At 46.6% G+C, this 60,948-nt stretch overlaps 3 protein-coding genes across 4 annotated transcripts in view; all 3 read right to left on the bottom strand.

The window, feature by feature from the left end:
* Window positions 1-257: 257 nt before the first annotated feature.
* SERPINA11 (serpin family A member 11) lies at window positions 258-13,241 on the bottom strand. The gene is made up of 5 exons (XM_033106919.1): window positions 13,147-13,241; window positions 9,332-9,977; window positions 5,313-5,586; window positions 2,363-2,510; window positions 258-632 (listed from the first exon to the last, which is right to left on the bottom strand). Exons 2-5 carry the CDS (start codon window positions 9,972-9,974, stop codon window positions 429-431), a joined length of 1,269 nt encoding a protein of 422 aa, XP_032962810.1. The 5' UTR covers window positions 9,975-9,977; window positions 13,147-13,241; the 3' UTR covers window positions 258-428.
* Window positions 13,242-17,079: 3,838 nt separating this feature from the next.
* Window positions 17,080-43,470, bottom strand: LOC117022898 (serpin A9-like). The gene is made up of 6 exons (XM_033107111.1): window positions 43,390-43,470; window positions 34,770-35,028; window positions 28,325-28,972; window positions 23,235-23,508; window positions 21,164-21,311; window positions 17,080-19,347 (listed from the first exon to the last, which is right to left on the bottom strand). Exons 3-6 carry the CDS (start codon window positions 28,953-28,955, stop codon window positions 19,144-19,146), a joined length of 1,257 nt encoding a protein of 418 aa, XP_032963002.1. The 5' UTR covers window positions 28,956-28,972; window positions 34,770-35,028; window positions 43,390-43,470; the 3' UTR covers window positions 17,080-19,143.
* A 3,477-nt stretch (window positions 43,471-46,947) lies between these two features.
* Window positions 46,948-60,948, bottom strand: part of SERPINA12 (serpin family A member 12) — a 16,477-nt gene continuing 2,476 nt past the window's right edge. Inside the window, exons 1-5 of one of the 2 annotated variants that reach the window (XM_033109546.1) lie at window positions 56,301-56,319; window positions 55,222-55,872; window positions 53,256-53,526; window positions 49,078-49,225; window positions 46,948-47,438 (exon numbers count right to left, since the gene is read on the bottom strand). In XM_033109546.1, coding sequence (XP_032965437.1) covers window positions 47,247-47,438; window positions 49,078-49,225; window positions 53,256-53,526; window positions 55,222-55,855 — 1,245 coding nt within the window. In that variant the 5' untranslated portion in view covers window positions 55,856-55,872; window positions 56,301-56,319 and the 3' untranslated portion in view covers window positions 46,948-47,246. Of the gene's footprint in view, window positions 47,439-49,077; window positions 49,226-53,255; window positions 53,527-55,221; window positions 55,873-56,300; window positions 56,320-60,948 lie in introns of those variants that run through there. The other variant, XM_033109545.1, reaches the window with a different exon arrangement.

Raw genomic sequence — 60,948 nt, 5'->3', positions numbered from 1 at the left:
TGACCTCACTTTGCTGTACAGCCAACATCGGCCACTGTGAACGGAGAGATGCTTATTCCTCCCGATGTCCTTTGTGCCTTTTCCTGGGATCCTTCCCCAGTGGACACTTAGGAAAGACCCACCGTGGTGACAGTGGTGGGGGGTATCTCCCAGAAAGCCTTAACATGAGGCTGTTCTCATTTTCAACTTTCTAACCATAGTTGGCCCCAGATTCAAGGAGATTATAGAGCAAATGGCTACAATGGAGTGGACCCTCCTTGTAAGCATTGCTGGTCAGTGTTCACAAAACCCAAGGTCAACTTTATTAGGATCTTTGCACACTGAGGAACTCGTCCTCACAGCGGCCCATGATGCCGGCTGCTGCTGGCTTCCTGTTTGGTTAGCGGGGAGACACAAGCCCACCCCCCCAGCCCCCAGCCTCCCACCAGTCACCCTGCAGCGGGGTTGACGACTTTTCCCAGGAAGAGTAAGCTCTGGGTGGTCACCTCCCAAAGCAGCACCAGGAAGGGCCTGTTGAAACGGGCGTGTGGGGCCCATGTCGTGTTCAGAGACTGGGGTTGGGAGAGGAGGCCTGAGGCAGCCCCTGCCTCAGTTCCCCGCTCACTCATGTCCACGGCCGCCTTGTGTGACACCTAGAAGGAGAGAGGAGGGGCACAGACAGCATCAGCTCAGGGGCACTTCAAGGACACAGACTCCACCTTGTGCAGCACTAAGGTGGAGGCAGAGGCACCCCATTCAGGCCTCACAGGCCGCCTCCCAAGAAAGAAACTCCAGCCTGTACGTTACTTCCCTGCTCTCCCCACTTCTCCCCCTCTGCCATATCTGGGAGGCTCACCCTGAGGGTGTGTTTGCTCTCTGATGAGGAGACAAATGGGCTTGAGCAGGGCTGAGGGCGGCAAGCATGAGCCAGGCTGCAAAAAGCCCACCGCATCTTTTAGGTCACCGGGGTGCATGTGGCCCAGGCCCGAGAGTCCTTTTCCGCTGCGAGCTGCACTCCCCCACTCTAAGCCTCAGTTTTTTCATTTTTTAAACGGCTTGCTCAGTCTAATTCAGTGGTTTTCAAATGAATTCAGTGGGACCAGGCTGCCTGACGTGTCGAGCCCTCTACCGACCTCTGTGAGAGGAATTCCTTTTTTAAACAAAACTCATTGTTACACAGCTTCTTAAGAAGAAAGGATTCTGAGGCTTTAAAAAAGTTGAAAAACTTTGGCCTTGACGATCCCTTTCATTTCTGAAAAGCCCCATGAAGAGATAAATCTGGCATTTAAGGTCACTGTGAAAGAGAAATTCTTTAAAAGGTGAAATAATTTCTTTCCCTTCTTGTTCACCCTCTCCGCCGTGAGTGTGCATGTATGCACACACACACATGCACACACACGCACGCGTGTGCACACACACAATATCACATCCTGACTGTCTTGGTTTCACATCCCAAATCTCAGCTGGTCTTTCCCAAATAAAAGACAGAATACTTTCATTATGAAATTCCTAGCCAAGACTCAAATGACAATCACTGACTCTATTCTAGAATAAAAAGGATAACTGAAGAGAAGGGAAGGGATTTTGCTGCCTTCCCTCCTGTGGAAAATTGCATTACTCTTCTCCAATATTAACTCTCCCTTCCTATTAGGGATTATCCATCCTCACTCATGCCCTGTGGCTAGCGATGCCTCCTGCAGGAGGGGAACACAGACCCACCCACCCCACTGATGTCTGTCTTGATGGTGGGACTGGTTTTAGCCAGTGGCACCTGAGTGGCCTTGACATAGGCTGTCCGTGAAGGGAAGTGTTAAGAGCCATTGCACATTTCTCTTGCTTTTTTCCCACTGTTGTGGGAATGGCATGTCCCAAATAGGGTCCTCTCCTTTAACCAACATTCTGAAAGGAAGAAGCCATGTGATGCAGATCTATAACCAGATGGTGGTGACACGCCTCTGACCTGCAAACGAACAGGAAATAAGCCTCTGTTCTGATAAGGCTGTGAGATTCTGGGGTTGTTACTACAGCAAGGCTCATGGCTGCACCTCCTGTTCACGCCCCTGCTAGTGTCTCTAGCTCTAACAAAGGCAGATAGTTTCACTGCCCGCCCTAGGAGAAAGCATAAGAATTTCTGGTTCTGTGGGTGACCCCGAATATGTGCCTACTCGATGCAGGGCTCTGTGTACCTGCTCTGAAGATTATAGAGGGAGGTGGAAAGGGAGCTGCCCATAAAAAAAAGCCTTAAAGTTTGTGTTATTAAAAAGCCAGGCGAGGAAAAAGAAGAGGGAACTTGACTTTCAAACAAACACTTTCCGTCAAAGGAGAAAAGACCCCCCTCCCCCCACCACACACACACTCATAATATCCACGGTCACCACCTTACCCTGGAGATGGTTTTGTTGAGCTGCTCAGCGATTCCTGATAAGTCAGCTTCCAAGGTGAATATGTCAGTGAGACCGATGTGGGAAAGTATTTCTTCCAGGTTGTATGTTCCAGAAATGGAAAACTTTGGCAAATGTAAGTCCAACAGACTGCAGAGAGAATCAGACAGAGGAGGGGCGCTACTTCCTTACCTGTATTCTCCTGCCCGGAGCTCTGGGAAGGAGGGTGTTTCCCACAGTGCAGGGAACCAGTCTTCCCACGACACTACCTGCTAGGCCAGAACATTCCATGACCCAGAACCCCCTTCTCTTCAGACCTTCCAGACCTCTTGTGACCTCTTCACAGACCTCTTCAGACCTCTCGTGTCTGGATCTGAGAAGAGCCCTGTGTTCTCAGCCATCTATCTTCATCTTCGGCACACTGATGGAGGGCTTTCTAGATGTCTGGCATTGGGTTAGAGTTTTTACAAAGTTTGACTGATCAGATCCACATGATAACCTTGTAAGATAAATACTGTTCACATTTCCCTCCCTCTACATCTGATTCGTCAGCAAGTGCTGTTGGCCCAACTTCTGAACTACATACTAAATCCATCTATTGGCAACCACCCTGACACCTGCCACTCTCATTTCCCACCTGTCTGAGCTTCAGGGATCCGATGAGAGATGGTGTATGTAAAGTGTAGGCACGAAACCAGTAGAATAACTCTCCCTTCTGTTACTGGCGTGCCTTTCCCACAGATCACCACATTCGCTGGGTTAAGTTCACAAGTTTCTTTTGGCACAGAGCAAAGCTATCCTTTTCTTCTCGGAATTATTCGTCTCAATTATTGTTTGACAGTTACTGGGCACCTGCCAGCTTGGTTAGTGAATAGCCAGTTTGGAAACTTCTGCCTCCAAAGAATTCAAATCGGACACCCTAATTCAGGTAAAGGAATCATTGCTAGTTTAACTCCAGGGGTCAGTATAAGGGTCCAGATGCCTAAGCAAAGTGGGAGGCAGTTGGAAGTTGAGGGCAGTTGGAAGAAGAGGAGGAAATGGAGGTGGAGAACAGGCAGCATTTAGAGCGTAGGCCCTACCATTGAGGGGGTTTGAGTAGAAGCTAGCAGAGGGTACGGGTGGACAACCCAACACAGAGTAGGTGTTCAGCCAGCGTAAATGAAGAATGAACAGGTACCAGGAAGTGTGATTTCCCAAGGCAACCTAACCTTCTTCACAGCCCAATGGAGGGAGAGCTGGCAGTCTGAAATTTTCATGCCTTCAAACCCACTAAAATGCTGCTGTAATATTATAATGCCGACACAAGAAACAGTGACGGGAAGCATCTGGGATTTAGAAAAGTAAGTTGGGTTGGTCTTGCTTCTTGAAGGTCAAAGTGAGAGGTCAAAACAGACCCTTCCTGAAGGAAAATCTGTTGGTCTAGAATCCTGCGGTACTTCCTCCTGAAAGGGGAAGGGGCCCGCTCACCCCGAGGGAGCCTGAGACTACGGGGCTGGAATCCGAAACCGACCAGAGCTACGGAGCTTCCTAGACAACAGGGATACTTCCTTACGTCCTGGCCTCTGTCCTTGACCTGTCTCTTTTCTTTGGTATGTGAATCTCTGCCCAAACATGAAACACTCTTTCTGTCTCTGCTGCTTCAGTGATGGTGGGGTGCTGAGGGAAGGTTTCTGTGGGCATGAGGGTGACTGGGGCCTGTCAGGTGGTGGTAGATTAAAGAAGGCCGTCAAGGGTCCTGGAAAAACACACTGTTCCCCAATATTCTCCAATTTAAAAAAAAAAAAAAAGATGGCCATCAAGAGGTTTGGTCTATACCTTGCCCCTCGAATCTGGGTGGGTCCTTTGACTGCTCTGATCAAAAGGATATGGCAGAAGCGATACTTCCAAGCCCAACTTTAAGAGAGCAGGTGTTTTCACTTCCTGTCTTTTGGGACACTCCTTCTGGGAGCCCTGAGCTGCCATATAACGATATCAATGAGGCTGAGGTGCTGCATAGAAGACCCAGCTTGCTTCACGGAGATGCTAGAGATAGCTGTTCAGTCTTAGCTGTGCCAACCACCCAGCCCAGGCACCAGACATCTGAGTGGAGGAGCCCTCAATGCTCCAGCCCTGGCCACCAACTGACCCCAACACAGAAGAGACCCCAGGTTAGAACTGCCCAGCTAGTCTGGTCCACCCACAGACTCGAGAGAGATAATAGATATTCTTTTTCAAGCCATTCCATTTTGGGGTGGTCTGTTATGCAGCACTAGGTAATTACAACTCAAGGCCAGATTTATCCCAGAGCACCGCGTAAAGGAAGATACACCCCAAGAAAGGGTTGGCTTGTGAAGGGGATCAAGGCAAACCAGAGAAGACTGAAATTACCGTGAGAAAACTACAAACCAGAAAGCAAGTGAGACAGGAGTGGGTAGGACTGAGGTCCCATAAAACTGGCATTTCGTTTTTACAATGCTCTTCTTGGCATTTAATTTCTTCAAGGAATGTTTTAATGAAGAAAGATGGACTTTTAAGAAATACACACTGTTCTGCACATGTCATAATTATTTTTAATAATTCTCCTTGTTCTGATTTTTATGTCTTCACTTAACTACCTTCTGATAGTAAATTATTATTTGGGGGAAGGGAGAAGCAAAAGGAAAGGAGAGTGGCAGAAATATGGGCAGGAAGGATAATAAAGATTAATGCCCCATGAATACTTCTCATATACCAGGTAGAGCTCCCAGTGTTCTCTACATATTAACTCCATGAATCCTCCAAGCGACCCAATGTGGCGGTTCTCATGGTCTCATTTTACAGTGGAGGAAATCTGTGGCCCAAAAGGTGAAAAAATTACCCAAGAATACATAGTTGGTTAAGAGCCCAGGGGTTGGACTCTTGCAACTGGAGGTGACAAGAACTGCTCGGATTCTGGAACAAGGTCTGCAGAAGTTGTGCCACTCTGACACTTACCTGGGCAGGAGCAGTTGGCCCCATTTCCTCAGGGTCTCAGGCTGCAGGGTGGCCTCCACCTGCTCCATTTTCCCCGGGTCAGGAAGGATGAGCAGGGCCAGGGCATTCCCGCTGTATTCTATCTGGAGGACGGTGCAAGCCATCTCCTGGTCGTAGAAGAACCTATGCATTTCCTTTTGGTGCATCATGGGGATGCGGAGGGAGGTCCTCTCATCCACAAAGAAGCTCGCTTGCTTCTGGGTCTGGTAGTGATTGAAAGGATGCTTCCACTTGGCTTAGGACACAAAACGCATAGAACCATGAGAGCACAGGCCAAGGGAGCAGCTCTGACAGACATAGGCTACGCCACACTGGTTTGGTGACTTCCTCTTGGGTATATAAGTATGAGGCAAAGAAGTGGCACGGATACAGAATCAGGAGGCCAGAGTGGAGGTCTGGTTCAGCCACCAGAGCAAGTCCCCAAGTGTGAGCTCTTATAATAGCCCAGGATTTTGTTCCATTTCAGAGCAACTTAACTTCCAAGAGGCAAAAAAGGTAGTATTTCAATCTACTAAGCACCTTCCATGCGTGAGGCACCATCTCTTTATATCGCCATCAAAATTACTGTTAAACAAATATGATCTCCATGTTAGAGACGAGAAATTGCATCTCTGTGAATTTAGGGAAACATTACACATTTTCAGAGCCATGAAGTGGTAGAGCGGAGATTGGGCCTGACTCTGGCTCCACAGCTCAGGTTCTTTGCAAACACTGAGTTGACCTCTAGACAAAGATGCCTCTAGACAACAATAACCACCTACAGAAAAGCTGGAGAGCCACCCTCTACCTCCCAACTCCTAACAGTCAAACTGGAAAAAAGAAAGACTTCAGTTAATGAAATGTAATATATAATGCAAAAGCCCATTAAGTCATAGTTAGAAATGCAGAATTTGGTGGTCACCATCTTACCCACGTATATAGTATCTTCTCTTTCTACTTATGTCTCTGCCTACAACCACCTCCTGACTTGGCCTCTTGAAAGCACTGGTCTTGGTGGGAGAAGGAAGGAGCTGGCTCATCTTGTCTCCTGCATCCATACCCAATCAGTGACCAAGTATTTCTGATTCTATCTCCAGAGCCACACCTTTATTCAAGGCCACCGTCTTACTTACGTTGGACCACTTTGAGAACATCTTACCTTTCTCTACTCTGCCACCCTTACTCCCCTCCAAACATTTTCCAAATTGTAGCCAGACTGATCTTTCTAAAAGAAATGTGGTCATGTCACTTCACTGCTTCAAATTTTCTGGTAATCCTGGGATCCTACGGATAAAGTCAAGGTTCTCAACATAGTTCTTGCTTGTTTTTTCATTGCAACTCTCAGCTTCCCCTACCCCAGGCATTTCCCTATTGGGTCTGTGTCTCAGTCAAACTAAATTTGTTTCATGTCCCTGAAAATGCAATGATATCTCTTCTGCTCGGACTTCTGCACATTTTGTTGTTTCAATCTGAATAAACTTCTCTCCACCTCTCCTGCAGCTTCTTTGCCTGAATAAATCCAACTCATTCTTCATGTCTCAGATTAGATTCCTTCTCTTCCAGGAAGGCTTCCCTCACTCCCCCAGTCTGGATAAGTGTCTCTTTTAAGAGCTCCAGACACCCAAACCCACTCAAGCAGAACTTCACTTTCCCACTGAGTTGTAATTGCCTTTTTACAACTCATGGGACTGTGAGCTACACAGGGTGGGAAAACTATCTTGTTCATAAATGTCCCCTAGAGGCTCGCACAGTTCCTGTGATGTAGTCAGTATTTAATAAATGATCTTGAATGAATGAATGAATAGTATTCCTAGAGGCCTCAAATAGGAGACCTAAGTTAACTTGAAATAATTTATTCAGCCAACTTTTCAGGTATACTTAGTCCTGTGTCAGACTCTGAAAAATCAAAGACAATTAAGACTCAGGCCTTTGAGACCTCTGGTCAGGATCACAGACTGAATTAAAGCAGGAAAACCTGTTTTTTTCCTGCGTAAACACTTATACATTCTGGATAAAATAATGGAAAAATAAACAAATAGTTCTCAGCTCAAAAACAAAAAGCAAACTTTCCAGAAACAAACCAAAAATGCATAGTTCTGATCTGGAGCTAGTATCATCTGGCTCAAGGATTATCAGAATCCATGTGCAGCTCTTAGGGGTGGTGGTTAATGTCTTCTCAGGGGTAACTCAGCCTCATAAAACTCAGGCTCATACTTGGAACTGAGTTCTCTACAAATAGTCAGGAGTTATGAAAGGCAATCCCTTCCTTATCTGGGAAGCCTGGATTGAAAAACTGCCCAGCAGCCCAGAGATAAGATAGATAGGTCACCACATTTCCAAGGCCAGAGGGGAAAGAGTCACCTACTGTATTTTCTTTGTTTGCATTACTCACTCAGCACAGGAACTCTGCAACCTAGAAATTACTATAGAACTAGTGAAACCAATAGGACTAGACCAGAAGAAAATGTGAATTTGTCCCCCAGAGACATTTCCACAATAGGCCATAAGAAACTGTCTCTCTCTCTCTCTCTCTCTCTCTCTCTCTCTCTCTCACACACACACACACACACACACACACACAATTTCAAAGTTGAAAATTTCAATCCTCTCTTAGAATCAGCAGGACCAATAAAACCAAAAATTCACAATTGGAGATCTGTAGATAACAGAATAATCTGAAAGAAACTTTTTGAAGTGTGTTTTTTCAAAAAGGAACGAATAAAATTTATAAGCAAAGAACAAGTCATTATGACAAAATAACAGGTAGGTCTGAGAAAAATAGGAATTCTTAAAATGAAAATATAGTCAGTGAAATTAAAAACTCCGTGGATGGGTTAAACAATAGGTGAGACATAGCTCATGACAGAATTACAAATGGGAGCTAGAGCTAAAGAAGTCACCCAGATGGGGTGTGCTGGAGTGCCAGAAAGCAGGAAATGGGGACATATCAAAGGGACACAGGAACCAAATAAAAGAACTCCCAATGGCCAACTTTGGAAAATTTTGAGCAACACAGTAAAGTAGCATTGGATTATAATCCAAAGTATGAAATAAATATCATAACTTTATACTTATGTGAGTAAATGTTTGAATAAATGAATGCGGGAGAAGAGACAAATCTCCCATGGAGGAGAATTCCCAATAATTGATGTAGATTCTTCTCCCTCAGGGACCTGGAGCACAACACTCTCCTCCATGCGTGTGTATAATACATAGTGACTTCCTTCAAAGGATGGAAAGGCAGGTAAAGGATAGCTTTCCAGTGGAGAAATCTGACAATTATTATCTCAGCCAAGGGATCCAGGTCAACATCAACATGAATAAGTCATGCTGATAATATGTGTCCTTGACATGATGGGATAAGAATGGCACCTTACCTCTGTGGTTTTCCTCCCCAAGTCTCATAACCCCAGTCTCAATTGTGGGAAAAACATCACACACATCCCAACTGAGGGATATTCTGCAAAATGCCCAGTCAGTACTCTTCACAATTGTCAAGGTCAGTAAAAGCAAGGAAAGTCTGAGAAACTGTCACACAGCCTGTGGGGAGGCGTGGAAGGAGGGACATAGGACGAGCAAAGCATTAAAAAGAAATTGAACTGTATCTGCAATGTCATACTTAAAAAAAAATAAAAATCTGAAGCAAATGGTAAAATGTTAATATGTGTTCATTCTTCATGGGGGGCGTGTATGGTGGTTTTGGGGTTATTCTCTGTGTATTTCTGTATGTTTGAAATAGATGATAATATACAAAAATAGAATTTTTCTAAAAAATGAATTATTGATAGAAAAGTGAGATTGAGTGCATAACAAAAAAAATCAGAATCAAAATGGAATAGAAAAACACAGGGCAAGAGAAACCAACTATTGATAAATCAAGTAGTGGTATAAGCACATTATTTCAATATATTGAGGTAGTTACCAGAAGAAAGACAGGTGCTTTTTGGGGGCGGGGTTTAGGTGGTGGAGGTGGCAATAATTCTGCCTGAGCCAGGGCTCACCTTTGAAGAAGATATAGTTCAAAAGGACCATCAGCGTGTCTTCGGTGAGCTCCTGGAGGCAGTCCACCACTTGCCCGTATGTTTGCTTTCTCACGTAGTCATTAATGTGCCTCCCCGTTGTAGCAGAATCCGAGAAGTTAGCAGAAAACGCAAAAGCTCCATACAGCTCCCTGATGTTATCCAAAAAGTGTTGCCGAGGCTTGAGCTGCTTGTCCAGGAACAGAGAGTTGCCCATTTTCAGTTCAAGTTTGGAGCTGGGTAGGTCAAGTGTGTGGATGAGGCTCTGGAAGCCCTGGTGGATAGTGGCTTGTGGGGTCTCCGTGAGGTTGAAGCCAAGGCCCTCTAGGATCTGAGTCGAGGTGTCAGCTTCGGTCCCAAGAGAGAGGAGGGCCAGGGTAGTAGAGATGCTCACCGGAGAGAAGAGGATGTTTCCTGGGGTTTCTTCTGCCAGCTGCTTATACAAACGCAAAGCAAAGTTGGTAATGGCGGGTGTGATGGTGTGGTAGGGGGGGGCTGGCTCTGAGAGCTGACCACTGGGCGCTTGAGGCACCCCCAGGCTCTTGTCTCCATGGGCAGGAAAGGGCTGACAGTGGACGGAGACCAGGATCCCTGCTCCCAGCAGCCACAGCTGTGCTGGCCCCATCCTCTGAAAACAAGACGCCCAACACATCACTCTGCTGCATAAATCACGTCATGGCTTCTTGTTGCTTACACAACCAATCTCACATCCAGACTATATCCCACAGAAGGGACATGGGGGGCACTGCAGAGGATGAGGTGGGGGTGAGCAAGCGGGCTCCAGACACTCTCCCCCAAGCCTTCGGTCCCAGCAGCCGCCCTTTATCTGCTTTGTGTATTGATACGTCTGTAAGATTTTATTGAGAAAAGGACTCTGGGCTATAAAGAAAAAGCTTGCATAGTCTTTTCTCCCTGCCTCTCTCCCTGGACCCAACCTCCTTTCTCCCTGTCTTCTTTCCTCCCTCCTTCCTCCCTTCTTCTCTTCCTTTTTGTTTTTTTTTTTCTTCTTTCTGGTTATTTCGATCATCCATTAACATTCAGTGACTGTGGTGGCGCTCAATACTCTGGAGCAATTGTTCAGGACACTGTGACAACGAATGATGCTTGGCCGCCCTTGCACTTAGGTGTGGCCGTTAACTACAATCTTGCCAACTGGAGGGTGAGGATGATATATACAACTGCTGGGACAGGCCCTCAGTGAGACAAGAGCCCTGCAATCATGGGCCTTCCGTTCGTGGGAGCGTGGATGTGGTGATCAGCCACGGGGACCTTGAGGATGAGGGCAGCCCGTGAAGGGTGGCAAAGCCAGAGGATGGATGGAGCCTGGGAAGATGAGAGAGAGAGATCAACTCTGCCTCCATCAAACCTCTTATATTGAAGACCTCTTGTCACCTGCAGGGGCTGAAACCTGTATCTTAATTGGTGCAGAGATTTGGGAAAGATATCTGTCATGCGTTGAATTGTGTTCCCTCCAAATTCATATGCTAACGTCCTAACCCCTAGTACCTCAGAGTGTGATCTGGTTTGGAAATAAGGTCGTTGAGATGTAATTAGTTAAGATGAAATCACGAGATGGGCCCTAATCCAACATGGCCGGTGTCCTTATAAAAAGGGGAAATCTGGACACAGACACACACTCTGGGAGAACGCCATGTGACAGGAAGGCAGAGGAGCACTGAAGACTGCCAGCTGCACCAGGAGCTGGGGGAGAGCCTGGGGCAGGGCTCCCCCCAGCCTCAGAAGGAACCCGTCCTGCCCACTCCTTGATCTTGAACCTCCGGCCTCCCGAGCTGTGAGACATAAATTTCTGTTGTTTAAGACGCCCCATCTGTGGTACTTTGTTATGACAACCCTGAGAAACCAATACTTTATGTATTGTGCTTTAAGTTATAAAAGGAGCCAGAAGAGCCTCTGATTTCCCTCTAGGGGGTCCAGGTGATGCGGGGGCAGGAGACCCCTTGCTTCCGGGCCAGGAATGAGTTTCAGCTTGAGGTGGAACTGCAGTGTGGATAAGGCTTGTCTCTGCTCTCTCTGTGTCTGTCTAGGCCCCCCCTTTCCCTTAAACACACCCTCACGTGCGCACAGAGCACACACCGCCACACTGCCACTCAGAGCCCACCTCGATGTCCCCAGTAAGGAGAGTATCGTCCCTCTGCTCCCTTCAGCACTGACCCTTCCTTCCCCTGGCCCGTCCCACAGCAACTGTTCCCCTGATGACCGTCCCGTCCTTGTTTGTCCTGATAATGTTTGTGTCTTAGTTAGCACCCTGAATACTTGTTGCCCAAACCAGTGGCTTCTGGATCGAGTACACACGCTGTGGTCGTGTGGGAGAGATCATATTTTTGCAGACGGTTCATGGTACCTGGTTCCCTAAATACCCTGCCAAACCCCAAAGGCCAGTTGTCAGGAGGGATGAATGTAACCTCGTTATCAGCTATGTTGTAACTCGTTTGCTGGTCAAAGTTCTACAGGCTGTGTCCCAAGGCCAGTGCCTCCCCCCAACACAGCTTGCAGTGGGCTCGCTTAGTACAGTTTCCATTCACGCTGAAAATTCTTTTGGGGAGGGGGGGGTTTGGAAGAAGTAGAACAATTTAAAAAATGATCTGCTCCTGGGGAAAATAAGAAATACAACTATGACAAAACTATTTCTGGTTTATTTTTTTTTTATCCATTTTGTACCATGCTGCACCCCAAGAATTCCCAGACTTGCAGAAGGGTCTGTTTCCCAAAGAGGACTGGATTGTAAGCAGGGGGGCTGGGTTTGAAGTAAGGCTCTGCAGTAACTCACTGTGATGCTGTGCAAAAGAACCCCCCTGAACCGCGGGGGTATCCCCACTTGTAAAATGCAAATCGGAATGCCTGCCTTCTTGGGATGGGGTCACTTAAGGATTACAAGACACACAATGTATAAAGCACCTGGTACAGGGAAAGTATTCAGTGTTAATTTTCACCCCCTTCTACTGAGGCTCGTGTCATTATATCCAATTTCTGTCTTTCTTTTCCAGAAAAATCCCAAAGAAACTTAAGAACTCCCTTAATTAATTATGATATTCCCATTTATTGTTTATTTTGTGGTAAGGATATCAGATATATTGTATCACTGGTTTGCAGCCAGAGATGTTCTAAGATGCAGAGGGAGGAATGAAAGTGAAGAGGGGGATGGTACTTTGGATCGTCTCAAAGATTGGAGAAGGGGGTGCTCCTGGAGTTTAGTGGGAGAGAGAAAGCTCTGGACATGCCAGAACAGTCACATGTGATGAGGACTGGTCCTGCCCAAATGCCAGCAGTGCCCTTGCGGAGAGATACTTGCTTCATGTCATTTAACTGAATCCTTATTGGAACATGGAGGCACAGGTATTATTATCCCTGTTGTACATACGGGGAAACTGAGACTCAGGGTCAAGACGAACACCTGTTAGGAGGCAGCAGCAGGATTCAAAGTCCAGACCAGGGCTCTGAAGCATGACCCTTTTCATACAACAGAGTTTCTAGTAAATTTGCTATAACAATGTTGTCATTTTGCTTCGGGTTTTATTGTTCTTTTTTCTTGCCTAACTGCCAGGCACACTGGGAGTTTCCCTCTCAAAAATTTTTCGAAGACCACGTTTTCATGAAGTTCCTAGTTCCAGCCTTAGAAGCAATACATCATGACATTTTTCCTTTTAGGGGGCTTAGTTCTCCCATCCCCACCGTCAAAGCAAGGAAGAGAGAGAGAGAGAGAGAGAGAGAGAGAGAGTGAGAGAGAAAGAGAGAGAGAGAGAGGCAGCCGCCACCTCTGCCTTGTTTCTGGTACTTACAGCAAGGTGCCTGGGCTGGGGCCCTGGGTCTTCAGCACTGCACCACCTCCTACCCACAGGAAAATGCTGTTTGAAGATCACAGCAGCCTGGTCAATATTTGTCAGGTCAATTCCTGGAACCGGTGTGAAGACGACGCGCAGCAAACAGGAAGGGAGCTTTTTTCCAAAGTATCTGTCCTACAAATGGTGAATTGTGATTCTGGACCCAGCTGGGTTTGAGGAGGGTCTGATATCAGTGATGAGGGCAGGAGGTCGTGATGCGGTTGCTGCTGACACATGAGGGGTGTTTTGTGTGTTTCAGGCACTGGTCTTTGAGGAAGATCCTCAAAGAATGCGAGATATTAACTAAACCTCTTGCGGTCACCATCGCACAATACGTGTAACTCAAACGTTCATGCTGAACACCTTAAACTTATACCGTGATGCACGTCAATTATTGATCAATAAAAAGGAAACAAGAGAAGAATGTGACAGAGGCACAATCATCCCTGCTTTACAGATGGGAAACTGAGGCTCCGTGACATTAAATAACTTGCTTGTTACATTAGTCAGGTGGGGCCACACTCAGAACATACGTCTGCCTCCCCAGCCAAACCCCCACCACCACACCACACCATTCAGTACTTTACTGATTCTTTAAATAAATATAGTCCATGTACAGAAAAAAAGACTGGAAGGAAATTCAGAAAATAGAGCAAAATCTTCGTTCCTGTTATACTGAAAGCCCCATAAAGGGGGTCATTGACTCTTATTCACCTATGTATTATCCCCCAAGATCTAGAATGTCGCCCGGAACTAAACGAGTATTTTTTATGAATGAACCTTTAGGTGATGGAATTGAGGTGACTTTTATATTCTTCTTTGTAGATTTCTGTATTTTCCTAATTTCTCACTAAAAGCATGTATCTTACTTATAATAAAAACCAATAAAACAATGTTAAAAAGTAAAATTATTTAATCATACATGTCAAGCAAAATGAAAGCTTGTTCTGCTTGGCACACTGGTTCCAATCAAGAGGCATTTTCAAAACATAAAGGCTCTTGGGAGACTGAAGCTGATTCTCCAAGGGATGGGGCTGGAGGCGCCTGTGGCTCTGGCCTGTCTCATGTGAGGCACAAGGAAACCTCAGGTGGAGAGACCTGAGGGCTCATGGTGAGACGCAGTCAGCGTGTGCTGGAAAGGTGAACGCCAAGGGCATTTGGGCCAAGCACTGATGGGGTCTGCTACACCCACCAATGGAGACCCTACCCCTGGGCCCAGAACAGTGCTGAGAACCTTCTGGGTGTTTTATAAGAACACATTTGCAGTGCAAGTAAACAAGAGAATTGGTCTGTGGCCAGAGTCCTTTCTCACCTAAGAGGAATTCACTTCACTCCTGGTTTGTGCATAAATTACCTGGCTCTTTACAGTAACTTTTCACATGCTAGGGGAAGAAGAAACAACTCTGGGAGGCACACTTTTTTAATTCTTTTCCCTTCCTGGCTCCCCATAAGCTTCAAGAGGATGGAGTCCAAATTCTTCAGGAGGGAGAGAAGCCCGGTCGTGTCCAGGTTTCTGAGCGACCTGCCACACTCTGTCATTCTTCCCCGTCCTACAATGGCGCCACCCCACTGCCTCATCCCATCAGTGCCTCAGCCACTACCCTTCACTTCGTCCTCCATCCACCTCGTCTGAGTACGGGAAGGGGCAGTGAGCAGTGGAGGGCCTTGTGGTTCTGGGGGGCAGTGAGTGGGAGGGGGTCCTGGGGTGGGGAGAAGAGCAGAGGGAGGAGATTCCAGAAAAGCAGCACTTATGCTTGTTACGCTGGATCTTCCATCATCTTCCCTAAGGCAGATACTACCTGAAACATGGCCAAAGAGCATCAAAACACCTACTGCTGTGGAAGCACGCTGTCCCTGTTTTTGTCTGTTGGTTCGTTTAGATGCTCTTTGGAGGTTTTATCATCTGGCTCTGACTAGGAAGTTAGCTGCATCTGCCTTTAGAATATAGTCACTTCCGTCCGGAGTGACACTGCATGTAATTCTATAATAATCATTCTCAATATTATGTGATTGATGATGTGGCATCTTGAAATCATGGGTCAGACTAACAGCCAAAGTTGTTTACATCTACACCATTTCTATGTTTTCACAGGCACATGAAAATCGTAGTAGAAATCCTCCAACAACAAGCCTCAACATCTGCGTGTCGCTTCCTGCCCCATCGGGGACTTGCCCAGGTAACTACTTGCCCCCACAATGTAAGAAAGGGCTCACGCCCACGCTTTGCCTTCACTCCTCCTACTTCCTGGTGCTTCCTCGTGTGTGCCTGCATGGTTTGACATGCTCTCCTCTCAGGAGCTGTTAAGTAATGTAGTTCTTTCCAAGGCAGTTGTCTCTGTGCCTGCCGTCTTACCAGACCTGATTAAAATACATCCTGGGCACATTCCAAAACCAGTGCAAAGAAGAGGCATCGGAATGCAGGAGAGAAGCGATCTCCCCAAGTTGACAGAATATGTTTTATGACAATCTTGTGCCTGCTTGCTAATGCAAGTCTGAGTGGGGGCTGGAAGGCTGGCTTTCATTGTAATGTGCCCCTAGGGAGTGAGGCTGTGGGGGAGAAAGCTGACAGCCGTCACCCAACCCTGACTAATGGGGACTCCCAATAGCTACCAGAAGAAACAAGTAGTCGTGAATGACAAAAGTAGCTTTAGCGAATTCTTCGTGCACGCCATTTCCTTTGCGTTATCTTCGAATCATTTTCCTTTGTGGTACACTCTCTGTGCACGGAGCCAGTCTTACCCAGGGTGCTCTTTACAGGACAGGATGACTGGTGTCTGCTCTGTAATTTTTTTCCAGTAATACATACATACATTTATTTTAAAATTATAGTTGGCATACAATAATTTCAGGTGTACAACATAATGATTAGGCACTTATGTACCTTACAAAATGATCACCACAATAAGTCTAGTATTCATTTGGCACCATACTTAGTTATTACAATATTATTGACTGTATTCCCTATGCTGTACTTTGCATCCTTGTGATTAATAATTTAATAACCGGCAATTTGTATGTCTTAATCCCCTTCACCTTTTTTCCCCACACTTCACCCCCCTCTCATCTGGGAACAATGAAGGATAAAAATTATATGATCATATCAATAAAGACACTGATTTTTTTCTGTTAATTTTTAACTTTTCAATTACAGTTGACATACAATATTACATAAGTTTCAGGTGTATCAATAGTGATGAGATATTTATATAACTTACAAAGTGATGACCCTGATAAACTTAGTACCCATTTGACACCAGCCAACTTATTACAATATTATTGTCTATATTCTGTATGATGTACTTTACAATCCCGTAACTACTTTGTAACAACCAATTTGTACTTCTTAATCCCTTCCCCTTTTCCACCCGGACCCCAGCCCCCCTCCCATCTGGCAACTATCAAAATGATCTCTGTATCTATGAGTTTGGTTCTGTTTTGTTTATTTTATGCTTTAGGTTCCACATATAAGTGAAATTATATGGCATTTGTCTTTCTCTGTCTGACTTACTCCATTCAGCACAGAACCCTGTAGGTCTATCCATGTTGTCGCAGATAACAAGATTTCATTCATTTTCATGGCTGAGTAATACTCCATTGTCTATATGTACGTACCACCTTTTCTTTATCCATTCATCCATTGAGAGACACCCAGGCTGCCTCCATGTATTGGCCATTATAAACAATGCTACAATGAACATATGCATGCTTGTGTCCCTGCAAAGTAGCATTTTGGATTTCTTTGGATAAATACCCAGAAATGGGATTACTGGGCCCTTCTCTGTCTCTTGTTATAGACTTTGTTTTAAAGTCTGTTTTGTCCGGTATAAGTATTGCTATCCCAGCTTTTTTTTCATTTCCATTTTCATGAAATATCTTTGTCCATCCCTTCACTTTCAGTCTGTGTGTCTTTCAATTGAAGTGAGTCTCTTCACTTCATATGTAAGGGTCTTGTTTTTTTTATCCATTCAGCCATCCAATATCTTTGATTGAACTATTTAACACCTTTATATTGAAAATGTTGATGTGTAGTTATTGTTATTTTATTATTCATATTTTTTATCTTTCTTTTTCTTTTTCTTCTTAAAGAAGCCCCTTTACCATTCACTGTAATACTGGCTTGGAGGTGATGAACTCCTTTAGCTTTTTCTTGTCTGGGAAGCCTTTTCTCTGTCCTTTGATTCTAAATGATAGCTTTGCTAGGTAGAGTAGTCTTGGTTATAGGTCCTTACTTTTCATAACTTTGAATGTTTCCTGCCAATCCCTTCTGGCCTGCAAAGTGTCTGTTGAGAAATCAACTGACAGTCTTATGGGAGCTTCTGAGGCACTGTGACTTTTATGGCATGCCCGAGGGCAGATCATCATGCATAAAATGAAGTTTGGTACAGGTAGCACAATCAAAGAATCAGCATTGGAGCCCCAACATCTGAGCTTTGGTCCTGGGTTTCATTCTGCCTAGGGTATCCCTGTGGCCTGGGGTAACTGTTCTCATCCTTTGAGTCTCTGTTCTCCTATTCAGAAATAAGGTGGCAGTGTGGGGATTCCCTTGAAGCTTCTATAGCTCTCTAGCAGCACTCCCTTCTCTTTTCTTTCTTTCTGTGCAAAAGAGCTTCAAAAAGCCAATGTAAGTTCCCCAGCACATCTGAGGTGGTGTGGGGTACCAGCCCCTTGCCCCACAAAAGGAGTATCTGGATCTGATGGGAGTGGGACCTCCACTGCACCAGAGGCTGCAGAAGACACCTTGATAATGAAAGGTGAAGTGGGAGGAGCCAGAACAGCCCATTTGGCAGAGGGTGAGGGAAGGAGGGCAGAGTAGCCTTGCCTGGTACCCTTGTGGCCCACTGCATCATTTGTAACTCTGAGTAAGAGAGCCAGGCCATTGTCACTCCAAACCAGTAGGGAGGAGGCTGACCACCCAGAGGGTTGTGTGTGTGTATGTGACAGTGCCAGAGCCAGGACAGCAGCCAGCCTTGACAAAGTCTGGGTGGAAAACCAATGCATGTACTCAGAAAGGTCTTTACCACCTATACATTAATGTTTCACCTTTCTGTTTGAGAAACTCAGCTGGTTTCATGGCACCTCCCACCAAACCCAGACTCCTTTCTTTGGCCAACAACATCCTACATGATCTGACCTTATATCTCTCCGACTTTGGTTCTACCATTGCAGACACAAGGGCCTCTTTCTGTCTCTCCAATGTGACTGCTTGTTCCTGACTCAGCCTTTGTGCTCACAGAAACACCTTCTCACCACCCCATTACCCCCCCAATCACCTAGTCGATGCCTTCACAGCCTTTACCATAACCTGTAATACTCACATTTATTTATAGGGTTGGTTTTATTGTTATGGTGGTGGTCTGTTACCCCCATGTTGGTCCAATAAGCCAGGAACGTTGTCTGTCTGATTTATTCCTAGCATATATTAGGTACTCAATATGCTTTGGTTGAATGCATGGATGAATTCATGCAGCCACTGAAATGTCACATCGTGACAACCTGGTCACTGTGAGTTAGCCAATAAACTATTTTCAAATTATGATGCTGGATGCATGTGGGAGCACTGTTACTGGCGAAATCCACATTTTAGGTTTATTGAATTTATTACTGTAATTCTTCAATAAAGGTGACTGGCCCATATGTTACCATTCCCCAGGGCTTTAAGGAATGGAAATATGTCAACCCAGAAACACTCCATGGAGCTAGTTACCTGGGAGATTTGTGGAAAAGGGCATTGACTGGGGTTCATGGGCTTTGGTTTGTAACCCACATCTCTGCTGGCTTTTGATGATTGAGACTCAACAGTGGCATTTGGATGGAGACTACAGCTCTGCTGGGGTCAGGGGGACCCTCAGAACAAGAGAGCACATGTCCTAATGCTACACCGGGAGCATCAGGCAATGCAGTTTGTTATTTCCTGTGCATTGTCAAGATATCAGCCATCAGCAGGCCTTTTCACAACTAGAATTTAGTGGGATTTTCAACTTTCCCTAGGAAGAACACGGTCTCTGTGGCTTTGTTGAAAATTAGCATCAAGAAGGACCTATTAAAGCAGATGGTGGAGTGAGGGAAGACATCCTTTGACCGGATCGTGAGCTTGGTAGCGGTAGCTGCTGCAGCCTCGGTGCCCTCTTCACTGACAGTCAGCACAGCCTTGTGGGCAACCTGCCAGGGGGGAAACAAACATCAGAGCCCCACAGAGACACTTTAAAAACTGATGTTTTTAAAAATTGGTGCTTTGCCTGGGAATGGGGACGCACCCCTCAAGAGGCTTCAAAATTACAGTATATGCCAAATGCTTGGCATGAGATTTGCTTAATCAGTGGCAGCTGTGGTTGCTACTGGTCAATTGGTCCTTAAGCATGGAGTTGAATAATTGCAAACACAGCCCAGAAAGACCTCGGTTTGAGTCCCAGTTCTGCCACGTTATTTAGGTGCTGTGTGCGTCACTTTCCAAATCTATAAAAGGGTGATAATAACTGCATGTGTGCCACAAGATTATCTGGTGAATTGAAAAAAATCATACGAAGTAGGTATGCCATAGGAATTGCTGCAATGGTGACACGGGAACATAGGTTATGTATTACTAAATGTTGGATCCCTTCTTGTTCTTCTAGAGAAGAGATTCTTTTCTCACCCTCCCCTTTCTTCTGCCTCCCCTGCCCTCCCACTCTGGTTCAAGCCGTTGTTTCTCAGTCTAGTTGTGTAGGACACAGCTCCCTGGCCCATGCTGGTATTATGAGCCTTGCTCTCCCCCTGGCAGTCGATCGCTAGTCATCGGTCGGCCGCTCACAGCAGCTCTCACTGGCTGCTAGCCACTCACGTTGGCTGCTAGCCACTCACGGCAGCACACGGCAGCCCCCCGCAGTACACGGCAGCCCATGCCAACCTCCGTCTGCTCACGGCAGCCCAGCTCCAGGGAGAGCCATTGTTCACAATCTTAGCTGTAGAGGACGCAGCTCACTTGCCCATGTGGGAATCGAACCTGCGAACTCTGCGGTAGGAGCCTGGTGCTCCAATCACCTGAGTCACCAGGCCAGCCCGAGAAGAGAGTCTTAACCTGGGGTTCGTGTACTGCTAAGCTTCAGGGGGGCCTGTGAACAATTATAGCCATTATTTTATATGTGAACATAAGCACATAGTGGGGAAATGTCCATTATGCTCATCATATTCCAGTGGGATCTCTGCACTCCTTCCCTGGACACCAATGACAAAGGTGCCCTTCAGTGGCCCAAGACCACTTCTGACCCTTATAATCTGTTATAATTAAAGTAAATTTCAGGTCAGGGATCAGAAACCCATATGCAGATGGGGGCTAGACGTGTAACCCCCATGAGCTGAGAAGACCTCTTGTAAGAGCGTGGGGCCAATGGGAAACCTGGAGGGCAGCTGACAGCTCAGCTCCAGCCAAGGGCCACAGTGTAGAGCTTTAGACTCACTGTTGCCATGTAGGATTTGGACTCGATGATTTGTTTCAAGAGAATCAGAAGGCTAGATTTTCAGGTCCAATATCCTACATTTTAGAAGTCAGCTCTCTCTTTTCCTTTCTTTCTTTCCTTTTCTTTTTTTCTTTTAAACACGGCAGGCCAAGCTCAACACATCTGCAGGGTACGAATGCCCCATGGGCAGCCACATTATGACGTCAGTGTGAGGACGTAGGCTCCAGGGAGGTGAGGGTGAAGGTCGGGGGGGCACCAGCCCATCTGCAGCAGGTGCTGCCTGCCAGGGAGATGTCTGATTCTCAAAGAACTGTAGTTGGACCTTAGGAACATTTGTTTGAAGAGGGATAAAGGGTGGCCGTGTAGCAGAGGCATGATGGCCATAAAGCCGTGAGATTTCACCCTACTGCTGCCACAGACTAGTCACTGTGCCTCCCAAGGCTCTGTTTCCTTATTACTGAGATGAGAGCACTCGATCGGTCAGCCTCTAGAGACTCTTCCAATCCAGGCTTTCATGCAAATACTTTCATTGACCAACTCACTTTGGAAACCTGCAGGAAGCCTTTCTTTGTGATTCCAGAAAAATCAGCATTTTGGTCAAAGGCATCCTGGATGCCCATCTTCGGGAGGATGGTTTCCAGGTCATAGGAGGTGGAAATGGAAATTTTTGGAATGAATACCTCTATCCACCTGTGGAGAAGGGGAAAGGAAGAGGTGAAAGTCAGGCCCTGGGTCCCCATCTCTGCTTCTAGGTGGCATTTCAGAAGACTCTTCTTCCGCCAGGGAGTGCTGGTTGCTGCTAAAGGGGTCACCACATCCCAGACAACCAACCCAGGTTGCTCGGGAAGTAAGTCCGCTGGATGAGCAAGTCCAGCCCTGAAGACACGTGAGATGAAAAATGGGCCCCCTCATGAAGTAGGGGACAGAGCAGAGAAGGGGGCCCAGCAAGGGAGCCTATGGCAGAGACCAATGGGAGCCACTGGGCGATAACGGAAGTGCGTCTACTACCCTTGGACCACAGTGTCCCCCACCAACCCTGTCAGAGACAAACCCTGCTAATCCCTAAGACCAGCAAAGTCCAATAAAATTTTCTGCAAAGTTGGAATTATTCTATATCTGTGCTGTTCAACATGGTAGCCTCTAGCCACATGTGATTATTGAGCAGCTTATACGTGGTTGGTGCCGATGAGGAACTAAATTTTTAATTTTATATAATTTCAACGAATTTAAATTTAAATAACCACATGTAGCCAGTGGCTACAATGTTGGACAGCATAGCCCTAGAGTTTGGTACAATGTTTTCTTCCTCTGCAATGGTTTTCCTGAGCCAAGAGTGAACAGCCTGCATTTATCAAGCATTTACTATGGGCAAAGCATTGTCTCAGGTACATTCATGAACATTATCTCTCTTTCAAATGATGGTAAATCTTAATTTTAGCGCTTTCCCCAAGGTCACGTGCTTAGTAAATCACAGAAATGAAAGCACAAAAATATGGGATGGACACTTCAATCCTCATTGATTCACTTCTTGTGACCTCTAGCACAACGGACATCTCTCTTCCCTGTTACTGTCTCCTGCGCTGGCTTGGCCATCTCCGTGTTCTCTCTGCTCTGCCTCTTTACAGACACCCCACCAGCAGCCTCCGTGCTGGCTCCTCTCCTGCTATCCAGCCCTGGTTGTAGTCTGAGAAGAAGAAGAACCCTCTGAGACATCCTCCAGTGTCTTTTGATCCCCAACGTTGCCTCTTCCCTTGTGCCGTGTCCTTTACCCCAAATGCCCTTCCCAAGCCTCTATGTCTTATCCATACCTTCACGTTCTAGTCCTACTTTGGCTCAAACGTGCCACCTCCTTGAAGCCTTTCCTCAATCCCAGCTGAAAGTGATCTCGCTTTGCTTAGACGCTCCTCAGCCCTCTCTGCCTGCCCTCTCCTGGGCACCGATCTCTGTCTTTCTTTTAAGTTACCCCTGATCTTGTCTTTTCACTCCTGTTAAACTATGAGCACCTAAGAATGATGCTCATAATGCCAAGAAAATGTTGCTGAGAGACTCTACATAAGACTGTGACACTTCTTTCCGTCTTATGGTTAACTGCCTTTTGATACTGTTTATAGTTACATAATTACAGAACTAATAATAATATTAGTTATAGCTAACATTTATTGAACACTTACTATCTCCCTGGCATTCTTCTAAGCACTTCATAAATAGTAACTTATTTTATCTTTTCAGCAACCTATGAGTTCAGTAATATTATTATCCGATCCACATTTTATCGGTGAGCACCAATGTTTTGTTGTTGTTCTTCTTGTTTAATTTTCTGGAATCACGCCATGGAATTAAGTATTGGATTGGCTGATAGAGTGAGCTCTGCTGGCACCGAATAGCTACAGGGACATAATAGGGACATATTAGCTACGTGGCCTTTATCTGTGAAGGGGAGTGGTAACTAACATTCCTCATCAGTCAGGTGACTGTGAAGTACAAGTGAGAACCAAGCTCACTGTTCCATTTTCAGGAGTGATGATTCAACAGCTGCTATCACGGTCTTTCCCCCATGCTTAGATGTACACTGTCACCCGCCTCAGGCCCCTGTACATTGACACGGATGCCCACCTCTTCTTGAGTGAGTGGCTCCACTTCTTCAGTGTCCTGGACGACAAGGCCTGTTCCAGCTGCCTCATCTTGCCCTGGTCAGGGAGGACAAAGAAGGCCACGGTGTCTCCACTGTAGTTCATCTGCAGCACAGAGCAATTCAGCTTCGAATCCACCCCAAAAGCAAATTGCTCCATCTGGTGCATCATTGGGACCTTCACAGTGGTCCTCTTGTCCACCAGGAATGGGTAATATTTACTCGTATACAGAGGGTTAAAGGGCTTCTCCCACTTGGCTGACACAAAAAGAGAAGAGAGGTCTTTATGTCACAGTGCGATTAGTGAGGTGAAGCAGCAAAAATGATGAAGTAAGGGCCTCTGACAACACTCTCCTCCATAAAAGCAATGAGAAAACAGCCAACAGGGTTAATGGAAATTAACAATGATTAGTGGAAATTAACCAGATGCTTTCAGCAACTGGGAAACAATTTGTTAAAGTAAAACAGGTAAATCTTGGTAAGAACAGTGAACTTTGTGGTATTTTAACATGCTTTAGTTTCATTCCTCGTTCCCAGCTCCTCAGTAGCCTTGAAAAATAATAGCATGAATTTGCAGTAAATTCTGGTAACCTGACAGCCACTAAAGAAAATAAATGAGGCTGGAACCCTTTCAAAGACTCATTCCCAAAGAATTGTCATTATTTGAGCTGTCTTGTGCTTCCCTGAAAGACTTAACTTGCAAAGCTAGCTCTATTTGATCCGACTTGGAGCTCAACCAATACAAAAAGCTATTTCCTCTGGGAAAATTAGTCAAAAATAGTTACAGGCAGTGATAAATTTTGCAGCTGCCTCAGACAGTGGATAATAGTTAGGGAAAACAATTGACTAATCAAAAAGATTAACAGGACAGGCTGGTAGTGAAGGTGGGGGTGCATCAGCAAAAATGACAGAGTAAGGGCCTCGGTAAATTTACCCTCTCATAAAGGCAACAAAATAAACTGGCAAAAATAGTCAGCTTCTTTTGAACTCTGGAAATTAACTTAAGGCTTGCAGCAACCTGGGAAGTTTATTTTTAAAAAATGGCTCAATCTTGATGAGAACAGTCAACGTTGTGACATTTTAACCTGCACTAGTTTCATCCTTCACTCTCTACCTCAGCAGTAGCCTTGAAAAATAATAGACTGTATTTCCAATACAGAGGGAGGTGAACAGAGCTGGAGAAATTTCAAAGCCTCATTCCCACAGAATTATAATTCTTTGACCTGTCTGATAGTTTCCTGAAAGACCACACTTACAAGGTTGATTGGATCTCACTCAATGCTAAAAGCCTTCTCCTCCCCAGGTCAGGGAGTATTTGTTAGAAACAATTACAGGCGAGTGTTTTAGCTTCATGGTTACCTGGATGAGGATAACAGATGGCACAAACAATAGACTAACCAAAACGTTTAAAAAGAAAGCTGAGGAAAAAGATGTCCATAGAGACTTCGGAAAGTATACCCTGGGCATTTAGAGACTATATGCATGTGTAAAGCTGTATGCATATTTGAAAAAAAATGAAAAGGCTGTAAGTTCTTACCTCTGGCTGACCTTGAGGGTCTGCACAAACAGAAAGTGGAAGCTGAATCAGAGTTAAATCTGCCTTGCTGCATGTTGATGGCGTGCCCCATAATGCACACAAAATCCCTCTGCTGAGACTGGGATATTTATTTATTCCAGACATTTAAGAAATCTCTGCCCAATCATAGCTGATTATTTAACTAACCAAGAGGAGACTTCAGTGGCCACACACGACAAAGTACAGACTTTTAAAAATTAGTTCAAAAAAATCATTAAACAAACAACTACTGCAACAAGAAACAACAACCACCCTTGGGAGAGGGGGGAAGAATCTGACTTTCAGAGTTGCCACATTGCATTACTTTAAAAATCCAGCTTTTACACACAAGAAAATATGACATATGAAAAGTAACAAAGTCTGGCCAATACACAGAGGAAAAAACAATCTACTAATATCAGAAATGAAAGAAGTAACACTACTACAGATCCTAAACATTAAATGGAAAATAAAAGAGCACTATGAAGAACTCTATGCCCACAAACTTGATAACCTAGATGAAATGGTTCAATTCCTTGAAATATACAATTTGCTAAAACTCATGTAAGAAGTAATAAACAATGTAAATAGACCTATACCTATTAAAAAGAATGGCAATAATTAATAACTTTCCAAAACACAAAGCACCAGGTCCAGATGGATTCACTGGTGAGTTCTACCAAATATTTAAGGAAGGAATGATGCCAATTTTCTACAATCTCTTTTAGAGGAAAGAAGCAGAGAGAATACTGCCTAACTCAATCAGTGAAACCTGCATTACCCTAACACCAAAATTAGACAAAGACATTATAAGAAAAGAAAACTACAGACCAATATCTCTCATGAACATTGATGCAAAATCCTCAACAAAATCTTAGGAAATCTGACAAGGTATAGAAACCTGTTAATTCTTCCCAACTTGATTTATAGATTTAATGGAGTCCTGATAGAAATCCTAGCAAGTTATATTGTACATATCAACAAACTGATTCTAAAGTTTATATCAAGATGCAAAAAACCCAGAATAGGCAGCACACTATTAAAGGAGAAGAACAAAGTTGGAGGACTGACTCTAACCAACTTCAAGGTTTACTGTAAACCTACAATAATCAAGACAGTGTGGTATTGGTGAAAGAATAGACAAATGGATCAATAGAACAGAACAGAGTCTAGAAATAGACCCACAGGGACATAGTCAACTGAACTTTGACAGAGGAGCAAAAGACAACACAATGGAGCAAAGACAGTCTTTTCAAAAATGGTGCTGGAATAAATGACACCATATGCAAAATAATGAATCTACACACAGGTCTTACACCCTTTGCAAAAATTACCTAAAAAGGGATCACAGCCTAAATGTAAAACACAAAACTATAAAATACCTAGAAGATAAAATAGGAGAAAACCTAGATGACCTAGGGCGTGCCGATAACTTTTTAGCTATAACACCAAAGGCACAATACATGAAAGAAATCATTGATAAGTTGGACTTCATGAAAATTCAAAACTTCTGCTCTGGAAAGACAATGTCAAGAGACTGAGAATACAAGCCACAGACAGGAAGAAAATATTTTCAAAAACATATATCTGATAAAGAACTGTTACCCAAAATATACAAAGAACTCTTAAAACTTAACAACATAAAATAAACAACTGGTTTAAAAAATGAGCCAAAGACCTTGAGAGAAGATATTGAGATAGCAAATCAACATATGAAAAGGTTCCCTACATCGTATGTCATCACGGAAATGCAAATTAAACCAACAATGAGCTATCACTATACATGTATTCAAATGGCCAATATCTGGACCGGTGACAACAACACCAAATGCTGACAAGGAAGTGGAGCAACAGGAACTCTCACATGTTGCTGGTGGGGATGCAAGATGGTGCAGACACTTTGGAAGACAGTTGGTGGTTTCTTTAAAAACCAAACATACTCTTGCCACACAATCCTGCAATCATGCTCCTTGGTATAAGGAATTCAAAAACTATGTCCACAGAAACACCTGCACATATTATATGAAATGTCCAGAATAGGCAAATCTATAGAGACAGAAAATAGGTTATTTGTTGCTGGGGAAAGAGCAGGAAAGAGGCGTGACTGCTAGTGGATGGGAGGTTTCTTTCTGAGATGATAAAAATGGTTTGGAATTACATAGTAGAGGTAATTACATAGCACAACCTCGTGGATACACTAAAAACCAAACCCCATTGAATCATATACTTTAAAATGGTGAATTTTATGGTTTGTGAATTATATTTCAATAAAAAAAATAAAATTAAGTCAAATGGAACAACATATACTAAATGCAGGAAACTTAGTAGAGGCTCAAAGCATATTAGTTATTTTTCCTTCTCCTCCCACCTTGCATAATAGATGGATAAATGGGTGGAAGGATGGGTGAGTGGGTGGATACAGGGGTAGATGGATAGATAAATGGGTGGATGGATGCACGAAAGGAGGGAGAAAGGAAGGGAAGGAGAGAGAGGAAATGGAGGGAGGGAATGATGCAATAGCATCTATGATAACTCTGCCTGGAGAGTCCAGGCACTTCAGCCACAAACACAACCTTAGGAAGCTGTGTTTCTCATCCATCCATCCATCCATCCATCCATCCATCCATCCATCCATCCATCCATCCAGTTAGCAGAAAGGCTGGCTTAAGCATCAGGCACTTAACACATGACGAGTCTTTTAAAGCAACACCTCATGGAGTAAGCAAGGGGGAGAGGTGGAGTTCAAACCCAGGGCTGTCCAGCTTTAAGGCTGAAGCTCGTTCTACTGAAAATGTCTTTGTAAACTGTGAAGCTCTAGAAGGATGTACAGGGGATGTGAATGACAGTTATCCTGGCCTGTCTGGGCTTCCACACCTATGAAGGTGTTCTCACCTTTGAAATTGCTTTGTTTTTTTTTTAACTCTTGCCAAAATGTACAAATTTATTGGATTTAATATGTTTTTAAATTAGTTTCAGGTATATATAGTCACAGAATGTGGAGTACAGCGTAAGGAATAGAGTCCGTGGAACTGTAACAGCTACATACAATGTCAGGGGGGTAGTAGATTGGGGGAGGAGGGCTATCGCTTTGTGAGGGGTATACATGAAATTGCTTCTTACACTGGGGGGTCAGAGAGCTCTATGTTCCTCCTCGAAACTTTCAGGGGGCATTGGGGCAGCTACTGGTGGCAAGAGATAACGTCCTTTCTCCCAAGCTAATTTCCGGAAGACTTTTCCTATGAGCTGCCCGCTGAGCCCAACGTTAGCCCCTCAGGACACAAAATCAGTCTATACAAAGACAGAACTGAAGGAGCCCCCCGTTATAATTGACAAACTGAAGCTAAGAGAAGGAACATGAGATAGCCAAGGTCACACAGCCAGCTAGTGACACAGCTAGTTAGAACGTAGGCCTTCCCACTGCTCTGCCCTGCTGTCTAGGGTTTGTGTAGCTTCCTTATTTGACTGGGGGCAAAAACGGAAGAGAACTTCACCATCAGTATCAACCCCTCAGAGCCTTACCTTTAAAGAAAACGTGGTTCACCAGGACCATGGCTGTCAGAGGTTCAAGGTCTTGGATTAAGTTTACAATCTTCCCTTTGGTCTCCTTCTCCACATAGCTGTTGATCCTCTGCCGGGCGGTGGGGGTGTTGGAGAAATCTATAGAAAAGACTCTCGAGTCATACAGCTTCTTGACATTGTCCAAGAAATTTCTCTGCAGCGGTAGCTCTTTCTTGATAAAGAGGGCACTCCCCATCTTTAAATCCAGGTGTTTGCTGGGCACACTGAGTGAGCGGACCAGATGCTGGAAGCCCTGGTGAATGGCGGACTCTGGCGTGTGTGTGAGGTTGAACCCCATGCTCTGGAAGATCTGGGTCTTGGTGGCTGAGCGAGCCCCAAGGGAGAGCATGGCCAGAGAAGTGGAGACACTCACGGGGGAGAAGAAGATGTTCTGACTCGGGGTCTTCAAAGCCAGCCTCCGGTAGAGGCGGAAGGCAAAGTCGGTGTTGCTGGAAGACACCTGGGTGACGGGGGTGCTCTTTGTAGAGGAAAGTGGGGGGGGTCTTCTGCTGGGGGGACAGGTTGGGGACACACCATAGATTGGTACACAGAGGCTAACAACTAAGAAAACTCGATAAAAGGAAGATGCCATTTTGGAATGATGTAAGTCTGCAAGAGAGAAAAGAACCATTCAGAAGAGGTAGGCTGAGGGTCCAGCCCGTGAATCAGAGACCTTGCAACGCTCCACACCCTTAGCCATTGAATGGGGACAAGCGGGACAGTTAACAGAGCCGGTTCTCTCCTATAACCTCATTGGATTGTCACAGGAACCCCCTCGTGTAGATAGTGTTGCCCTTGTTTTACAAATGAGGAAACAGGCCTCAGAGAGGTCATATAATTTATCTCAGGTCGTACAGTGAGTCCGTTGTGCCTGAAATTCAAGGTCAGGTTTCAAAACCCAAATCTCAGATCCTGTGTTGTTTGCTCTTTCTGCTTCGTAGGTTTGCTTTTATTTTTTTTATTATTTTAGATTTTAGTGGGGAAGGGGAACAGGACTTTATTGGGGAACAGTGTGTACTTCCAGGACTTTTTTCCAAATCAAGTTGTTGTCCTTTCAGTCTTAGTTGTGGAGGGCGCAGCTCAGCTACAGGTCCAGTTGCCGTTGCTAGTTGCAGGGGGTGCAGCCCACCATCCCTTGTGGGAGTCGAACCAGCAACCTTGTGGTTGAGAGGACGCGCTCCAACCAACTGAGCCATCCGGGAGCTCAGCGGCAGCTCAGCTCAAGGTGCCGTGTTCAATCTTAGTTGCAGAGGGAGGAGCCCACCATCCCTTGCGGGACTCAAGGAGTTGAACTGGCAACCTTGTGGTTGAGAGCCCACTGACCCATGTGGGAATCGAACCAGCAGCCTTTGGAATTAGGAGCCCGGAGCTCCAACCCCCTGAGCCACCGGGCTGGCCCAGGTTTATTTTTAAAGAAGTAAGATAGTGAAACCAGATTGCAAAGTGCCAGAAAATGGTATCTTACCCCTCAGAGATCCCTCCAAACATTCTTTGTCCCTTTTGTGTAAATCTGATCATTTTCTCACCATGATCAAACCTACACAACATACTAGTAGTTGCCTGCGGCACTCATCCTTAGCCACAGGAGTTTACTGACTTGTTGAGGTCCCTCAAAAGGGGGAAACCGGAGCAGGAGTCTGTGCTAGAACTGTGGTCCTCCAAGGGCCCTGAGTGCTGGTTGCTGACAAGCTCATGGCTGTAGCCCCACCTGCCTGCTCCCCCCTCCAAGGTCTCGTCCAGCGAGATTTTGGCACCAGGACGATTTTAGACTAACTGACCGAATGGCAGTTGGAAACTAGTCGTTTTGGAGTAGGAGAGGGGTGGGCTTGCCCCCAGCTCTGACGTTCACAATGGGTGAGTTTTTAACGTCTCTGAACTTCAGTTTTCTTTTGCTGCTCTGTAACATCGGATGCGTCTCTGTACCTCCTAGAGGACCGGGTGTGATGAGGTCACTTGCCTATGTCACGCCCGTTCTAATGTGATGGCTATATTCCCAACAACCTGTTTGGCGAAACCGAATTCACATCAAAGGAATAGCAATTTATTATAATAGGTTCTGATTAAAATGAGAAGACTCTATACGAGGAATATTTTTGCTAAATGGGGGACATTATGACTTTCTCTCCATTTCCATATATATTGGACTGGCGATCTTTGTTTCATGGATTTGTATCTGTTTGTCTGACTAAAGTTGAGTTTTCTCTCTAAGATACCCTCACGTATATCACCTATATCCACACACCTACTGGACTCTTTATCCACGTGTCCTAAACTGACCTCCTAAGCTGTCCCCTGCACAGAGCCTGCTCCTTCTTTTCTCTTCTCCTAGGCGGTCACATTACGCACACTGTCATCCAAGTCAGAAGCCGGTCCATCACACTGCATTCTTGAGTCACCCTCCTTCCCCACATCTAGGACGTGGTCAACCATTTTCCTCCTTGAGACATGTCAAGCCCGCCTTCTCTCCACCCCCTTGCCCTTCCCTTGGTCCAGATCCTCTACAGCTCTCCCCTGAACAGTTCTGTTCGCTTCCGGACTCCTCTCCTTCCCTCCAGCCACGTTCCCTCAAATCAATTTTTCTCCAGGTTGCTGAAGTGAAATCCACCAGTCTGTCTCTGCACAAAGACTATCTCCTGGGGGACAGAGGCCAAACGCTCTGTGTGGCACATGCCCTCCGAGAGTTGGCCCCTCCCCCTCTCTTCAGCCCCACTGCCCAACAGTACACCCGTCCACAGCCCTTCTGCATCAACAGCAATGGCCCACGGCTCAGGTCCACCTCCCTCCACCCGCCTTCCACTCCCCAACCCCGCTCTGACACAACACTCCCTGCTCCTAACTCCGCTATGCCTTGGAACAAGCTGCTTCCTCTCCTGCGATGCCCCTCCCATCGCTCATGGAAAAACCCTTCTTTCTCACTCTTGAAAACTCTACGTCACCATTTACCTCCTTGAGAGGCCCCCGACCTCCTTCCCGGTCGTGACTCCATCACTCTCTCTCCTCGCTCCTCCTACTTCTGAAACTTGATTCTCCTTCTGTTACTGCATGGATTGTTGTGGAGCCCAGGTATGTCTGCCTAATGATCAGTAAAGTCACCTGAGGAATAGGGACCATTCCTCATAATTCCTGCATTCAATACATTGAGTGGGATGTGTGCACCTATGTGGCTTTCTATGAGGCGTTGGGGCTCCAGCGGAGGACTAGAACCGGGGTCCTTGCCCTTCAAGAGCTTATTGGGATGATGGACAATTAGCAAGTATCAACCGTGTGAGAAGTGTATGTGACGGGTAAGTAGAGGCACTGGTACACCTATCTCGCGGTAAAGATGGCTTCTACCGGAAGTGAGCTTGTTAAGGCTTGAGAAGTGTTAATAAGGGAAGGGGACAAGCGGAGAAGAGAGGGTTAGGCTGAGAGAACTGCCTGGACACGGCAGGTCTGAAGAACAGAAAAGTGTCCATGAAACAAAGCCTGAGCCCTAGAAAGGCTGGAGGAAAAGGGGGTGGCGAGAGACAGGCTGCAGAGATCAGAGGCCTTGTGCAGACATACAGAGGGGGCCAAAGAAATGTACACGCATTTTAAGAAAGGAAAACACTGTATTAAAATTTTAATTTTCAATATATACCCATAACAAAAGATGAACACAAGTCACGTTTGACTTCTGCAATTACAAGAGGAGTTACCATCAGTGTAATTTTCATACAGTTTTTTTCCTTTCTTCAAATGTGTATACTTAAAATGTGTATACTTTTTTTGGCACCCTCTGTATACACACTTGATTCTGGGACCCACAGAAGGATTGAGACAGAGGACTGCCTGAATCCCAGTGGAATTTGCAACAACCGTTCTGGGAGCTACATTGTCATTCATTGCTCCACCCACCGCTAGCCACTTACAATGCACAGTATCGGGGCTCAGTGGACACCTGGTGCCCTGGACTGAGTCGGGGAGCATTTACACCAGCGTCAGAACCAGGATGGGAGGAAATGAAGGAGGGAGAAATGTGGGGCTAAAACCTTGAGTTTTTCCTATTTGATGAGTTCTGTGACAGGCTGGGGTCTTCGGGAAGCCGTGTGAGAATGTGGGGTCTGCAGCATACCTGTGAAGGGCTGAGGGCTGCAGGACACCCTGTGACGCACTGGGGGTCCGCTGTGCTAACTCAGGAAGCAATGACTGAGTAGCAGCACTTGATCTTGACAACCAACCAAAAGTCAGAGCCTGAGAAAGACCATTTGTTTCCTCCCAACCTCAGAGCAGTAAGTTATGCTTAAAGAATGCAGCCTTGTGCAATTACCTTTACACTGTATCACCAACCCGAGTCTCACTTTCCCCATCTGGGGAAGGGGGTGGCTCTGAGGGAAAAGTGAGACAGTTTGTATAACAGCCAGCACGGTCTCTGGCCCACAGTAGGCACGAGATCAAAGCTACTTTTCCTGAGTGCCTCTTGTGATATTTCATTCTTCACTGGGAAACAGGGTGAAGGGACAGGCACATCCCTGGATATTCATGACTGTGAGAAGGGATGAGTTTGAAGGAAGAGAATGCCAGCCAAGCCCAAGGGGAGAGGAGACACTCCAGGCACAGCGATGGGGGTGCCACAGAGCACCAGGGACCTGTACCCATCTCCGGGGAGGTGTGGGTGTGGGTGGGGGCTCCCAAGGGTACCTGCTAGCACCAGCTCTACCTCCCAGAGGATCCACCTCCCCACCAGCAGACGTGGCTTTGCTAGAAGACGTCTGACTCCATATACCGAACCCTGCTGAGGGGAGGCCTGGGCAGAGCAGGGGAGACCTGCCTGAACCAGTCATCCATCGAGGAGTCACTAAGGATTCACGTGACCTTAGGCAAGTTGCTGATTCTCTCTGGGCCTTGGGGAGGTGGCCTTAAAGGGCTCCTTCCTTGGTAATCTGGGCCCTATGGCCATGGGCCTCCAGGAGTACATCCTTACACTGTTGAGGAAAAGCTCTGGCAAAAGCTCATTCAGTCGGCTCTCAAAATCCAACTGCCTTCCATGCTTGGCCTCCGTCCATTCCAAACTCCTGTCCTCACACAGGTGCCCCTTCTTCCTCCCACCACTTCTCTCTCCCAGTCCGAAGAAGACCCTCTCTCTGCTGTGACGTGACTGTGGCCTGAAGGTGTGCGAGAGTGTCCTGCCAGTAGGCTCTGCCAATCAGGGTGGCAGGGACATTTCATCCTCCTTATGCCTGAGCCTGTCTTGGCCCTTCTCTCCCAGCTGCTACTGCCTCCATCCCACCTTCCATCGTCTCTCACCTGCTCAGTTCTTCACTTGTCTCCGAGCTCCAGTTACCCATACACCCTGCGGACAAGGTGAGCTTTCTAAATGCAACTCACGTATCCCTCACCTACTCAGATTCCTTAGTGGCTCCCACTGACCATGGGAGGCACACCCAAGTGCCTGGTATATCAGGTTCTTCTCCATTGGGCCCCAACTTATGTTCCCAGCTTCATCCTCAAGCTCTTCATTGTTCCAGTTTCCTGGAAAGGTTGAGTCTCCCTCCGTCCACTCACACTCTCCTGCCTTCGTTTGCCTTCTTATCCAGCTCGAGTATCAAAGGACCTCACTTTATTCCCAATCCCCGCACTCCCTGGGGCCTTTGCTCTGTGACACACATTTGCGGCAAGATCTCAGACTTAGAATAATCCACCCAGCTATTCCTTCTTTAACAAGTGCTGGGGGGAAGGTGGCTCAGCGAGGCAGGTTGGTCCACTGTGGATTCCCAATCACCCATCTTTGTTTGTCTGGCAACATGGCATAGATCAACTCACTCCCCCACTGACTGCAGGGAATATCTCAACCTTTTCCATTTCCTTAAGATGGACTCATCACCCTGCCATATATGCACGTGTGTGCGTACACACACACACACACACACACACACACACACACACACACACACCAGATGAACCTGCCTCTTACCTTCCATCAAAGAGAGCCCCTCCGAAAAGAACTGCCTTAACCTCCCTACTTTCCCCAGCACTCCTCCTCCTCCCACATCCTCCACTCCACCCTTCCTTCTAAGAGCAATCCTCCTCCCCGAACTTTAGAAAGCATCCTTTATCTCCATCTCAGGACCCTTCTACTTCTTTCTTCTATATTTAGATGCTCCCTCCCAATTGGATCCTTGCCACTGGCTTTTAAAGACTTTCAAGTCTTGCCCATGAAAACAAGCAAACCACCACCAGCATAACAAAAGTCCTCCTTTCACCCTCTCATTCCCTTCTCGCTACTGCCCTACCTCCATTCCCCATGTCACAGCCCAAATCTTCAATAGCCGGGGACTCATGGCCTCCGTGGCCTCAGCTCCCACTCACTCTCTGTTCCACTCCAGTCTGGCTTCTGAGTCCACAGAAATGGGACCAGCTTGTGAACATGTCTAGGTTCTCCTCTTACCTGACTTTTCAGCATCTGGCACGAGAGACCACACCCCGCTTCTTCTCCAGTCCCGCCCTTTGGCTCTGTGACACCATGTCGTCCTGGATTTCTCCTATCTGTCTGCTTCTCCTTGTTCGCCTTTTCGGCTTTCTCTTCTCCTGCCCCGTCCTGTGTGTCCGTGAGCCTCAGCATTCAGGACTCGCCTGTAGTGCTCTCCTCACTTCAATTTTCCTCTCTCATCAGCTGATCTCATCGTAACACACCCATTGCTTCATTGCTAAGAAATGCCAATCACTCGTTTTAATCTCTAGCCCAGGCCTTTCCTCTGAACTCCATCTATCTAACTACCTACTTGATTTCTGCTCCTGATGTTGCAAATAAATCTTTAGCTCAATAGGACCCAAACTGAACTCGGACTCTTACCCAAACACCATCTCTCAACAAAAGTTACAACCGAGGACCCAGTAATCCTACTTCTGGGTCTTTATGCAAAGAAACCCAAAACACCACCTCGAAGGGACATGTGCATTCAGGTAATCATTGCAAGATTATTTACAATAGCCAAGATGTGGAGGTAAACCTGGATGTCATCAATGGATGAATGGATAAAGAAGTGGTACATATGAGGTCTGACAATTAAGTTCATGAACTCATCCTAGAAAAAGTGCTACATGCCTCATTGCTGAATATCACTACAGTCACCTTCGAAGTACTCCCCTTGGGAAGCTGTGCACTGATGCCAGCACCTAGTCCACCTTTCAAAGCAATGTTGGAACTCTTTTTCTGGAATGGCCATCAGAGCTGTCATCATATTACACTTGATGTCCTGAATGTCATCAAAATCTCTTCCTTCCAACATTTCCTTTATATTTGGGTAAAGAAAGAAGTCATTGGGGGCCAGAACTGGTGAGTAGGGAGGGTGTTCCAATACAGTTATTTGTTTACCTGCTAAAAACTCCCTCGCAGCCAGTGCCGTGTGAGCTGGTGCATTGTCGTGATGCAAGAGCTCCTTTGGGACAATTTTTGCACACACCTTTCTCATACCAAGATTTTCAATTAAGATTTTCCTGTTTCTCTTTCGATGTTCACTTGGTCTGTTATGCTTCTCACAGTCAGCCAGTGATTTTGACACACAATTCGACAAATTTTTGCAATGTTTGCGTCAATTCTGCTCGTTACTGGCTGCCCTGATCTCTCTTCATCAGTGATGGGTTCTCTCACCTCAGAAAAACGTTTAATCTATTTGTACACTGCCATTTTCTTCATGGCATTTTCCCCATAAACTTGGACTAACATGTCCCTGATTTCACTTCCACTCTTGCCAAGTTTAACAAGAAATTTAATGTTTGTTCATTGATCTAACTCAAGCTCAGACATTCTTGTGATGGCACACAAAAACACGCAACAACAATAATGAATGCCACTCAGCAGGACACCCCCACACGTCGACACGAACACAGCTGTGAGACACTGATGTACGAAGGTTATGAAACTTTACCGAGCTGTTTGTACAGTGCTGCCCATGTGAGCGCATGGTGGCAAGTTCACGAACTTAATTGTCAGACCTTCATATATACAATGGAATATTGCTCTGCCATAAAAAAAGAATGAAATTTTGCATCTGCAACAATATAGATGGACCTATAGGGTACTGTGCGGAGTGGAGTAAGTTAGACAGAGAAAGACAAAAGCCATATTTATATGTGGAACCTAAAGCACAAAATAAACAAACAAACAAAACAGAAACAAATTCATAGACATAGAGAACATTTTGATGGTTGCCAGATGGGAGGGGATGGGAAGATGGGTGAAAAAGGCAAGGGATTAAGATGTACAAAATTGGTAGTTACAAAATAGTCATGGGGATGTAAAGTACAGCACAGGGAATATACTCAATAATATTGCAATAACTATGTATGGCGTCAGATGGGTACTAGGTTTATCAGGGCAATCACTTCATGAGTTATATAAATACCTAATTAGTATGTGGCACACCTGAAACTAATATAATATTGTACGTCAACTGTAAGTGAAAAATAAAACAATTATTAAAAAAATGTTACAACCAAAACCTCTTTCAATATTTCGATTCCTGGCACCACCACTCACCTAGTTTTTCAAAGCTAGAACTCAATCCATGAACTTTTTTCTTGCTCATTCTCCATGTCAACACTTACCTATTTTAAAGTGTTCCAGTAGCCTCTTGTTTCCTAGAGTGGGCAGTGAAATATTTAATCAAACCTGCGTTGCCTGGGTTCTGTTGACCCCTCTAACTTCATCACATAACTCAAAAAGCCTCTTGCTCTGGACTCCTGTGTTCAGCCATTCTGCCCATTTTCATGATTGTCACCAGTGACATTTGCTGTTCCCTGCTCATGAAGTGTTCTCCCCACTCCCCTTACCAAACTTTTCCCCCTAAATAATTTCTGTCTATTGTTCAGGTTCTAGCTTATGTTACTTCTTCAAGGAAGCTCTCTTTGGCCACCTAGAAAACGAAACTTGCTCCTATTAAATGTTTTTATAGTACCATGAACCTTTTCGTGAAAGACTTATCTCTGTCCTAATTTCACATGTATTTGTGGGACTGAAATTTTAACGAGTCAGAGAAGTTGCCAATCTAGAAGTTGCCAATCTTCTTCTCCCTGTAAATCACTATTCAGCCAATACCAAGAGCTCAGTACGTGTTTGATGAATGAATTAATGAATGAGTAAACGAATGAATGGAAATATAAATGAGCAATCTACTCCTGAGGTTGATACTGACTGGAAATGAGCAAGAGAGATTCTTTCAGGGTCTTTTAGGGTTAAAAAAGGTGATAGTTACACAGGTTGTACATACATAAAATTTGAGTTGACGTATACTTCTGGCCAAAACAAAGTAACTGACATTGGACTTGTAAACAGTTAGAAAAATACATAAAACAATCGAGACACTGAAAAAACATATGAAAAAACTCAGACATTAGACAATAGGCAGAGGAGGAAAACCCTACGATTGTCCATATTTTCTGCCTAAAAGCACTTTCTAGACACAGGGAAGGCATGGCAAGACACAGGGAAGGCAAGGAGGGCATGGCAAGCTTGCTGAGCTTAGGAGACAGAAATCAGAGTTTGGGAAAGCTAAGGAGGCCACAATTATGCAGCAAAAGTGTGCATTAGCTTAAATCCAAAACTAAGTTCCAAACCCTGCATGCATAAAGTGAAATTCTACGAGGCTGGTCCAAGGGGGAAAAAAAAAGCACAAATGCCCAAAAACCAAAACAGAAAAACTGCTATGATGATGTAAGCAGAACAATTTCCGGAGTTCACATTGTGTGGAGAGATATTTAGGTCACGACCAGCCAGAGTGAAGAGACCTCCTTGATCACTAGGGGTATTCAGTAGAGACCCTAGATGTGTTGCATCCTGAAATCAGGGTTTAAACCAGGGGTGTCCAAACTTTTTGCGACGTTTTTTACCAAGGGCCATATGCGGTAAAATACACACACAGCCGGGCCACTCACTCGAGGTGAAGTACGTATTGCCTCACCTGGTTTATTTAAGTAAACTAAATATATTTTTGGAATTTGCTGCGGGCCAATGAACAATGGATCATGGGCCGCAGTTGGCCCGCGGGCCGCAGTTTGGACACCCCTGGGTTAAACTAACTTTGATTTAAAGCTACTCCAGACACACTAACAAGTCTTGACAACATGCCTGGATGGTTTAAGCAGTTCTGCAAGTAATTTAGTTGGCTGTCAAAACAGATATAAAATTATATATATATATATATATATATATATATATATATATACATATATATATATATATATGTATATATATGTATGTATACACTTACAAGAGGTGGAGTACATCATTGGGAGTGGAGACAGTGGAAATGGGATGGCTCGGTGCGATGTCAGAGAGATAGTGGATGGGGGGGTGGGGGGTCCACAGTGTGAGGGATATAAATGATAAATGTCTAAGTATTACTTTGTCTTGTGCACCTGAAACTAATAATAATAAAAAAAAGTGCTATGTAATTTACCTTCAATAAAGCACACGGATGTCCGGTGTTGTTTGATGAAAAAAAAATAAAATAAAAAAATAAAAGAGTCAAGATTAGGAAAAAAACAAAAAAAAAAAAACAAAAAACAAAAAAACAGATATAAAGGAAGGCAATAAAATCCAGGGGGAAAAAATTGTAATGTCACAATGTCCAGCATCCCATGAAAAATTGCTAGATGTCCTAAGAAATAGGGACATGTGAGCCATAGTGGGAAGGAAGAAGCAGTCAACAGAAGCAGACCTGGACATAACTGAAGTCATGGAATTAACAGACAAGGACTTTCAAACAGCTACTTAAAATATGCTTAAATAAGAAAAACATTAATATAATGTGAGAAAGATCAAAACTATAAAAAAATATTAAACTGAACTTTTAGGGATAAAAAATTCAATATCCAAAATGAAAACTTCACTGGCTAGGCTGAAGAGAAAATTTAAATGATAGAAGAAAAGATTAGCAACTTGAAGACATAGCAGTAGGAATAATTCAAACCGAGGAGAGAAAACTGGGGGGAAAACATAACAGCCCCAGTGACCTTTGGGTCAAAATCAAGTAATCTAACAGAGCGGGGGTGCCAACAAATGCATACAAGTAGACACTTTGGTCAGCATTACTCAAGCCGTAGTTTACTGTAATCAGAAGTGTCTGGACGCTGATGGTAACCACTTTGAGCCCCTCTTGTAACTGCAGAAGTCAAACGTGACTTGTAGTCATCTTTTGTTATCAGTGTATATTGAGTATTACAAATTTAATATAGTTTTCTTTTCTTAAAATGTGTATACATTTTTTGGGCACCCGTGGTATGTACACTTAGAGTTCTAGGCAAAAAGAGGGTCAGGGAGAACAGAAAAACTTTTGAAGAAACAATGGCCAGAAATATTTGTTAATTTACTCTGTAACTATACCTAAAGAAAAAATACTAAACACAATAAAATTAAATGAATGCAGCCCTGTCATTTCTTTTCCTGTGCTGTTTGACAGCACATAATTTTCAGTCTGCCTAGACTGCCCTTCCCACTCTCCCCACCTGAAAAATTCCTTTTCATCCTGCCAGCTCCAGTTCTAAATTATACATTCTAGAGTCTTCCTAGATCCCACAGAAACTCTTCCCTTCCCTGGAGCAGACCATGCCTGGAGAAACCACTGCAGTTTACCTTCTTATGTGTCTGTCTCCCTGATTAGATAGTCTGGACCTTGTCTGGCTTCCTCTAGAACAGGGACTGTGATCAGCGAGTGATGGGACAGAGAGAGAAGAATAAAGGGGAATATAAAAAGGGAGTGGGAGGGCAGTGGAAGAATAGTTGGAACTCCAAGGGCCAGGCTCTGTTGACTCACCCGCCCCCAGAAACTTTGTAAAGGCCAACTGATGAAGCAGGTTGGCAGTCTGAAGGAGTATGGGGTTTCCCAAGCTGGGTTAATTGTCAGGAGAATTGTCTCATTAAAATGCAGTTTCCCAGACCAAGGACGATTGAGTCAGACTTTACAGAGAATGTTGAGAAGACCTGGGAGTGAGGGGAGCTGGGTCTTCCTCCCCTCACAACCTCTGCCATTGCCCCAGAGAGAAGCTCTCCAAGGTTACCTCCAGGTCTGAGCTGCTCAGTTCCTGGGACCTTACGGCCTCCTAGAAAACGAGGGGCTGTTTCTCTTCAAATTCATAGACCAATCCTGCTGGAGCAGCAACAAAGCAGGAGCAGAGCCCAATTAAAGTCCCAACAACAGGAAGCCGTATGTCAAGTCCATGGTCCTCCATGGAGACTCTCCTGTCACGTCCAGCCCTCTCTAGATTCTTCCTTTCTCGGCTATAGAATCGCTTGCCTACATCACATATCTTTATGCTTTTGTCCCATTTCTGGTTTATGGAGATCTTTATATCACTTTTTAAAAATCCGGCTACATCTTTATACTTTTCCCTTTTAATTTACTTACAAATTTAACCTATATTTGCTGTGAACTGTGCAGCAGATCGGGTAACTCAAGGCTGGACTTGCAATGTCACCTGAACCAGAAGCTCCCCTTCAGAAGCCTCCCAGGAGGGACCCAACAATACCTCCTGTGGACATGTGCACCTGTCTCATGAAAGAAGTGATCCCAGAGCTCCCTGAGATGTCTTTTGCTGCATCCTTGTTCATTTCTTAGCCTACCTGGAGTGGTCATGTGACTTTTAGGCATGTGAGCCAAGTTGAGGGTGGAGATAGGGACGGGGGTAGAGACCCTGAGGAGTTTTGTCTGACTATGCGTGTGTTTCCAGTTGGTTTTTGGCAAGGGGTCACTATTTCAACATTGTAGGACACCTGGGCTTCCTGCTCCAAATGGGACCTTCATCCTGAGGATTCCTTTCCTCGGCCTAGTCCAGGAACCTCTGATTCTTTTGTTCACATCACACTGAGAAACAAGAACAAAAAGTTACCTGTGCTGGGAGTGATGAGACAAGTAAAGACTTAACAGGATCGGGCTTGTGAGATGGCAGGGGGGTGGGACAGGCAAAGGGTTAACAGGAATGAACTAAACCGCTTGGCTCTGACTCCCCTGGCTAGCACTGCACCTGCAAGCTGACAAGGACCTTACATCCATCATAGGTAGGGACTGAACAGTTGCCAATCGCAACAGCAACCCCTTGCAAGCTGACAGCTATCATAGATGGGAACAAGACAGTTCCCAGGAAGAGAAAATTGTAATGGCAGACCCCTGCAAGCTGACAAGCACCCCACATCCTGCATGGAAAAATATAAAACCCCAGCACTCCTTCTCATCAGCGCAGCTGTCCCCCACTGGACTCTACCCTGGCTAAACTCCGTTTGCCAGTATCCCTCTCTTACCCCTCTGTCTCCGCAGCTGTCTCTGTTGAGCTCTGTCCTGGCAAAACTTCCCTTTGACAGAACTGTCTCTCTTTGGCTTTCAAGAAACCTTTTCTTACTTTTGTAGAGTCTCGTAAATGCTTTTACATTCTGCAAACGACCAGGGGTTAATTCTAGGCCAAGACATGGAGGACAAGCAGCTTTCACAGAAGCACACGGAGTAGACGTCCCTCCCCCACCCTTGGGAGCCTTTAACAGGCATTACTACGGATGGGTGCCTACCTGGTGCACAGTAGGTTCACGTGTATGATATCACTTAATTCCCCCAATATTCTGGGAGATGGATAAGATGACCCCCAGTTTATGGAGAGTCAAAACTAAGAATTGGGTACGATTAAGTGCCTTGCCTAATGTCACAAACCGAACACAAGGCAGAGGTGGGATTTGGACTTCAGCCTGTCTGACTCCAGGGCCTCCCACCAGCCTCTAGCCTCTTGAAGTCCTCGCCAAACAAAAGGCCACTAAATGCAACACGGCATCTTGGATTTGGGCCTGGAACAGACAAAAGGATATTAGTGAGAACAACTGTTGAAATCCAAATAGCATCATTAATATTTGTAGTCATGGACCAACATTTGTTCCTTAGTTGTGACTAACATCTCATAGTTATGTAAGATGCTAACATTGGAGGAACTAGCTAAAGGGCATGTAGAAACTCGTTACTGTCTTCACTACTTTTCTGTAAATCTAAAATTATACCCAAATTTCGACATTTATTGAAAAAAGAAGAAGAAGAAAGAAAGGCCAAGCATCAGGTACATACATCATGTACACATTCCAACCGTGACCTAAGACCGCGGGGGATTGGGCCGTGACTTCCATGAGCTCACAGGCTAAACCATCTCAGGTGCTTTCTGCCCATGATGTGGAACCATAGAGTGGCAAACCTGCCTCTTCCAGTTCTTTCCTGATTTCCTCAAGGAGAACGCCTGGGCTTGGCGCCAGCAGTCTTCACAGCCATTGTACGCCTGCTAACTTTCCTTTTGAACAAAGGAGATGAGGCCACAGGCTCGGGACTACAGCACGCAACGACAGCCTGGGTAGAATTTATTCACTGGGTTGGTTTTGTGTTGTGCATTTTTAATTAATTTCTTTTTATGGTAAGTTTTCTAGGTTTCTATATATGATTATGATATTAATTTTTCTGTGTAAACAAATCTGTTTTTTAATTGAATTAAAGATCAATCTTGAGTAAATAATTGTACAAAAGAGATGAGGAGTCAGCCACCATCATAAAAGTAGTTCAGGAATGAATGAAATTTCGGAAATTGAGCAGGAATTGAAAGCTTTTCTTCCCAAAGTCAAAGGATGCTGTGGCCTTGCAATCCTATTGTCACACCTGAGCAGTGACATGGTGACTCAGGAGGGTGGAAAATGCTCTCCTGGCTGGGCCTGGATGGAAGAAAGCTGCCCAGATTGCCCCTGAGTTCTCACCTAGCTTTTCCACACTTGGCACACTGCCTGGCACATAGTAGATGCTCAATAAATATCTGTTGACTAAATGAATGCATGGAAGAATGAATATGGAGATGAAACTTTGGAGCCAGTTCGATCCTTTCCAATATGAGCGTCAAAGTATCCTCTGAGAGAGAATAGCAGACCCCTCTTTGCACAAACGGGGAAATTGAAGCCCAGGAAGGAGAAGGTATCTGCCCAAGCCACATAGTCAACATCTGGGAAAGCAGAGCTGGGAACTGAGACTTCCTATGTGTGATTCACCTGCCAGCATACCAACCTGTCACTTCTGGTGTGTGCCCATGTGAACGGCCTCAGCCTGGACAAACAGGAAACCAGCCTCCCGGCACTCTGGGTGTGCTCAGAAAGCCATCTGCTTAGAAACTGCACAAAGGCTTTCTGCATCTCATAAAAAGTCAGGCTGGATCACGTCATAGGGGCCTTTGAACCTTGTGTTTCTGACATTGGGAACTTTCATTCTTGGGTGGGGCTAGCCCCCATCCTATCATCAAGTACACCCATACGTGGGCATCTCCTGGGTCAGAAGGTTCCAGAGGCTGATTATGCAACAGAGAGCATGGAGAGTAGAATCACAAAATCTGTTGTCTCAGCGGTGAGTGATTTACCCAATGAGGCCGACCTGACCACCACAAGCGTCACCATTACCCCGATCACATTTACCTGCTCTACTTAATGTTCTTATTTATTTATTACCCCTATTGTTTATTGTCTGTCTGGAATGTCCATACGAGCAAGGAGCTTTGTGTATTTTGTTTACTGAGGTGTCTCAAGCCACTAGAACAGCTCCTGGCACAAAGCAGACACCCAGCAAATATTAGCTGGATGGATAGATGGGTGGATGGATGGATGGATCGATGGATGGATGGATGGACGGATGTCCCAAAGAGTCCCAGCTCTGTGGCTTCCTGGCTGTAGGACCACGGGCAAATTATGTGGTCTTCCTGAGCCTGTTTTTTCTCATCAGTCAAATGGAATGGTCACACTAACTGGGAGGATTGGTGGGTCAGGGGCTTTGTGAAGGCACCTCTGCAATGCTAGGGTCTGAGAGCCATTTAGTGTGTGCTGGTTACATCAAAGTCAAAATCCATCCATCCATTCATTCATTCATTTATTCATTTGTTCATCCAATCAGTCAGGCCACAAGCATGTTGCTTGGGGAGGCTTTAGGAGAAGAAGGATGATTAACACCTGAGAGGAACTGGTGGGAGTGGGAGAGAATGGGGAACAAGGAGGGCATCCGGGCAGAGTGGGATGGCATGAGCGGACTCAGGGAGGTGGCAGTGCAGAGGGTGTGTTTGTCAGACTCACGTGAAGAAGCGGCCATGTAGTCTCCCTTCCAGAGAAGAGCAGAGCTCTGGAGGGAGCCGGCTGGGTCTGGAACATGGGCAGATGCCATGGCAGTCCTCCTTTCCAGCAAGCACACACTGACTGAGCATGTTCTCCATGACACACACTGGCCTGGCTGCTGCCAAAAGGACACTTACAACACACGAGTTTGCCTGAATCACCCTCCAACTAAACACCCACAGCTCATTTTAGTTCTTCAGTTAAAGAGCAGCCTCATGGCCCACAAGTCCGTAACCTACCTCTCCAGCCCACCTCCTCTGCCCTTATTTTCTTGCTCCGACAATATTAATCTGATTTCAGCTCCTTGTCCATGCCACCTTCCCACCCCAGGGCCTTTGCACATGCTGTTCCTGCTGCTTGGTAGTCTCCCTGTGTTCTCCACCCCAACTTCTTCCCCTTATTTTTTTTCCCCCAGGTAGAATTTATTTCTGTAGTGAAGCATGAAAATAGGGCTGTGAAGTAGGAAATCAATAGAAAAATATTTAAGATGCATAACAGTTATTTTTAGAATAGTCAGTTTAAAAGGAAGATGAATAAAGCATTAGAGCTTATGCTCAATTTCTACTTGAAAGGCCAGCCAGTACTTTATATATTAGTAACTATACTGGGCAAAACACAGGTGTATGCAGTTTTAATTAATAGCGATAGTTCAAAAACCGATAGGCTCTCACATTCAGAGCTCTCCCCAGTTGTCACATCCTGAAGCCTTTCCTGAGCCCCCAGACTGGTCAGACCCTCGTGTTACAATTCTCAAAGCACACGACAATCGTCTTTCATTGTTCTCACTGGGGCTCATGATCTTACATTGATGTGTGTGGTTACTCATGGCTGCTTCTCCCACCGGACATTAACTCCGGGGAAGCAGGGGCCAGGTCTGTTTGTATCAGCAGCTAGTGCAGGGGTCGCTGCCCCACGAGTCATTGTGTAATGCTGGATTCAGTGCAGCCTACATAGGGGTGGAAAGAAAATTCAGACCCAGGAACCATCACAATGCATGGAAACCAGTGCTTCATGGAAGGGCTGCTTGGAAGATGCCAGAAAGGTAGAGAACATTTCATAGAGATCATCACGGACTGGATGTAAAAGGATGAGTAGGAGCTCCTTAGGCAGCAGGGAAGAATTCTGGTCATGGCGAAGGCACATGCCTGGAGCACAGCTTTTAGAAAACAGCTGGTCGTCTCAGGGTGGTAGATCCTGACAGGGGCCCTGCTGAATGCCTGCTGCGTGCCAGGCAGGGCTATGTGCCATCTCGTGTAACCCTCAGAGCTCCTCAGCCCCGTGAGGTAGGTATTATTACCCCCTTTCCGTAAATGAGGGAGGGACTGAGCCCCAGAAGGGTGAAATGACGTGCTCAAGTCACACACTTGACTGTCCCATATCCCCAGTGGCGTATGTTGCAGACCTGAAACAACTACTGTGTTTGTCTGGTGTCTTCCCACCCCTACCCCTCAGGGTGATGCAGGGGACATGGTGACGATGGTCAGCAAAGCACTGTGTGGGGACTCCCAGCTTTTTGTCCCTCATGTGTGTCCCTCGTGCAGGCTCTCAACCTTCTCCTCCTCCCCACCTTCTCAAAGAGGGGCTGCTTACTCTGGTGCTTCCTGAGCTTAGTACTCACCACCAAAACTAGCCCAGTCTCTCTCCAGGCTGCATTCTCCACCAGCCTGTGCGTGGGTTGGGTCTCCAGGGCCCTGTGGATGTCCAGGATGGAGGAAGGAGGCGCTTGCTGAACGCACACGTGCCAAAGTGAGCTGGGCAGCAATCTGCCTTAGAGAAGAGCTGAGGAATGACTAGCCGGCCCCCAGGTCCATGTAGAACCCCTCTCCTCCTGCCCCAAACCGCGAGGCCACGGGGAAGTCACTGCACCTCTCTGAGCCTCAGTTTCCACATCTGTGCTGGAAATGAGAGTGCCCCTTGCTCATCCTCTAAATAGCCCCGTGAGCATTGGTGCCCACTAGTGATCATAGGCAGAGCCTGCAGGGCCGTGTTTTCTGGGGCAGGTGCATGGATCCCATTCACTCTTCAGCTGACACTCCTAACAGGTTCAAACGCCAGGCTCTGCTTTTTGTGCTCTGGAACCAGACACAACTGGCATTGAATCCTAGCTGTGGCCTCTCTAGGTTGCATCCTTCTAATGCTGGACCAGCCCCACCACTGTGTTGCCATCCGCCTGGATGCCCAGGTGAGCCCAGAGCTCCTAGGTGGACCCTCTGGGAGAGACAGCTTTGTAGCTCACATGCCAAAGACCCAAGGTGAAGGCTCACGCAGGTGAACTACTTCTCTAAAGCAGCGGAGCGCCCCAGAAGGGAGGATCACTGTCTGTATCTCAGAACTCCTGACATAGATGCTCAGGGAGGGTGTGTGGCTTTCCCAAAGACCCTTTGTTACTAAGATCTGGAACCAGGTCCCTCTCACTCTGCAGGCCAGATGCTCGCCTGGGCTCACTGCTGCCTCAAATGATGTACCAACAGTCGGCAGACCTGCGAGGGTGTTTATTAAATCATAAAACTCCTTTGCCTGCCAGTGGGAGAGCAATGGCGGCCTGCCAAGTGGATGTGGGTGGGGTGTCTCAGCCCAGCCTGTGAACGAGCAGGGACGGGGCTAAGCACGAGGCCCTGCGAGCCAGCAGTGCTGCCTCTTTGGACGGTCTTGGGAACGCACGGTGATGTGGGATTAGATCAGGAGGTCTCTGTGGTCTCAGTCCCAGGGAGAAGCGGCGTTTTCAGCCCCAGGCCATGGTTGGGGTTGGCAGCAAACTGGAATTCGTCCTTATGTGCCAGCAGGATTAGCAATCTTTCCCATGAAGAGCACGCTCGGCATGATGTCCTCTGTTATCACCAGCAGAAAGGAGCTGTTCAGCTTGAAGGTGAACGGCATCTCCATGGGCAGCGTCTGCATTCCAGAGGCCCCGGCCGCCTCCGTGCCCTTCTCATCCATCTTCAGCTTAGCCTTGTGCACCGCCTGTGGGAACCAGGAGAAGGGGCAGTGCCAAGCCACTCAGAGACCGGGCGTGAGCCGAGGACAATGAGAGGCTCAGAAAGGGAGACGCCGCCACCGAAGCTGCCCAGCACAGCAGTAACTTAGCTGGTGCCAGCCTCCCTGGGGCTTCTGCTGTCATATGTCATCACTAAGGATACTGAACAAGCAGCTGTAGCATCAAGAAACAAACTGATGCAGGGGGACCATGAGCTATGAGGGGTGGAGTGGGGAGGCGGGCGGACGGAGTGGCGCTTGCTATCTTCCCTAGGAATTACAGGGAAGCGTCAATGGTTAAAATGGCAGAAAGTGTTCGTTGAGCCTTAGTGAGATGGAAGGGAGGCGGTGGCATCCTCTGCAGAGGCCTCCCGCCCCCTCCCCACGCCTTTCATCTGCCTGGTGCATGGTTGGTGGATGATTAAGAGGGAGCCAGATTCCAGAACAGCTGTTGGAGGCAACTTGGATCCCAGATCCATCCCAAAACCATCAACATCTGTGACTAGGTGATCGACCTGGGAAATGGATGGGCTTCTGCGAAATAGTGACACATTTCATTCCAGTGTACAAAATTCTAACAGTGTTCTAGCAGGCCAATAGCCATGGGTGTCATGGAGAATCACAGCTATCAGCACACCTAATTGCAGAAGGAAACGAGCCATTGAACTCGATAAAGGCCTACAGGAAAGGGGTAGCTGGCACGGAATATTTATAGGCAGTCTGTGGCGGGAAAACTTAAAAGTGAGACAACTCTACTAAGAAAGCCTATCTTTCTTCCTCTTTCAAACTGGAATAAATCTGATTCAGTCCTGACAGCTCAGTTTGGCAACTTGGATCCCTCCCAGGTCGGCATGACCTGCACACAGAGTATTAGACAATCCCCACCACCCACTACTTGTTTTCCTACCTCCCAGCCTTTGACCATGCTGCTCCCCCTACTGGAAGATTCTCCCCTCACCCATCTCTGCTTATGGAAATCTTTCCTACCACCAGGCCCTATTAACCTAAAAGTAGGGTTCCAGATAAAATACAGATGTGCAGCGAAATTTTAATTTCATATAAATAATGAATATTTTTAGTGTAAGTATATCCCATGAAGTATTTGAGACAGTCTTATACTAAAAAAAAAAGTCATCACTTATCTGAAATTTAAATTTAACTGGATGCCCTGTATTCTATGTGCTAAATCTGGGAACCCTCCTCATGTCTTCCTCTCTGCTTGCCCCAACAGGCAGGTGCTCAGCCTTGCTGGAGACCACAGGTCCTTTGCTTGCTCATCACTTCGTCATGTAGACCACGTTTATGATTTGCTCCTAACAGGCCCGTGAAGCCTTTGAGAAACTGTCCGGGTCAGACCTAGACCCATTCCAGACCCGATAAATGGTCTGGACCTTGACCAATTGTTTGTAGCACCAGGAGATTGGTCTCAATCTTAAAGACTGAAATCATGAGGCTTGGGCAGGTTCATGATTCGCCCAGGATCTCATGGCTGGTAAGGGCAGAGCTGGACTCGAGCTCAGCCTTCCTGGTGGGTGGAATCCTGGCTTGTACAGCTGCTGTGACAGTGGCTCTGGCCCGGGGCTGTGTGAAGGCTCCCTGGGCCAGTGCCCGGGACAGGCAGGCTTACCTCGCCCACTTTCAGGCTTCGATTAGGGACAATCCTGGTGAGATCGCCGTGCTCCTCAAAGACTCTGGTGATACCCATGTGGGAAAGAGTCTTCTTCAGGTTGTAGGTACCAGTAATGGAGAACCTGGGCAAGGACACGTCTACAACCCTGGGAAGTGGGAAGTGACAAAGGTGAGCAACAAGGTTCTGCCTTTATCCAGGGCAGGCCCCAGGATAGACAGTGACTGAGACATTTGTCCTCCCAGCCCCAGATGTCTCAGACTTTCTCTGTGTTCACAGAATGAGGAGGGACTCCTTAACCTCAGGACCCTGGTTTAGAAAGGAGATTCATCGCAGAACATGTCATCGCAGAAATGTTCTCAAGTCCCCGCGGCCTCAGGGTCCCTTCAGCTGCAGCCACCAAGGTCTCCCCACTGCAGTCTCAGCCATGAGCAGGCCCTGAGCCATCCTGACCCCAGCAGGCCTAATGCTAGAGGCGGCAGTGCCCGAGAGCTGAAGCCAGGCAGAGCTGAGTTCACATCCACTCTGTGTCTCATGAGCTCTGTGACGTGGAGTAAAGGATCTGACCTCTCTAAGCCACTTGTGCGAAAATCATAGCAGCCAGGGACAATAAGCGTCCCACAGGAAAGGCACGTAAGGTGCTCAGCAGAGTCAGTGACCAGCAAGGGTTCATCCTCTTGCTCTGGAGTTAGCAGCAGCTTCTCATCCTCTGTGGGTGGCACCTGGCTTGGCCTCTCTGCCCAGGATCTGTGGACATGTGTCCATGAGGTACCTGCAAGCCCTGGATTCCTGTCCACCTGGCCCTGAACCCCATTTCTTCTTGCCTCTCCAAGAGCTTCATTCCCGCCTATGTTTCCTTTTTCTCCCACACCATCTATCAATGGTGTCTACCTGATCAGTCTCAAAAGCAGACCATCTGCTATAATAGCCCCTATCCTGAAAAAACGAAAGCAAACGCATCTCCATTGGCCTTGAGTCACCTCTAGCTTCCCGCCCATTTCGTTTCTTTCATTCATGGCAGAAGCTGTACCTACCAGTAATCTCTGCTTGCTCCCATTATTGCCTCAACCACTCTAATCAGGCCTTCGTCCTCCACATTCTACCAAAGCAGCTCCTTCCAGAGTCACCGCCGACTTCAGCTCGCTGGATCCAACGGCCAACTGTCAGAGGCCCGCACTAGAAAGTTGATGCATTTTCCATCTCGATGCATTCCCACCCAAGTCTGTGCCCTCCTGCTTTTCCCCTCCTTCACCAGCCACTCCGTCTCTCACCCTTTGTTGCTTCCACCTCATCGCTCATCTCATCGCTGTGATGCCCCAAGCCTCAGATTTTGGTCCTCTTCTCTTTGCTATCTTTTCTCCCTCCCAAGGGATTCCATTCAATGTCGTGGCTTTAAATACCAGCGATAGGCCCAGCGACTCCTCAACTTACCTTTCCATTCATCCATTCATTCAACAAATGAATTTATTAAGTGCCTACTCTGTGCCAGGCACTATTCTAGATGCTTAGATGCATCTGCGAACAAAATAGGCTGAAGTCCATGCCTTTGAGCTTATACTTTAGCAGGGCAGTCAGGCAGGAAAATCAACACAAGAAAAATCAGAGCGTAGCATAGATACACAGACTGGCCGTCTGTGTATAAGAAGGCAGTATATGCTGTGGAAAAAAATACAGATTCCCTTAAAGGAATCAGGAATGCTGGAGTAAAGGGAAGATTTGAGCAAACTGTGAAGGAGGCAAAGGAATTAGGCAAGTTACTTTTTTTTTCCTTTTTTTCTGAGTGAAATGGGGGATCACAGTAGTGTTTCGAACAGAGCAGTGACATGGTCTTCTTAGGGTTTAAAAGGATCCTTTTTTCTGCTCTATGAAGAATATACTCTTGGTGGGGTGGGGACGGGATGAGGCGGGGACAAGAGTTGATCCTGGGAGACCATTTGGAGACCAGGTGTTGGGAGTCATAGAGATCACCAGAAGGGATCAGACTCCAGATATTTTTTAAAGTGGGGCTAATGGGATCGCCTAACAGATTGAATGAGGGGCTGGGGAGAAGAGAGTGATTGAGTAGGGCCCACGGTTTTTAGCTTGGGCAACTATAGTAGAAGGATGGAGTCACTGGAAGGAGATCAGAAGCTTGAGGAGATTCCATAGGATGTCTGTTCCCAACACGCTGAGACTAAGATCTTACCAGGCGTCGTCCAGGGGAGATCCTGGCTAAGCAGACGGATCTGTGACCCCAGAATCTGAGAGGGAGAACTGAGGCTAGGGACAGAATCACATGGAAGCTGGGGTCATACAAATGGTATTGAAATCTCTGAGCCTGATGCGTGCACTAATGGAAAAGGCCCAAGGAGCGAGTCCCATGTCACTCAACTCTGAGACCTGGAAGACAAGGGAGAGGTGAGAGGAACCAAGAGACTGTGGGGGCCTGGAAGCCAAGTGAAAAATACCTCTTAAGAAGGTAGGGTGAGCCACTGGGTCAGATGTTGCTGGCAGGCTGAGAAAGGTCTGAAACAAGCCACATGGGTGCCCTTGGTGATGGAAGTCTCCATGGTGGTGAATGCAAAAGGCTGACTGGAGTGGGCTTAAGAGAGGATGGGAGGAGAGGAGCTGTGGACAGTGAACAGAGGCAAACTGCTTCAAGGTATTTACCTGCAAAACGGAGCAAAAAAGAAAAAAGAAAACAGCAATAGGGGAGTAGTGGGGTCAGGAAAAGATTGTTTTATGACGGGAGAAATAACATCATCTTCATATCTGACAGAAATGATTAGTAGAGAGCAAACACATTTGCTGATGTAGGAAAGAAAAGAGTTTCTCGAGTGACATTCCTGAGTAGTGAGAGGAGGTAGGATCTGGTGCGTAAATGGGGAGAGTGGCGTGAGTTCATGTCGAAGTGGGAAAGCAGAAAATGTGGGGCCGATGCTGGAAGGTGGCTTCACATCACAGGAAATATATAAAGGTGAGATGGGGTACTCAGGCACGGAGTGGACCTGGAAAGTTTTAACAAGGAAATGGATGTTTCAAAGTCACCAGCGATGTGTGCCTACAGGTGGAGATTTTGATTTGCTTTTGGGAAAACTGAGCCTTTCCTCTGGGGAATCACCACAGCCAGCTTCTAATTACGCACATACAAAGCAGGAGTCTTCAGGGCAGAACCCAGGCTGCAGCCATCCATAGCCTAAATCCCCAAGTATGCTGGACCCGTGTCTTTTAGGTGTGTGCCTACTGGCTTGGTCACGTCCCAAAAGGGTGACTTTTCTCCTCAGCCTGTCCTAGGCCTTATGGTCTGGAGGGGACCACACAAAGAGCACACAGGAAGAGCCCATCTGCCTGCCCTCCCCCATTAAGGACCAGTGGAGCGTTCTAGATTTGACAAGTTGTCTCCCAGACCACGTAAGCTCAGAAGGTAGGAATGTGGGCCTGTCATGTTCTGATGAAATGCAGTTTGCCCCCTGGGCACCATGGACAAGAGCACTCCCCTGAAAGAGGATACGAAGTTTCCCCTGAGCGGGTAGACATTACTGCTCCCCGTCATCCTGGGGCCAGAAGTGACTGCAGAGGCAGGACCTCGTCTGCAGTGGGAGGAACAATCCTTTCCATGGTCCTCCTGGCAGGGAGGCCTGGCCTAAGGAACAAGAAGCTGCAAGAAGTCCTAGCATGGTTCCGGGGACAGACCAGGAGTTAGTTAGGAGGGCACTTTGGAGAAGACCCCTAAGAGAAGCCGGCACTAGGACTCCACGAGAAGCCACTTCTATGTACTGTAAGTATCCCTGGGTCCTTGCGGGGAACTTTGGTTCTGTTATCCCCAAACCTCCAGTAAGGCCTGTGCTGGCCTGAGGAAATCTCACAGGGCCTATTCCACACTTGGGTGGAGGAACAAAGGGAGGAATATGGACCATCTCTTGAAACCAGAGAGCAGATGACAGCCCCGCAGGGATATCTGTGTGCGGTTAGTAGTGCCTTTGTGGTGGTCTCAGCTCCGGGGTTGCAGAGGGGCTTGGCGAGGGGAGCACGAAGCACCCTCGCCGGCCAGCGCAGAGCTGCAGCTCCGTGGGAAATTGTCAGAAATAACTTGGAGATGGGGGTGGGATAAGAGCTCAGTAAATCGGGGATAGAAAAAGTAAAGAGAGTGGGAGGAAGTGAAGAAGGAAGAAGCTGCATACAGCAGGCTCCCTCTTTACCTTCGCATGACTAATTTTTTCCATCTGTCAAAAGTGTCCAGGTTCAAGGCCTCCTCCACTTGCTCCATTTTGCCCTTGTCGGGAAGAATGAAGGTGGCTGTGATGTTGCTTTTGTAGGGCATTTCCAGGATAGTGCAGGAGAGCTGGTCGTCATGGGCAACCTTATACAAGCCCCCACGGAACATCATGGGCACCTTCACTGTCTTGTTTCCGTCCAGAATGAAATCTTCCTCTTTAGTTGCTTTTGGATCAAACTCATGTTGCCATGTGGCTTAAGATTAAAGAAGGACAAAGTGGCATTAGTGTCCTGAGGGAGAATAGGTGACTGGAAGTAGCTAACCACTGGTCTCTGTCCACATGGATTCAAGGAAAGGGGTTTGAATACTCTGAGCTATCAGGACAGATCCGCAGGCATCCCTGCCCTTGTGCCATGCCTTAAAGACTTTTGGTGAGGTGGACTGGGGCTTCATTATCAGTTCCCAAAGAAGCCAGGACCAGGGCTACTGAGCTAAGAAGAGAGCTGTAGATTGCCTTAAGCCCACGTACTCCTGAGGGTGAGCAAGCCTGTGGACTGTGTCCCAGCAGAAGGGACTAGATTATACTTAGCAGGGACTATTTGGATCTGATGTGAGTGAAAATTCTCAGCTCTCTTGTAAGTCAGCCCTGGAGGTGCCACTCTCACGTGGGACTAAGAAAAAGGATGGAATAGGCTGAAGAGCAGTGGACTCGCAAACCTGGGCGTTTGGACCCCTCCTTTTCTATCCTGTAGACTCTTTGATGCCATTAGGCATAAACTCAGGCCTAGGTCTTTTCGAACTCACTAGCCTCAGAGCCCTCAGGATAGGCTTCTGAGGGCCACGTCCCTGAGTTCCAATTCTAGCGTTACTGTTTTAGAAGGATAACCTTGAGTCGTAACCTCCCTGGGCTCCAGCGTCCTTATCTGCAGAATAGGGATATTGATGGGCACCTAATAGGACGGCTGTGAGTCTGGGAAAAGGCAGCACTATACACAACTGTGTATAGTGAGTGTCGAATGGATGCTGGTCATCATGGGCGTTATTGTCACCATTGTTCTTGTAACCTAGGGGGTGTAGCGACTTTGGGAAATTGCAGATTCTCCTTTCTCCCTCTGCTTTGGGAGGACTGAGATTTCAGTCTACCATTGTCACTCTTTTTTTTTTTTTCTTCTGTTGCCATCATTCTCCTGTGGATTTTGGGATAGCAGAATTTCCATATTCAGAACCATGTTGCTCATAACCCAGCAGTAATCTCGCCTGGCCTGAGGGCTTTCGGCTTCTGATTCTCACCTATGTTGGCCAACCTTTGTGTGTGCTTATGGTGTGTGAGTAGGTGTGTATGGTCAAGGGGATGGTGCTTGGATTTGGGAATACTCTTCCACTTTCTTTTCAGTCTCTCACCTTCAGACTTGGGAATCTACAAGTTCAGATAAGAGACCAAGGCCCCCACCAAAGGGATCACCATCACCATCGTCATCAATATCGTCACCATTCTGGGCCTCTGCTTGGAGTGATGGAAAGTGCATAGCACTCGGGCCAAACAAAGTGGATTTTAGTTCTTTCATTGATTGGCATTGTAATCGAGTAAGTCAATTACTCTGTCTCTCTGAATTTCATTGTCCTCATCTAAGAAATGAGGCAAAGAATGTCCCTGCAACCTCTACAACCAGTTTTGTGTTGGTATAATCAGTAATAATGAAAAGGCATATATGGAGAATAATTTAGACTTCACAAAGTTCATTTCACATACATTTTCACTTTGAATCCCAATAACTGCCCTATGAGTTACATGTCAATGTACTCATTTTGCAGATAGGAAAAGTGAGGCTCTGAGAAATTACTTATGAATTCAAGGTCACCGAGCAAGCAAGTGGCCAACTCAGTTTTAAATCCAAGTCTACCAGCCATCCTACCTTTTCCATCTCAGCGTGTCCTTTTCCAAGACTTACCTTGAAGGAAAATATAATTTCCAAGGATCATCACAGTGCCAGGATCTATATACTCGATGAGTTTATCGATTTTCCCCTGGGTTTTCTGACTGACATAGTCATTGATCTGCTTCTGAGTATTTTCCAAGTTCTGGAAGTTGGTAGGGATGATGTCTGCATTGTACAGGTTCTTGCTATCTGTCAGAAACTTCTCTTCCGGCCGCAGCCTCCGATCAATGAACAAGGTGTTCCCAAAGCTCAGCTTGAGGTTCTGGTTCCACTGGTTCAGCCTGCAGATAAGGTAATGGAAGCCCTCATGAAGGTCTTTCTCCAGTACATTCTTGAAGTTGAGGGCATTTTTAATCTCGGCCAGCGTGGAGTCTTGGGCACCCAGACACAGCATGGAGAAGGCCGTAGAAATGCTTATGGGGGAGAAGAAGATGTTCTTGCTGTGGCCGGTGGAGGCCATCTTCCTGTACAGCTTGAAGCCAAAGGCCATATTCCGCCTTGCGAGCTCCCGGGCTCCTGTCCTGCCCTTCCTCCCTTGAGTCTGGCTCACAGCTCCATGATTCTTTGGAGAGAAGTTGGGCTTCAGAAGACCTTCCGCAGTGAGGAGGCCAGCCAGAAGCAGGCCCAGGCCCAGCATGGGGTTCATTTTTCTTGGAGATGGTCCTGTTGAGTGGTAGATCTGAGGTTAGTGGAAAAGAGAACAAAAGATCCCCATCGCCCCTATCTTACCCACAAGGAAGCCCTGTGCGGGTGACCCTTTCCCCTCCCATTCAGCCAACCTGAAAAAGCCTTCTCCATGCCAGGCACTAGGATTTCGCTTCAGTGCACCCTGTTGGTGCCAGGCCCAGTTCCCCTGGGCTGGTGGTGCTGTGAGGGTTGGTTGCTGACAGCTCACAGCTGCCCTCCCCACTCCAGAAAACTGTCGTTGGCTGATAGGAGTTAAGTGACCCAGGAAGTTATACCCCCGACCACCGCCACTGCCTGGCTGATCCCCTCCGGAAGCCAGTCCTCTTGCCTCACTGTCTCAATGCTGCCACGAGCTTCATGCGCCAGGTCCTCTCCCTGGGAGTCAGGCCAAGGCTAGATGTTACCTGGAAACACAGCCTTTCTCAGCTCCTTCCTCCCCGGTTTTCCCAATGCCTAGGAGTGAAGATGTTTAAACACTTCCGCCAAGGAGCTCAGAGAACATTCTCAGCCATAGGTTTATTAGCCAGGTGAGATGCAAAGCCATTGAGCAACCTGCAGGCCAGAACCTGGAGCAGGGGGCCAAATGACTAGAATCTCCATCCCAGAAACATTTTCTGGCACAGACAGCACACACACACACACACACACACACACACACACACACACACACACACGGAGTTTTACAGTGATGCCCAGTCAGTGACTCTGAAAGTTTTTTCTACCTCGTCAAGTTTCGGGAACAAGAACTGATTACGAAATCAGAAGTCTAGATATTGGTGTTCTCCTGCTTACATGTTAGGTGGCACGGAGCAAGCCTCTTTACCGTTCAGAGCCTCGGTATTTTCATCTATTAAATGGGGGCGGGTAATACTTTGGCCTCCTCTGCACTAGATGCTGCTCACCAGCTCGCAGCTCGCACCCCTTGGGACACGGTCTGCACCCTGCCAGGTCTCAGCTGCCCCCCACCTTTATATGCCTGTGTCGCAGTGGTCCCCACAGCCTCCTGCCTGGTCCCACTGAGTGCTGACAGCCTGGCCTTTCTCCCTCCCAAAATAGCCCCCACTAGCTCTACTCCTGGGCCTTTCCATCTGTCATCACAGACCCTAAACTGACCCAAACTTGTCAGATGGGTACCAGTCCCAGATGCCGGAGTGGGCTCATTTTTGTCTATTTAAACTGAGTGACGGGTTATTTCCCACTAAGTTGATAGATTGCCCAAGTTGAGTGATTCTTTTTTGGTTTTTATTTTGGAGAGAGAGAGAGAGAGAGAGAGAGAGAGAGAGAGAGAGAGAGAGAGAGAGAAAGAGAGAGAAAGAGAGAGAGAGAGAGAGAGAGAGAGAGAGAGAGAGAGAGACTGGTTTCCACTCTAGATAAAATAAGTAAACAAAATAAAGAAGAGAAAGAACAAGGCAGAATCTGAGCCCTGTGGGATACATGCGGGTCAGATAAAGCTAGAATCAGTACTTCAATTCTTCTCTGTCTGTCCTGGCCCCACGTTCCCCATTAATATGGGAAAATAATTTTCTTCTCTTATGAACAGGTAAGATAGCATGGCACTGACTCAGAAGTCATTCACCCAAACCAGGTACATACTAGGTATAAACCAGGAGCCGTCTGGATGACAGCGCAAGTGCCTAGGGCCTGCCCACGGAGGAGGTGACCCACGGGCTCCCACGCAGGGCAGCCGGCCCGCTTTCACCTCCCACACCACCCTGATAAGCTTAGTAATTGGGATCAGCCAATCAGAATAACAGGGGGGTGGGGATAGAGAGATGCGATGGCACATTTGCCAACAATAATATCTGTAATTTTGTGAAGTGCTTTCACACTTGTTATCACCGGTAGTTGGTAGGAGAAACAACACAGCAACAAAAGGAGCACACACAGGACTCAAAAGAAACAATGCCGAGCGGTTTGGAACCATGTACTTTAGAGAGCAGAGCACTCCCCAGCTCACCTCTCTTCTGACAGTTTGCTGTGCTGTCTCTCATCCCTGTGATGGAACTGACTGGAAGAAAACGCCAATGTGGTGTCCATCCGCAAGCCCATGAGACAAAAAGTTTAGGATGCTTTGGATGAGCTCCCATCCATGTGGCTGGAGCCCTAATGAGCCAACGTCAGCCAACCAGAATGTCCCCACTCACAAAGGGGCCTCTTCCTGCCCCGGCTGGACACAGGCGTCCTGCCCTGGGGACCCCCAGGACTCTGAGACCGCAGCTCTCCTCCGGTCCTTTCCAGAGTTCCCCACAGAGTGCACAGTACTTGGAGAGACTCCTTGGGATGTGAGGGGTCCCGATGATGCCCTCTGGCCTCCCAAAAGGCCAGCACCAAAGCCCTGGACTTGAGGACATGTCCCAGGCATGCTCTGTGGTCCACATATTCTAAGGGATCAGTAGTGTTTTAAGAGGAGATCTCTGTAGACATATTAGAAGTTATTATCTTTTAAGGCAAGTTACAAATAAGTGATGGTAAAACACACCTTCCTTTCCCTGGTGGAAGTGAGAGTAGATCCATAAAAGAAATCTAATGACCATTGCAATACACTGGATCCTCCTTCCTGGGAAACAAAGAAGATGGAACACATGTCCATCACCTCACCTCTAAATTTGCTCTGGAGATGTCTGACTTCGTTTCTTTAAGAAATATTTTGAGGAGCGGCTGCATGACTCAATTGGTTAGAGCGTGAGCTCTGAACAACAGGGTAGCCGGTTCGATTCCCACATGGGCCAGTGAGCTGCGCCCTCCACAACTAGATTGAAGACAACGAGCTGCCACTGAGCTGCTGGAGAGGCGAAGGGGCGGCCGGCTGGCTCAGTCGGTTAGAGCACGAGCTCTTAACAACAAGGTTGCCGGTTCAATTCCTGCATGGGATGGTGGGCTGTGGCCCCTGCAACTAAGATTGAGAATGGCAACTGGACTTGGAGCTGAGCTGCGCCCTCCACAACTAGATTGAAGGACAACGACTTGGAGCTGATGGGCCCTGGAGAAACACACTGTTCCCCAATATTCCCCAATAAAAAATGTAAAACAAAAAAGAAATATTTTAGGCCTTCCCTCCGTGCCAAACACTGAGCCATGCCAAGGAGTGGTCTGGGCTGCTGCTGAGTGACCCACAGCCTCCTTCGGAACCCAGACACGAAGCTGTGTCTGAGAGGTGGTGCCCACAACCGGCCCCACAGGCTTCTCCACGTCCTCAAGCACTTTGCAGCTCTTTGCCTGGCCTGTTCCTCCTGCCTTCAGGACTTCGTGCTGGGATAAGGAACCATGTGGGTTGGAAAGGTTGGACGACCATCAGCTTCAGGGCCACTTGTACTGTAAAGGGGAAACCGAGGCCCAGAGTGGCTAAAGGAGCTACCTGAGGTCACAACATGCATGTTCATGATTCAGAGTGGGAATCCAATACACTAAGGCGATTCTGCAAAAAGTACGTGAAAAGAGGCTGCCTGTCCTCACTTTCTCCATGAAATAGTAAATTGATGGATACCGCCTCTGCCCTCAGGAAAAGCTAAGATACACAGACACTCTCAGACAAGGCTGACCCTGCCAGAACCAAAGGGCAGGGGCAGACCTCACTTGGAAGGACCCCCCCTATCTCCCAAGACAACCCCATCCCTGCACTCGCCAAGAATTCTTCTCTGGAAAAGCACCGGAGGTCATTAGACATCCAAGAAAATGAATCAGAGCCTCACTCTTCCGAAAAAGACTTTCCCAGATTGAAATCCTCCAGGAGTTTCTTCAAGAACCCACCCTGGGACTGCTCTGCTTCCTTTCACATCTAAAACAAATTTCATCGCGGAATAGAAAAGAAGCACTTGACTTTTACAGAGGAAAGATACCATACTCACAGTACATTCAGGAGAAATCCACGGGGCCCGCCAAGTGGATCTGCTTTTCTTGTTTTATTAGTTATACTTCCATGGCCGCTTGGAAAAATAGACTGAGGCCAATAAAGTTAGCTGGCTCAAGTGGGCAGATGATGGAAGATCTAGAGCAAGGGCCACACCACCTCCCCGGAGACTTCTCCTCGCTACCCAGGCAGCAGGGTGATATTCAGATCCTACCCGCTGGGTGGTGGCTTCTCTAAGGAAGTCCTATTATATCTTTTGCAACTACTGTGTTTGCCAATCATTGTGGGTCTGGAAACTGGGTTTTTATGCAGGTAGTTCAGCCCGTACTCCTGATATTAAATATTCAACACAAACATCACCACTGCCATCTATGGAAAAGATTGATAGCTGGCTTTCTTGGGATCCTTCCCTTTATACTTCATTTCTTTCTTTTGCTATTTTTCAAATACTCTATAGTTATCAGTTCAATTACCTTAGCTCACATGGAGTCCTTTTGGGGAATAGAACCAAAAAGAGATGAATAGACAGTTAAATACATAGTTTCTGTTAGGGGTAACAGGGATAAAAACTTCACATCCAAGCTTGTGATCATTCAAGAAAATTACAAATTGTTTTCCAATTGCATATTTGTTGTGTGAAGTCATGAGAGTGTGATTGATTTTCCCCCCTTTAATTTTCTGTGTTTTCAGAGTTTCCTTTAAGGAACAGGTATTAGCTGAGAATTAATTTTTAAAACATTAAAAATAAAATGAAATTCTTATCTTCAGGTTTATCGGAGAGAGGAGCGGTGATGGTCAAACGCACTGGTCCTGGGATGGGAGAGCAATGGGTCCAGTGGACCTGCTTCCACTTTGCCTTCCTCTGAAGACCTCTACCGAGAAGAAACATCATTAAATAGTCTTTCCTGTGTACTGCCATGTCACAGCAGGTGTTGTGTGACCACAGCACCAAGACTTGTGGACCACGTGTCTCCTTCCTGTGGGATGTTGCTTTTAGCAGTCATGACTCTCATCCCCAAAGCTATATAAAGCAGACACCCCAGTGAAGCCTTCCAGAACAGAGGTGAAATTGGTTCTTTCTCAGGCGTGGTTCAGCCACGTCCTGACTCACTCAAAGACCAGACCAGCCAGGCCTTGGGGATGTGGGGCCCAGAGCTGCCAGAATCAGGAAGTGCACCGAAGGAGCCTGAGTGGCTACTTTCCCT

Source organism: Rhinolophus ferrumequinum, chromosome 6 (assembly GCF_004115265.2).
Source record: "Rhinolophus ferrumequinum isolate MPI-CBG mRhiFer1 chromosome 6, mRhiFer1_v1.p, whole genome shotgun sequence".
Lineage (NCBI taxonomy): Eukaryota > Metazoa > Chordata > Mammalia > Chiroptera > Rhinolophidae > Rhinolophus > Rhinolophus ferrumequinum.
Note: the sequence above shows the minus strand (reverse complement) of the source record. Positions and strands in the feature narration are given on the sequence as shown.

Bases quoted from the DNA above. Each gene is read 5' to 3' on its own strand.
- LOC117022898 (XM_033107111.1), bottom strand. From the start codon at position 28,955: ATGGCATCTTCCTTTTATCGAGTTTTCTTAGTTGTTAGCCTCTGTGTA. The intron at 23,509-28,324 runs GTAAGGCTCTGA...TTTTTGTGTCAG, and splicing joins GAACCACGTTTTCTTTAAAG to CCAAGTGGGAGAAGCCCTTT. The intron at 21,312-23,234 runs GTGGGCATCCGT...CCTTCTCCACAG, and splicing joins AGCCACTCACTCAAGAAGAG to GTGGATAGAGGTATTCATTC.
- SERPINA11 (XM_033106919.1), bottom strand. From the start codon at position 9,974: ATGGGGCCAGCACAGCTGTGGCTGCTGGGAGCAGGGATCCTGGTCTCC. The intron at 2,511-5,312 runs GTAAGTGTCAGA...TTCTCTCTGCAG, and splicing joins GGCCAACTGCTCCTGCCCAG to TCTGTTGGACTTACATTTGC. The intron at 633-2,362 runs GTAAGGTGGTGA...CTCTCCTTCTAG, and splicing joins TCAACAAAACCATCTCCAGG to GTGTCACACAAGGCGGCCGT.